The sequence below is a fragment of the Dipodomys merriami genome, unplaced genomic scaffold, assembly GCF_024711535.1.
Source record: "Dipodomys merriami isolate MVZ:Mamm:240054 unplaced genomic scaffold, mDipMer1.0.p SCAF_53, whole genome shotgun sequence".
Lineage (NCBI taxonomy): Eukaryota > Metazoa > Chordata > Mammalia > Rodentia > Heteromyidae > Dipodomys > Dipodomys merriami.
In genome coordinates, this window is record NW_027206102.1 from 4826748 (window position 1) to 4893691 (window position 66944).

The following is a 66944-nucleotide window of genomic DNA, read 5'->3' on the forward strand; positions in this document are numbered from 1 at the left end:
GGGTTAGGTTAAGGGTGAAGGTGAGTGTGAGGGTTAGGGACAGGGTTAGGCTTAGGTTTAGGGTTATGCTTAGGGTGACTGTGAGCGTGAGGGTTAGGGTTAGGTTGAAGGTTAGGGTTAGGGTGAGGGTAAGGATTGGGGTGAGTGTTAGGGTTAGGGTCAGTATAAGCGTTAGGGTTAGGGTGAAGGTTAGGGTTACGTTGGATGTTAGGTTTCGGGTGAGGGTTAGCGTTAGGATAGGGTTAGGTTGAGGGTGAGGGTGAGGGTTAGGATTAGGTTTAGGGTTAGCCTGATGGTGAGGGTGATGGTGAGGGTTGGGGTTAGGGTGAGGGTTAGGCTAAGTGTTAGGGTGAGGTTTAGGTTTAGGTGATGTTTAGGTTGATGGTGAGAGTTAGGGTGAGGGTGAGGGTGAGGGTTTGGTTGAGGGTTTGGGTTAGGGTTAGGGTGAGGGTGAGGGTGAGGTTGAGTGGGAGGCCTAGGTTTAGGGTTAGGATTAGGTTTAGGGTGTGGGTGAGTGTGAGGGCTAGGTTTAGGGTTATTGTTAGGCTTAGGTTTAAGCTGAGGTTGAGGGTGAGTGTGAGGGTTAGGGTTACAGTTAGGTTTTGTGTGAGCTTTAGGGTTAGGTTTAGAGTAAGGGTTAGGTTGAGCGTGAGGTTTAGGGTTAGAGTTTGGGTTAGGGTGAGGGTTAGGGTGAGGAATAGGGTTAGGGTTAGTGTTATTGTTCAGGTTAGGATGAGAATTAGGGGGAGGGTTAGGGTTAGGTTTAGGGTTAATGTTAGGGTTAGGATTAGGGTGAGAGTTAGGGTCAGGATTAGGGTTATTGTTAGGGTTATTGTTATGCTGAGGGTAAGGGTGAGGGTTAGGGTTAGTGTTAGTGTAAGGTTTAGTGTTAGGGTTAGGGTAAGAGGTAGGGTTAGGGTTAGGGTGAGGTTTTGGGGTCGAGTTAGGGTTAGGGTGAGGATTAGGGTGAGGGTTAGGGTTAAGGTGCGGGTTAGGGTGGGGTTGACTGTAAGGGTAACGGTGAGGGTGAGGCTGAGGGTGAGGGTTATGGTAAGGGTGAGAGTTAGGGTTAGATTGAGGGTTAGTGTTTGGGTTAGGGTGAGGGTGAAGTTTAGATTGAGGATTAATGTTAGGGTTAGTGTGAGGTTTATGTTGAGGATGAGGCTTAGGGTTAGGGTGAGGGCTAGGGTGAGGGTGAGAGTTTAGGTTCGTGTTAGGGTGAGGTTTAGGGTTAGGGTGATGGTTAGGGTTAGTGTGAGGTTTAGTGTTAGCATTAGGATTAGTTTTAGGGTGAGGTTAAGTGTTATTGTGAGGGTTAGGGTTAGGGTGAGTGTTTTGTTTGGGTTAGGTTTAGGGTTATCGTTAGCTTTGGGGTTAGGGTTTGAGTTAGGGTGAGGGTGAGGGTGAGATTTCGGGTTAGAGTTAGGGTTAGTGTTAGGGTTAGGGTTAGAGTGAGGTTTAGGGTTAATGTTAGGGTTAGGGTTAGGCTCAGGCTCAGGCTGAGTGTGAGGGAGGGTGTGAGGATTACAGTTATAGATAGGGTTAAGCTTAGGTTTAGGGTTATTGTTAGTGATATGGCTAGGGTTAAGATTGCGGTGAGGGTGAGCCTGAGGGTGAGGGTTATTTTTAGGGTTATGGTTATGGTTAGGGTTAGTATTACTGTTAAGGTTAGTGTTAGATTTACGGTGAGGTTGAGGGTGAGGGTGAAGTTTAGGGTTAGATTGAGGTTTCGGGTTAGGGTTAGGGTTAGGATGAGGGTGAGGTTTAGGCTTAGGGTTAATGTTAGGGGTATGGTGAGGGTAATGATTAGGTTGAGGTTTAGGGATAGGGTTAGGTTTAGGGTTAGGTTTAGGGTGAGGGTGAGTGTGAGGGTTAGGGTGAGGGTTAGGCTTAGGCTTAGTGGTAGGCTTAGGGTGAGGGTGGGTGTGAGGATTATGGTTAGTGTGATGGTTCAGGTTAGTGTTAATGTTATTGTTAGGGTTAGGGTTAGAGTTACGGTGAGGGGGAGGGTGCGGGTGAGGGTTAGGTTTAGGGTTAGGTTGGGGTTTAGTGTTAGGGTCAGGGTTAGGGTTAGGGTGAGGGTGAGGTTTAGGGTTAGATATAGGGTTAGGGGGAGGGTTAGGGGGAGGGTTCAGGTTAGGGTTAGTGTTAGGGTTAGGTTGAGGGTGAAGGTTAGGTTGAGTTTTAGGGTTAGGGTTAGGGTTAGTGTGAGGGTTACTGTTAGGGTTAGGGTTAGTGTTAGGGTGAGGGTAAGTGTTAGGGTGAGGGAATGGTTTAGGTTGAGGGTTATGGTTAGGGTTTGGGTTAGGATTAGGGTTAGGGTTATTGTTACGGTTAGGTTCAGGGTTAAGGTTACTGTGAGGGTGAGGGTGAGGGTTAGGGTTAGGGTTAGGTTGCGGTTTAAGGTTTGGGTTAGGGTTATTGTTAGGGTGAGGTTTAGAGTTAGACTTAGGGTTAGGGTGTGGGTTAGGTTGAGGGTTAGATTTAGGGTTAGTGTTAGGGTTAGGGTTAGGGTGAGAGTTAGGGGTAGGGTTAGGTTTAGGGTTAGGGTTAGGGATAGGATTAGTGTTTGGGTGAGGGTGAGTGTGTGTGTTAGGGTTAGGTTTAGGGTTAGGCTTAGGGTTAGGCTGAGGGTGAGGTTGAGGGTGAGGGTTAGGTTTAGGGGTAGGGTTAGGATGAGGCTTAGTTTTAGGATTAGGGTTAGGGTAAGGGCTAGGGTGAGGGTGAGGTTTAGGGTTAGGGTTAGGGTGAGGTTAAGGGTTAGGATTAGGGTGAGTGTGAGTGTGAGGGTGAGGTTTAGGGTTAGATTTAGGGTTAGAGTGAGGCTTAATTTGAGGTTTAGTGTTAGGGTTAGTGTTAGGTTTAGGATTAGTGTTAGGGTGAAGGTTACGGTGATTGTCAGTGTTAGGGTTAGTGTGAGGATTAGGATTAGGTTTAGGGTTAGGGTGAGTGTGTGGTTTAGGGTTAGGTTTAGGTTTAGGCTTAGGGTTAGGCTGAGGATGAGGGTGAGGGTGAGGGAGAGGTTACGGTTAGGATGAGGGTTAGGGTTATACGAAGAGTTAGGATGAGGTTTAGGGTTAGGATTAGGGTAAGGGTTAGGGTGAGTGTGAGGGTTAGGGTTAGGCCTAGGTTTAGGCTGAGGATGAGGTTTAGGGTTAGGGTGAGGGTAAGGGTTAGGGTTCGGGTGAGAGTTAGGGTTCGGTTAAGTTTAGGGTTATCATGAGAGTTAGGGTTAGGGTTACTGTGAACATGAGGGTTAGGGTTAGGTTGAGGGTTAGCATTAGGGTTAGGTTTAGGGTTAGGCTTAGGGTTAAGCTGAGAGTGAGGTTCAGGGTGAGGGTTAGGGTTAGGTTGAGGGTTAGGGTTAGGGTTAGGGTAAGAGTTAGGGTTCGGGTTAAGTGTAGGGTGAGGGTGAGGATTAGGGTTAGTGTTAGGGTGAGGGTTAGGATGAGGGTGAGGATTAGGGTTAGGGTGACGTCTAGGGTGAGTTTGAGGTTTAGGATTAGGGTTAGGGTGAGGTTTAGGGTTAGGGTTAGGGTGTGGGTGAGATTTAGGTTTAAAGTTACGGTAAGGGTGAGGCTGAGGTTGAGGGTTAGGGTTATGGTTAGTGTTAGAGTTAGGGTTAGGGTGAAGTTTAGGGTGAGGGTGAGGGTTAGGCTTAGGGTTAGGATTAATATTAGAATAAGAGTTAGGATGAGTTTGAGGGTTAAGTTTAGGGTTAGAGTTAGGCTTAGAGTTACTCTGAGGGTGAGGTTTAGGGTTAGGGTGAGGGTAAGTGTTAGGGTTAGGGTGAGAGTTAGGGTTCGGTTAACTTTAGGGTCAGGGTGAGAGTTAGGGTTAGGGTTATGATGAGCGTGAGTGTTAGGGTTAGGTTGAGGGTTAGCATTAGGGTTAGGGTGAGGTTTATGCTTAGGGTTAGGGTTAGGGTTAGGATGAGGATTAGGGTTACGATTAGGGTTAGGGTGAGGGCTAGGGTGAGGATTAAGTTTATTGTTAGGGTAAGGTTTAGAGTTAGGTTTAGGATTAGGGCGAGGGTTAGGATGAGGGTTAGGGTTATAGTGAGGGTGAGGGTTACATTAGGGTGAGGGTTAGTGTTAGGATTAGGGTTAGGGTGAGGGTGAGCGTTAGCATTAGGGTTAGGGTTAGGGTGAGGGTTAGGTTTAGGGTTAGGATTAGTGTTATTTTTAGGGTTAGCATTAGAGTTATGGTGAGGGTGACGGTGAGGGTGAGGGTTAGGTTTAGGGTTAGGTTTACGGTTAGGGTTAGGGTTAGGTTTAGGGTTAGGTTTCTGGTTAGGGTTAGGGTTAGTGTTAGGGTTAGGGTTACGGTGAGGGCTAGGTTGAGGGTTAGGGTTAGGCTTAGGGTTAGGCTGAGGGTGAGGGTGGGGGTTAGCATTTGGTTTAGGGTTAGTTTTAGGGTTATTGTTAGTGCTATGTTTAGGGTTAAGTTTGCCATGAGGGTGAGGTTGAGGGTGAGGGTTATGGTTATGGTTAGGGTTAGTATTATAGTTAGGGTTAGGTTTAGAGTTAATTTAGGTTGAGGGTGAGGGTGCGGATTAGAATTAGGGTGAGGTTTAGGGTTAGGTTTCGGGTTAGGGTTAGGGTCAGTTTGAGGGTGAGGTTGAGGGTTAGGCTTAAACGTAGGGTTAGCCTGATGGTAAGGTTTGGGGTGAGGATTGGGGTTAGGTTGATGGTTAGGGTTAGGGTTAGTGTTATTGTTAGGGTTTGGTTTAGTGTTACGGTGAGGGTGATGGTGCGGGTGAGGTTTAGGGTTAAGGTTAGGGTGGGGTTTAGGGTTAGGGTTAGGGTGAGGTTGAGGTTTAGGGTTAGATATAGGGTTAGGGTGAGGGTTAGGGTGAGGGTTAAGGTTAGGTTTATTGTTAAGCTTAGGTTTAAGCTGAGGGTGAGGGTCAGTGTGAGGGTTAGGGTTATGTTGAGTGTGAGCATTATGGTTAGGTTTAGGGTGAGGGTGTGGTTGAGGGTTAGGGTGAGGATTAGTGTTTGGGTTAGGGTGAGGGTTAGTTGAGGGTGAGGTTTAGGGTTAGGGTGAGGGTTAGGGTTAGGGTGAGGGTGAGGGTTAGCGTTAGGGTGAGGGTTAGGGTTATGGCGCGGATTAGGGTGAGGGTTAGTGTTACGGTAATGTTTATGGTGAGGGTTAGCATTGGTTTGAGGGTTTTCGTTAGGTTTAGGGTGAGGTTGAGGGTGAGGTTGAGGCTTAGGGTTAGGGTTAGTGTGAGGGTGACTCTGAGGGTTAGGGTTAGGTTTAGGCTTTAGGCTGAGGGTTAGGCTGAGGGTGAGGGTGAGGGTTAGGGTTAGGGTGAGGGTTAGGGTTAGGGTTAACGATAGGGTGATATTTAGCGTGAGGGTTAGTGTGAGAGTTAGTGTTAGGCTGAGGATTACTGTTAGAGTGAGTGTAAGGGGTAGGTTGAGGTTTAGGGTTAGGGATAGGTTGAGGGTTGGGATGAGGTTTAGGGTGAGGGTAAGGTTTAGGGTGAGGGTTATGGTGAGTGTGTGGGTTAGGCTTAAGTTTAGGGTTAGTATGAGGGTTATGGAGAGGGTTAGGATGAGGGTTAGGGTGAGGGTTCGGGTTAGCGTTAAGGTGAGGTTCGGTGTGAGGTTGAGAGTGAAGGTTAGGGTTAGAGTTAGGATGAGGGTGAGGATTAGGGTTAGGATAAGGTTTAGGCTGGGGATGAGGCTGAGGGTGTGGGTGAGAATTAGGGTTAGGTTGAGTGTGAGGATTAGGGTTAGGGTGAGGGTTTGGGTTAGGGTTAAGATTAGGATGAGAGTTAGTTTGAGGGGTACGGTTACGTTTAGGATGAACGTTAGGGTTAGTGTTAGGGTTAGGGATAGGTTTAGGGTTAGGGTGAGGTTTAGGATGAGGGTTAGGGTTAGTGGTAGGTTGAGGGTTAGGGTGAAGGTTATGGTTAGGTTGAGGGTTAGGGTGAGGGTTAGGGTCAGGGTGAGGTTTTGTGTTAGGGTTAGATTTACGGTGAGAGTAAGGGTTAGCGATAGGTTTAGGGTGAGTGTGAGGGTTAGAGTTAGCATTAGGGTTAGGGTGAGGTTTAGAGTGAGGGTTAGGGTTAGGCTTAGTGTAAGGGTGAGTGTTAGTGTGAGGGTGAGGGTTAGGGTTAGCGTTGAGGGTGAGGGTGATTGTGAGTTTTATGGCTAGGGTGAGGATGAGTGTGAGTGTTAGAGTGAGGGTTAGGGTTCGGGAGAGAATGAGGGTGAGGGTTTGGGTGAGGGTTAATGTTGGGTGAGTGTTAGGGTGATGGTGACGGTGAGGGTTAGTGTTGGGTTTAGGGTTAGAGTGAGAGTTAGGATGAGGGGTAGGGTTAGGGTGATGTTTAGGGTGAGGTTGAGGGTTAGGGTGAGGGTGTGAGTTCAGTTGAGGGTTTGGGTTAAGGATAGGGTGAGGTTGAGGGTGAGGGTGAGACTTAGGGTTAGGTTTACTGTGAGGGTGAGTGTGAGTGTTTGGGATAGGTTTCGGATTAGGTTTAGGGTTAGGCTGAGGTGACTGTGAGCGTGAGGCTTAGAGTGAGGGTGAGGGTTAGGTTTCGGGTGAAGGTAAGGGTTGGGGTGAGTGGTAGGGTTAGGGTGAGGGTTAGCGTTAGGGTTAGGGTGAGCATTAGGGTTAGGTTGGAGGTTAGGGTTAGGGTGAGGGTTAGCGTTAGGGTTAGGGTTAGGGTTAGGTTAGAGGTTAGGTTTAGGATGTGGGTTAGCGTTAGGGGTAGGGGTAGGTTGAGGGTGAGGGTGAGGGTTAGGGTTAGGATTAGGTTTAGGGTGAGGCTGAGGGTGAGGGTGAGCGTGAGGGTTAGTGTTAGGGTGAGGGTTAGACTAACTGATAAGGTGAGTGTTAGGTTAATGTGATGTTTAGGTGGAGGGTGAGAGTTAGGTTGAGGGTGAGGGTGAGGGTTCGGTTGAGGGTTTGGTTTAAGGTTAGGGTGAGGGTGAGGGTTAGTGAGAGTGTTAGGTTTATGGTTAGGATTAGGTTTAGGGTGAGGGTGAGGATGAAGGTTAGGGTTAGGGTTATTGTTAGGCTTAGGTTTAAACTGAGGGTTATGGTTATGTTGAGTGTGAGAATTAGGGTTAAGTTTACTGTGAGGGTGAGTTTGGGGGTTAGGGTGAGGGTTAGTGTTAGTGTTAGGGTTGGGGTTAGGAATAGGCTTAGTGTTAGGCAGAGGTTAAGGGTGAGGGAGAGGGTTAAGTTTAGGGTGAGGATGAGGTTTAGGGTTAGAGATAGCATTAGGGTGAGGCTTATTGTTAGGGTTAGGGTTAGTGTTACAGTTAGGGTTAGGATGAGGGTGAGTGTGAGGGTTAGGGTTAGGATTAGACTTAGGGTGAGGTTGAGGGGGGTTAGGGTGAGGGTTATGCTTAGGCTTAGGGTGAGAGTATGGGCTAGGGTGAGGGTGAGGGTTAGTGTTAGGGTTAGGGTGAGGGTTTGGGTGAGTGTGAAGCCTACGGTTAGTCTTAGGCTTAGGCTTAGGCTTCGGATGAGCATGAGTGTGAGGCAGAGGGTTATGTTTAGAATGAGGGTTAGGGTTTTAGGTCTAGGGTGAGGGTTAGAGTTAGGGTTAGGGTGAGGTTTAGGTTTAGGGTTAGGGTTAAAGTTAGGGTTAGGTTAAGGGTGATGTTTAGGGTTAGAATTAGGGTTATTGTTAGGGTTAGGGTTAGGGTGAGGGTTATGGTGACGGTTAGGTTTAGGGTTAGGCTTAAAGCTTGGGTTTAGGCTTAGGCTTAGCCCGACCATGAGGGTGAAGGTTAGGGTTAGGGTTAATGTGAGGGTTAGGGTTAGGGTTAGGGTGAGGGTCAGGATGAGGTTTAGGGTTAGGGTTAGGCGTATGTTTAGGGTTAGGTTTAGTTTTAGGGTTAGGGTTAGGGTTAGGTTTAGGATTAGGCTTAGGGTTATGGTGAGGGTTAGCTATAGGATTTGGGTTAGGGTGAGGGTGAGAATGAGAATTAGGGTTAGGGTTAGGGTTTGGGATAGGGTAAGGTTTAGGGTTAGGTTTAGGGTTAGGGTTAAGTTTAGGTTTCCAGTGAGGGTTAGGTTTAGTGTTTGGGTTATGGTTATTGTTAGTGTTATGTTTAGGGTTAAGTTTGCGGTGAGGTTGAGGCTGAGGGTGAGGTTTATTGTTAGGTTTAGGGTTAGGGTTAGTGTTAGGGTTAGGGTGAGGGTGAGGTTTAAGGTGAGATTAGGTTTAGGGTTAGGATTAGAGTTATGGTGAGGGTGAGGGTGAGGGGTAGGGTTATGGTGAGGGTTGGGGTTAGGGTTAGAGTGACAGTTAGGATTAGGCTTAGGGTTAGGGTATGGGCTAGAGTGAGGGTGAGGGTTAGGGTGAGGGTTAGGGTGAGGGATAGTTTTAGGGTTAGTGTTAGTGTTAGTGTTGGGGTTAGGGATAGGCTTAGTGTTAGGCGGAGGGTGAGGTTGAGGGTTAGGTTTAGGGTTCGGGTGAGGTTTAGGCTTAGTGTTAGCGTTGGGGTGAGGGTTAGTGTGAGGGTTAGGGTTAGGGTGAGTGTTACTGTTAGGGATAGGGTGAGGGTGAGTGTGAGGATAAGGGTTAGTCTTAGGCTTAGGCTTAGGTTTATGCCGAGCCTAAGGGTGAGGGTGAGGGTTAGGGTTAGGGTGAGTGTTAGGCTTAGGGTGAGGGTTATGGACAGGGTTACGGTTAGGCTTAGGGTTAGGGTTATTGTTAAGATTAGGGTTAGTTTTAAAGTTACTGTTAGGGTGACGGTTAGGGTTAGGTTTAGGGTGAGGTTTAGGTTTAGTGTTAGGGTTAGAGTTAGGGTTAGGGTAAGGGTGAGGTTTAGGGTTAGAGTTAGGGTTAGTGTTAGGGTTAGGGTTAGGGTGAGGATTAGGGTTAGGGTTAGGCTTAGGCTTAGGCCAAACATAAGGGTGACGGTTAGGGTTAGGGTTAGTTTTAGGGTTAGGGTTAGGGTTAGGGTGAGGTTTAGGATGAGGTTTAAGGTTAGGGTTAGTTTTAGGTTTATGGTTAGGGTTAGGGTTAGTTTTAGGGTTAGGGTTAGAGTTAGGGTGAGGGTGAGGGTTAGGGTTTGGCTTGGGGTGAGGCTGAGGGTGATGATTAGGTTTAGGTTTAGGGTTAGGGATAGGTTTAGGTTTTGGGTTAGGGTTATTGTTAGTGTTATGTTTATGGTTATGTTTGCGGTGAGGGTTAGACTGAGGGTGAGGTTTATGGTTAAGTTTAGTGTTAGGGTTAGTGTTAGGGTTAGGGTTAGTGTGATTTTTAGGGTGAGGGTTAGGGTTAGGGTAAGGATTAGAATCAGGGTTAACCTGAGGGTGAGTTTCAGGATTAGGGTTAGTGTTAATCTTAGGATTCGAGTTGGGTTGAGGGTGAGGGTGAGGGTTAGTGTTAGGGTGTGGTTTTGTGTTAGGGTTAGAGTGAGGGTTAGGCTTAGGCTTAGGGTTAGGGTATGGGCTAGGGTGAGGGTGAGGGTAGGGTTAGGGTTAGGGTGAGGCTTAGGGTGTTAGGACTAGGGTGAGGGTTAGGATGAGGTTTAGGTTTAGGATTAGGGTTAGGGTGAGGGCTAGAGAGAGGTTGAGTGTTAGGGTTAGCATTAGGGTGAGGATAGGATTAGGGTTAGGGTTACATTGAGGGTGAGGTTTAGGGTTAGGGTGAGGGTTAGAGTTAGGATTAGAGTGAGGGTTAGGATGAGGATTAGGGTTAGGGTTAGGGTTAGGGTGAGGGGGACAGTAAGGGTAAATCTGAGGGTTAGGCTGAGGGTGACTGTTATGGTGAAGGATAGGGGTAGGGTGAATGTTAGGGTGAGGGTTAGGGTTAGGGTTAGGGTTAGGGTGAGGGTTAGATTGAGGATTAGTGATAGGGTTAGTGTGAGGTTTAAGGTGAGGATGAGGATTAGGGTTAGGGTGAGGGCTAGGGTGAGGGTGAGGTTTAGGGTTAGGGTTAGGGTGAGGTTTAGGGTTAGTTTGTTGTGTAGGGTCAGTTTTAGGGTTAGTTTTAGGGTTAGGGTTAGTGTTAGGTTGAGGGTTAGTGGTAGGGTGAGGGTTATGGTTAGGGTGAGGGTTATGGTTAGGGTTAGGGTTACGGTTAGAGTTAGGGTTATTGTTAGGATTAGGGTTAGGGTTAAGTTTTCGGTGAGTGTGAGGGTGAGGGTTAGGGTTAGGGTTAGGGTGTGGTTGAGGTTTAGGGTTAGGGTTAGAGTTAGAGTTAGGGTGAGGGAGAACTTTAGGGTTAGAGTTAGGGTTAGTGTTAGGTTTATGGTTAGGGTGTGGGTTAGGGTTAGGGTTATGGTTAGGCTTAGGCTTAGCCTTAGGATGAGCATGAGGGTGAGGGTTAGGATTAGGGTTAGGGTGAGGGTTAGGGTTAGGGATAGGGTGAGGGGTAGGATGAGATTTACGGTTAGGGTTACGTTTAGGGTTAGGGTGAGGGTTAGGGTTAGGGTTTGGCTTAGGGTGAGGTTGAGAGTAAGGATTAGGGTTTGGGTTAGGGTTAGGTTTAGGGTTAGGTTTAGGTTTAAGTTTTGGGTTATGGTTAGGGTTAGTGTTAGGGTTAGGTTTGGGGTTATGGTGAGTGTTAGTGTTAGGGTTAGGGTTATTGATAATATTATCGTTAGGGTTAAGTTTGCGGTGAGGGTGAGGCTGAGGGTGAGGTTTATGGTTAGGGTTAGGGTTAGGGTTAGTGTTAGCATTAGGGTGAGGTTTAGTGTGAGGGTTAGATTTAGGGTTACGTTTACGGTTAGGGTTATGGTGAGTGTGAGGGTTAGGGTTAGTGTTAGGCTTATGCTTAGGCTTAGGCCCAGCTTGAGGGTGATGGTGAGGGTTAGTGTTAGGGTGAGGGTTAGGGTTAGGGTAATGGTTAGGGTTAGGGCGAGGTTGAGGGTTAGGATTAGGGTTAGGGTGAGTTTTAATTTAGGGTGATGTTTAGGGTTAGTGTGAAGGTTAGTGTTCTGGTTAAGGTTAGTTTTATGGTGAAGATAAATGTTAGGGTGAGGTTTAGGGTTAGAGTTAGGGTTAGGGTGAGGATTAGGGTTAGGGTTAGTGTTAGGATTAGTGTTAAGGTGAGGTTTAGGTTGTGGGTGAGTGTTAGGTTTAGGGTTATGATTAGCATTAGGTTTAAGGTGAGGGTGAGTTTGAGGGTTAGTGTTAGTGTTACGGTTAGGATTAGAGTTATGGTGAGGGTGAGGGTTAGGGTTAGGGTGAGGGTTGGGGTTATGGTTAGAGTGAGGGTTGGGGTGAGTGTTAGGATGAGGGTTAGCGTTAGGGCTAGGGTGAGGTTAAGGGTGAGGGTTAAGGTTAGGGTGATGTTAAGGGTGAGGGTTAGGGTTAGGGTGAGGGTTAGGGTTCAGCTGAGGGTTTGGGTTAGGGTTAGGATGAGGTTGAGGGTGAGGGTGAGACTTAGGGTTAGGTTTAGTGTGAGGGTGTGTGTGAGGGTTTGAGATAGGATTAGGCTTAGTTTTAGGGTTAGGCTGAGGGGGACTGTGAGCGAGAGGGTTAGGGTTATGGTGAGGTTTAGGGTTAGGGTGAAGGTAAGGGTTCGGGTGAGTGTTAGGGTTAGGGTAAGGGTTAGCGTTAGGGTGAGGGTGAGGGTTAGGGTTAGGTTGGAGGTTAGGGTTAGGGTGAGGTTTAGCGTTTGGTTTAGGGTTAAGGTTAGGTTGTAGGTTAGGGTTAGAATGTGGGTTAACGTTAGGGGTAGGGGTAGGTTGAGGGTGAGGGTGAAGGTTAGGGTTAGGATTAGGTTTAGGGTGAGGCTGAGGGTGAGGGTGAGGGTGAGGGTTAGTGTTAGGGTGAGGGTTTGGCTAACTGTTAGGGTGAGGGTTAGGTTTAAGGTGATGTTTAGGTGGAGGGTGAGAGTTAGGTGAGGGTGAGGGTTCGGTTGAGGGATTGAGTTAGGGTTGGGGTGAGGGTGAGGGTGAGTGAGAAGGTTAGGTTTATGTTTAGGATTAGGTTTAGGGTGAGGGTGAGGATGAGGGTTAAGGTTAGGGTTATTGTTAGGCTTAGGTTTAAGCTGAGGGTGAGGGTGAGTGTGAGGGTTATGGTTATTTTGAGTGTGAGAATTAGGGTAGGTTTAGGGTGAGGGTGAGGTTGAGGGTTATGGTGAGGGTTAGGGTTAGGGTTAGTGTGAGGGTTAGGTTTAGGGTTAGTCTTAGGGTTAGGGTTGGAGTTAGGGATAGGCTTAGTGTTAGGCAGAGGGTGAGGGTGAGTGTGAGCGTTAGGGTTAAGGTGAGGATGAGGTTTAGGATTAGAGTTAGCATTAGGGTGAGGGTTAGTTTTAGGGTTAGTGTTACATTTAGGGTTAGGGTGAGGGTGAGTGTGACAGTTAGGGTTAGGATTAGCGTTAGGGTGAGGGTGAGGGTGTGGGTTAGGGTGAGGGTTAGGCTTTGGCTTAGGGTTAGAGTATGGGCTAGGGTGAGGGTCATGGTTAGTGTTAGGTTTAGGGTGAGGGTTAGGGTGAGTGTGAGGGTTACTGTTAGTCTTAGGCTTAGGTTAGGCTTAGGCTGAGCATGAGTGTGAGGGAGAGGGTTAGTGTTAGAATGAGGGTTAGGGTGAAGGTTAGGTTGAGATTTAGCATTAGGATTAGGGTTAGGGTGAGGTCTAGAGTGAGGGTGAGGGTTAGGGTTAGCATTAGGGTGAGGTAGAGGGTTAGGGTTATGTTGAGGGTTAGGGTTAGTGTTAGGGTGAGGGTGAGGGTTAGAGTTAGGTTTAGGGTGATGGTGAGGGTTAGGATTAGGTTTAGGGTTAGGGTGAGGTTTAGAGTTAGGTTTAGGGTGATGGTGAGGTTTAGGATTAGGTTTAGGGTTAGGGTTAGGGTTAGGGTTAGGGTGAGGGTTTGGATTAGGGTTAGGGTCACGGTGAGGGTGATTGTTAGTGTTAGGGTTAGGCTGAGGTTTAGGGTTAGGGTTAATGTTAGGGTTAGGGTGAGGGTGAGGTTTAGGGTTAGAGTTAGGGTTAGAGGAAGGGTTAGGGTGAGGTTTAGGGTTAGGATTAGGGTTATGGTGAGGGTTAGTTTGAGTTTTAGGGTTAGGGTTAGGTTTAGGATTAGGGTTACAGTGCTGGTGAGTGTGTGGATTAGGGTTAGTGTTAGGTTTAGGCTTAGGTTTAGCCTGAGGGTGATAGTGGGAATGTTGATTAGCTTTTTAGTGATGGTTAGTGTTATGGTTAGGTTGAGGGTTAGGATGAGGGTTAGGGTTAGGATTAGGGTTAGGTCGAGGGCTAGGATGAGGGTGATGTTTAGGGTTAGGGTTAGGCTTAGGCTTAGGTTTAGGCTGAGGCTGAATGTGAGAGTGATCGTTAGTGTTAGGGTTAGTGTGATGATTAGGGTTATATTTAGGGTGAGGTTTTGTATCAGGATTAGGGTTAGGGTGAGGTTTAGGGTGAAGGGGACAGTAAGGGTAAAGGTGAGTTTTAGGCTGAGGGTGAGTTTTATGGTAATGGTGAAGGTTAGGGTTAGGTTGAGGGTTAGGCTTAGGCTTAGGGTTAGAGTATGGGCTAGCGTGAGGGTGAAAGTAAGTGTTAGGGTGAGGGTTCGGGTTCGGTTGAGGTTTTGGGTTAGGGTTAGTTTGAGGGTGAGGGTGAGTGAGAGGGTTAGGTTTAGGGTTAGGATTAGGTTTAGGGTGAGAGTGAGTGTGAGTGTTAGGGTTACGTTTATTGTTAGTCTTAGGTTTAAGCTGAGGGTGAGGGTGAGTGTGAGGGTTAGGTTTATGTTGAGTGTGAGCATTAAGGTTAGCTTTAGGGTGAGGGTGTGGTTGAGGTTTAGGGTGAGGTTTAGGGTTTGGGTTAGGATGAGGGTTAGATGAGGGTGAGGGTTAGGGTTAGTGTGAGTCTTATGGTTAGGCTGAGGTTGAGGGTTAGCTTTAGGGTGAGGGTTAGGGTTAGGGTGAGGGTGAGGGTTAGCGTTAGGGTGAGGGTTAGGGTTTTGGTGCGGATTAGGGTGAGGATAGGGATATGGTGATGTTTAGGGTTAGGGTGAGGGTTGGTTTGAGGGTTTACGTTAGGTTTAGGGTGATGTTGAGGGTGAGGGTGTGGCTTAGGTTTAGGTTTAGTGTGAGGGTGACAGTGAGGGTTAGGGTTAGGTTTAGGTTTTAGGCTGAGGGTTAGGCTGAGGGTGAGGGTGAGGGTGATGGTTAGGGTGAGGGTTAGGGTTATGGTTCGGGTGAGGGTTAGGGATAGAGTGAGGGTTACGGTTAGGGTGAGGTTTAGGGTTACTGTGAGGGTTCATGTTAGGTTTAGGCTTAGTGTTAGGGTGAGGGTAAGGGTTAGGTTGAGGGTTAGGTTTAGGGTTAGGTTTAGGGTTAGTATGAGGGTTAGGGCTCGGGTGAGGGTAAGGGTGAGGGTTATGGTTAGGGTGATGTTTAGGGTGAGGGTGAGGGTTAGGGTGAGGGTGAGGGTTCATTTGAGGGTTAGGGTGAGGTGTAGGGTGAGGGTGAAACTTAGGGTTAGGTTTAGGGTGAGGGTGAGTTTGAGGTTTAGTGATAGGGTTAGGCTTAGGTTTAGGGTTAGACTGAGGGTTACTGTGAGCTTGAGGGTTAGGGTTATGGTGAGCATTATGGTTAGGGTTAGAGTGAGGGTAAGGGTTGTGGTGAGTGTTAGGGTTTGGGTGAGCATTAGCGTTAGGTTTAGGGTTATGGTTAGGTTGTAGGTTAGGATTAGGGTGAGGGTTAGCGGTAGGGGTAGGGTTAGGTTGAGGGTGAGGGTGAGGGTTAGGGTTAGGATTAGGTTTAAGGTGAGCCTGAGGGTGAGTGTTAGTGTGAGGGTTAGGGTTAGGGTGAGGGTTAGGCTAAGGGTTAGGGTGAGGGTTAGGTTTAGGATGATGTTTAGGTTGAGTGTGAGGGTTATGGTTAGGGTGAGGGTGCGGGTTCTGTTGAGGGTTTGGGTTAGGGTTAGGTTGAGGGTGAGGGTGAGTGATAGGGTTAGGTTTAGGGTTAAGATTAGGTTTAGGGTGAGGGTGAGGGTGAGGGTTAGGGTTAGGTTTATTGTTAGGCTTAGGTTTAAGCTGAGGGTGAGGCTGAGTGTGAGGGTTAGGGTTATGTTGAGTGTGAGCATTAGGGTTAGGTTTAGAGTGAGGGTGTGGTTGAGGGTTAGGGTGAGGGTTAGGGTTTGGGTTACGGTGAGGGTTAGTTGAGGGTGAGGTTAGGGTTAGGATGAGGGTTAGGGTTATGGTGAGGGTGAGGTTTAGCGTTAGGGTGAGGGTTAGTGTTATGGTGCGGATTAGGGTGAGTGTTAGTTTTACGGTCATGTTTATGCTGAGGGTTGGTTTGAGGGTTTGCATTAGGTTTAGGGTGAGGTTGAGGGTGAGGGTGAGGCTTAGGGTTAGGGTTAGGGTAAGGGTGACTCTGAGGGTTAGGGTTAGAGTTAGGCTTTAGGCTGAGGGTTAGGCTGAGGGTGAGGGTGAGGGTTAAGGTTAGGGTGAGGATTTGGGTTAGGGTTAATGATAGGGTGATATTTAGGGTGAGGGTTAGTTTGAGAGTTAGGGTTAGGGTGAGGCTTAGTGTTAGAGTGAGTGCAAGGGTTAGGTTGAGGTTTAGGGTTAGGGATAGGTTGAGGGTTGGGATGAGAGTTAGGGTGAGGGTAAGTTTTAGGGTGAGTGTTATGGTGAGTATGAGGGTAAGGTTAGGCTTAGGGTTAGGGTTAGGGTTAGGATGAGGGTTAGGGAGAGGGTTAGGATGAGGGTTAGGTGAGGGCTGGAGTTAGGGTTAGGGTGAGGGTGGGGGTGAGGGTGAGAGTGAAGTTTAGGGTTAGAGTTAGGATGAGGGTGAGGATTAGGAGTAGGATTATGGTTAGGGTTAGCTTTAGGCTGAGGATGAGGCTGAGGGTGTGGGTGAGGATTAGAATAAAGTTGAGTGTTAGGTTTAGGGTTAGGGTTCAGTTTAGGATGAGAGTAAGTGTGAGGGGTACGGTTACGGTTAGGATGAGCGTTAGGGTTAGTGTTAGGGTTAGGGATAGGGTTAGGGTTAGGGTGAGGTTTAGGATGAGGGTTAGGGTTAGGTTTAGGGTGAGGGTTAGGGTGAAGGTAATGGTTATGCTTAGGGTTAGGGTTAGGGTGAGTGTTAGATTTACGGTGAGAGTAAGGGTTAGCGTGAGTTTTAGGTTAGGGTGAGAGATAGGTTTAGCGTGAGGGTTAGGGTGAGGGTGAGCGTGAGGGTGACAGTGAGGCTTAGGGTGTGGGTGAGGGTGAGTGTGAGGGTTAGGCTTAGGGTGTGGGTGAGGGTGAGGGTGAAGTTGAGGGTTAGTGTTAGGAGTAGCATTAGGTTTAATGTTAGGCTAAGGGTGAGCGTGAGGGTGAGGGTAACGGTTAGGGTTAGGGTTAGGGTGAGGGTTAGCGTTACTGTGAGGGTTAGGGCAAGGGTAAGGGTAAAGGTTAGGGAGAGGGTGAGGGTTTGTTTTAGGGTTAGGGTGGGGGTTAGGGTGAGGTTTAGGTTTAGGGTTATGCTTAGGGTTAAGGTGAGGGTGAGGGTTAGTGTGAGGGTGAGGGTTAGTGTGAGGGTTAGGGTTAGGGAGAGCCTTATTGTTAGGGTTAGGGTTACGGTTACGGTTAAGGTGAGGTTGTGGGTGAGGTGAGGTTTAGCGGTAGGGTTAGCTTTAGGATGAGAGTTAGGGTGAGGGTAAGTGTTGGGGTGAGTTTTAGGGTTAGGGTGAGATTTAGGGTGAGGTTGACGGTTAGTGTTAGCGTTAGGACTAGGGTGAGTTTAAGGGTTAGGTTGAGGGTTAGTGTGAGGGTGAGGTATAGGGTTAGCATTAGGGTTAGTGTGAGGGTTAGGGTAAGTGTTAGGGTTAGGTTAGGGTGAGGGTTAGGGTTAGGGTGAGGGTTAGGGTTAGGGTTAGGTTTGGGTTAGGGTGAGGGTTAGATGAGGGTGAGGGTTAGGGTTAGGTTGAGGTTTAGGTTTAGGGTGAGGGTTATGGTTAGTGTTAGGGTTAGGGTGAGAGCTAGGGTGAGGGTGAGGATTAGGGTTAGTTTTAGGGTGAGGGTTAGGGTTAGGGTAAGGGTTAGGCTTAGTGTGAGGGTTAGTGTGAGGGTAAGGTTAAAGGTTAGGTTGAGGTTAAGTGTTAGGGTTAGGGTTAGGGTGAGGTTAAGGATCAGGTTTATGGTTAGGGTTATGGTTAGGGTTAGGGTGAGGTTGAGCATGAGGGTGACAGTGAGGCTTAGGGTGAGGGTGAGGGTGAGGGTGAGGGTGAGTGTGAGAGTTAGGCTTAGGTTTAGGGTTAGGGTTAGGGTAAGTGTGAGGGTGAAGCTGAATGTTAGTGTTAGGAATAGGTTTAGGTTTACAGGTAGGCTGAGGGTGAGCGTGAGGGTGAGGGTGACGGTTAGCGTTAATTTTAGGTTGAGGTTTAGAGTTAGTGTAAGGGTTAGGGTAAGGGTAAGGTTAAAGCTTAGGGTGAGGGTGAGGGTTAGGCTTAGGGTTTGGGTGAGGGTTAGGGTGAGGTTTATGGTTAGGGTTATGGTTACGGTTAGGGTGAGGGTTAGGGTGAGGGTAAGGGTGAGTGTTAGGGTGAGGGTTAGGGTTAAGGTGAGTGTTAGGCTGAGGATGAGTGTGAGTGTTAGAGTGAGGTTTAGGGTTCGGGAGAGTATGAGGGTTAGGATTTGGGTGAGGGTTAGGGTTGCGTGAGTGTTAGGGTGACGGTAATGGTGAGGTTTAAGGTTGGGTTTAGGGTTAGAGTGAGGGTTAGGGTGAGGGGTAGGGTTAGGGTGATGTTTAGGGTGAGGGTCAGGGTTAGGGTCAGGGTGAGGGTTCAGTGGAGGGTTTGGGTTAGTTTTAGGGTGAGGTTGAGGGTGAGGGTGAGACTTACGATTATGTTTAGTGTGAGGTTGATTGCGAGGGTTTGGGATAAGTGCCACGCCGACCCCAGTAGAGTCTGCTTAGCATGGGAAACCATCTATCAGACCATGATAGGGGCCTCGAGACCTATCTCTGAGTTTTGGGACTTCACCGAAGTCTACCTCAGAGAATGGGGCTTTACAGAAACCTATCTCCAAGTTTTGGGACTTCACCGAAGTCTACCTCGGAGAATAGGGCTTCTAAGAGGCCTACTCCTGGGAAAAGGCTGGCAAAACTCCTGGAAAAGATGTGTTTCTGCCTATCTTTTCCTCATAAGAGTGCCTATTAATCTTTTACTGTTTCTACTGCTCATTGTACTTACTCATTGTCAACGTTCCCTTATTCAAAGCTCTTAAGAGTGTTTGACGACTCCAATATCTGATGAGTGTCTTAAAAATATGACTAACTCACCAGAGTTAAGTGCTACCCTGAAACCCCTCTTATGGAGGCTAGTAGACAAGTTATAAGTAAATATAAAAGTATTGGGTGTTTCACAAAGTCACTTCAGCAGAAGGAATTGTTTGTAAGAGATTTACAAAAAGTTGTAGGCGCGGCTAGAACAGAAAGAATGTATGGCAATTGCTGAGATAACTACTTAGGAGAAAGAACTTCCTCATTTACTAAGAGACTTGCTAAATCGAAGTCTCCTTGTTGCTTACTATTAAAGAAGGAACAGGAAAGATCTTAATGGGACAGTTAAGGCCTCTATAGAATAAAGTAGTGGTTAATTGGTGACAATCATCGAAACCAATTGTATTTCTTAAAAATAGAGGTAAAGCCGGAAACAAGTGCCTATCAGGCGACCAGCTGGTGACCGCCCAAGAATGAAGCCCTGCAGCAAGATTATGTAACCTTTTGCCCTTATGGAGACTTTGCTATAAAAGTTTGTTATCCTCTGCATTAAATCGCACTCAGCACTCAGCACTCAGCACTCAGCACTCAGCATCCACTCCTAATGTGTGTGAGTTGTCTGTTTGCCATCTCCCCGTCCTATTCCAGGTTCCTCCCCTAGGTATCCTCCGTCGTCCCGACAGAACCCGGTCCGCGGCAGGTGGCGCCCAACGTGGGACTCAGAGCGGGGCAAGAAGCAGTTTCTTCAGTCAAGGAACCTTGGGAGGTAAGCATCTCTCTCTCTCTCTCTCTCTCTTTTCTTTTCACCTGGAATAGTAGTCAGAAGCTCGTTGGGGTGCTGCAGGCCCCTCAGTTGTGACTGAGAAAGATAACGAGTAAGTAATGGGGAGTTCATCTTCTAAGAATAAGGATAGTTTGTCTCTATTTTAAAACATATACTCCACAGCAGCAGTGGGAGAACAAACTAATCCTTGGTTCCCGCAGGAAAAAGGAAACCATTGAAAAAGTGAATGTAACTCTAAGTTCCATAAAGACGGAACTCCTCCTTCGAGAGGAAACAAAAAAAAAATGGAAAAAGGAAACCACTGAAAAAGTGAATGTAAATCTAAGTTCCATAAAGATGGAACTCCTCCTTCGAGAGGAAACAAAAAAAAAATGGAAAAAGGAAACCACTGAAAAAGTGAATGTAAATCTAAGTTCCATAAAGAGGGAACTCCTCCTCTGAGAGGAAACAAAAAACGGACAGAGGGGCAACCGGCCCCTCCCCAAGAGAATAAGAAACAGTTAGATCATTTGATACAATTTTCATATTTCAGGAATGGTGAAAGCCTGCAGGTGTGGTCTTGGGGCTGGCGGAGAGTCTTGGCGGACGCGCTATAAGACTGCCAGTGGGGCTAGTGGGAGACGTCCCCTGGAACCCCTGGGTGGGGCTGTCCTCGAGATCAGGTAGAGGGGGTTCGAGTCCCCCTGATTGGCCTATTCTCTCTGGTTGGAAGCCCTTCTGGACAGACTGTCTGAACAGCAGTCTGACGCGCTTGCTGTCTGTCTTGAGTGTGCGTATATGTCTTCTGTTAACTCTAATTTGAATCTTAGGCACGCAGCCCGGGGGCTGGTGGATGAGGGGCTTACTGATCCCTTAGACCAGAGGAAGAGTGCTCATTTCCCACTTAATTGCCCCTTCCACCCTTTTAGAATTCCAGGAGTTCCCGGACCAGATCGCCCACTTCCCCAGAGAAAGCGTGACCAAGTGCACGTACATTACCAACCCCCGTATGCAGCAGTGTGTGTGTGTGTGTGTGTGTGTGTGTGTGTAATTTTAACTTCTTTTTCTTTCTTATCTCTGTTTTATTAATTTGGACACTCCTTGTCGCAGAGATGGGGCAAGGACAAAGCAAGTTTACTCCTCTCAACCTCCTGCTCAATCATTTCAAAGAGGTAACAGAGAGGGGGTAAAATTTGAGTATAATTGAAAATCTCAGAAGAATCTAAAAAGAAAAATTCTCTAGAATAAGTAGAGGGGGTTCTAGTCCCCTGGTAAGTGGTGAGATGTCACCCCATTCACTGAGACCTGATTTTCTCTTTGTGGCCACTTGTTTGTCTTGTTTAGTGTGTGTGTTCGTTTTATGTTTTCTGAGGTAGGGAAGATTTGGGTGAGTGTGACAGGCTCACTCAAAAGACTCTGGATTCAGTTTGCTGAATGAGAACAGCACAGAGATTCAAAAGACTAATTAGTGAATTGCCTTGCTAGATAAGCAAGCTCTGGGAAAATTAAGCCCAACAAAGGTACCTAGTTTAAAAGAAACACTGTCTTAAATTTTTGTTTAAAAAACTAAATAATGTACGTACAACTGATTTTCATTTTTGCGCTATTTAAGATCTGTGTGTTTTGTGTGTGTCTGTGAACATGTTCAAAGATAAAAAATTGTCAGCATGCTGTAACAATTGGGTGAGTTTAAATTTAAAAAATTCAAAAGGTTATGAGGTTTGGACATTACCAAAAAATTTTAAAAATCTTCACATTGTTTTAAATGGCTTTTTAAAAGGTTCTTTAACTTGCAAATTAGAAAATCTGGTATTTTAAAAACTAATATTTTAAAATGCATGACTGTTTATACTGTAATCAAGTTATCTGGCTTAACAAAAATGCATTGGCTGTTTGGTATCTAATTCTCTTGGCTAAAATTTGGGGATGAATATTAGAAATTTAAATGTAAAGGTTAGTTTAACACTGTCAAAGAAGTTACCTGTTCTGTCTATCTAAAACTGTATTTCATTTGAGAACCAAGAGAAGAGACAGGGGGAAAAACTTAGAAACCAACAGAAGACCTATCTTTAGGGGTGAAGGGTGAACAAGCAGAAGTGCAGTTCAGCTGGTCATGCAAGGTGGGACAGGCCCTGGGAGGAGTCCACGCATGGTGAGGCAAGCTGGCACAAACGCAGTTCATCTAACCCTAAAGAGTCAGATTGAGTGTGTGGACATTCCATAGGAGGGGCCAAGTGGCCCATCGTTGTTCTGTCTCTTTTCCCTGCAGATAGACACTGAAAACATGATGGTTAAAATGAATGATGTGATGATCTGATTAGTATTGCTAAAACTTTCCCTTGGATGTGTTAACATTAAAATTAGGAAGGCCTTAAAAAGAGGGTAAAAATTATTTGTATAATGTGGCTTACTTTCAATTATGTTCTACAATTAGGATGTTTTTAAAAGTTATAAAGATGTTAAATCTAGCTTTGTGGTATAGTAAAGGTGACTGTAATTCTTGCATTAAGGAAAATTGTCATTTGAGTTTAAAATTTTTAATGTGTGTCTGCTTTAAAACAAGCAGCCAAGAGACAATGAGTGACACTTGGCCTCAAGATTTCAAGGGATCTTTTCAAAATGCAAATGAAAACTAAAGTATAAAATATTAAAAATGATTAATAAGAGGCTTTAAAAATTAGGAATGGATTTTTGGATATAAAGTTTAAAGGTAAAGTTGTTCTTAACATTGGCCTCAATGTGCACAAAGGAAAAATTAGGATTACCAAAATAATTGCTATTCTAGTTTGTTCTTATAGGTTCTTTGAGTTTCCAGCAAAGCCCAAAGCAAAGCACAGAGGATTCTTACAGTTTGTCAGATGTAACTTTGACTCTTAATAAGTGTCAGGTAAGTGCATGCTTAAAAGCTACTTCTATGTTGACCACCTTGTTGCTTTTAATTGGAGTAAAGTGGCCTTTTGTAAGACTCAGTGATCTGCAAACTGGTTCAAAGCCAGCCCGGGCAGAAAAAGGTCCCTGTGAAACTGTCACCTCTACTCAGCCAGCAGAGTGCTGAAAGAGCAAGCAGAGATGCTTTGGGACTCACAGTGGCAGAGTACTAGCCCTGGACTGAAGAGTTAGGGGACAGCATTCAAGCCCTGAGTCTGGGACTCAAAGTGGCAGAGTGCTAGCCTTAAGCTGTAGAGCTGAGGGACAGTGCTCAGGCCCCGAGTTCAAGTCCAGCGACCAGCTAAAGGGAAATGCCAATGAGGCATGAGGCATTTATCCCAATGTAGAGAAGACACTCCTGGGACAAAAGCAATGGTGGAGCATCCAGAGGCAGTAAGCCACTGCTTGGATGGCAGAAATGTCAGATCCTAGAGTCATTTGTGCGTGGCCCTTCAAAACAGGTCAAAGCCGGGAGGTCATGGGAAGAGTTTATAAGCATGCCTAATGTTCATGACTACCTTGTAAGGGACAGGAACTTGCCAGTCCTCTGTGATAGTAAAAAGCTAATGTTATAAAATGTGGGAGATAGTTTAAATCTTAACCCCTGTATGTGCCAAAAGCTCTAATTGGCAGTAACTATTGAGCTGACACTAGTTACATGAAATTCATCTGCCCAGGAAAAAGTTTGTAAACCTGAGAGAGTGTTTCTATTGATATCTGTCTTAGGCATTATTTGGGATCATTAGAGATCACATTCCTAAGCCATCTAAAAAGATGCTTTTTGCAAACTAGAGTGCTATACAAGCTACACTGCTGTAGCCAGAGAAAAGGTCTGTGCAGTTGTCAAAAGTTAAATATTGTTAATGACATCTAACCCTGATAGCCTCTTTGTAAAATAAGCTAAGGTTATAGGCTCCTGGCTAGGTAAGATCAACGCCCCTAAAGTCAGCTTGAAGAAGTTACAGAAGATGGACCTTCGCCCTTCTACCCCCTTTTAAGATCAAGAGTCCAGAGTCAGTTTTGAAAAAATGAGGCAAAATAGATAAAATAATTTTTTTTAGAAAAAGGCATAAAGAATAGTGTTAACAGCTGTAGGTGTGCAAGTGTGGAGACTGCATTTGTCAGAGATGGTTACAAGACTAAGCCTTCTGTGTCTATTTATAAAAAAAAAAAATCTGGTTAGTAAAAAAGTTATTTTGGTAAATTGTCCTGGGCTATTGTCTAAATGTTTTTAGAAACCAACGGAGTCACGGCCTGCCAAGCCTATGTATTACTTGCATCCTTAACCAGTCTGTGTAGGAATTTGCAGCCCAGCACGAGAGACCCTGTTGCTGCTGCTGCTGCTGCTGTACACCTTAATGGGTAAAGTTCAACGACGGCCTGACAGCCACCTGGAGAAACTCCTGCTTTATTCCATCACCTGAATCTGCTTCCTGGTTGAAAGCTGCTAAATCTAAGATCTTGTGGGACATTCTTTTGGGTGATATCCAGAAACCCTCTCTTCCCACAGTGGATATTGGGGACAAGGATATCACTGGCTTGCTTGTCTTAGGCACTTCAGCGCATAGTGACTGAAAATCCACTCTAGGATCACAGCCTAGTTTGACTCTGATATGGTAATAACCTGAGTGTGTTATCAATAGAGGTAATACTCTTAGCCTTAAAATCTAGCAAGCTTCTGCATCACGGTGGTGCCTTAAGGCTGTCCTAAGATAAAGGTTCCGCAAGCCAAAGGAAAATTGGGCAGTTTTAAACTCCAGCCACAAAGATGCTCAAGGGATTGTAAAGAAAGAGGGTGGTAAAGAAAGCCTTGGAAAAAAAATTGTAAAGAAAGAAGGAAGTAAAGAAAGCCTTGGAAAGAGAATTGGGGAAATTTGAAAAGTAAGGATTGTCTTTAAGACAAACCTCAGAAAGTTTAAGTATGTCGCAAATGGTATGAGTATGTCTTAAAATTGGAGCTTACAAGTACAGCTGGTATAAAATTGATACACGGAGTCAGGACTGGTGAAAATTTAAAAAAAAAAAAAAAAAAGGGGGCAAATGCCACGCTGACCCCAGTAGAGTCTGCTTAGCATGGGAAACCATCTATCAGACCATGATAGGGGCCTCGAGACCTATCTCTGAGTTTTGGGACTTCACTGAAGTCTACCTCAGAGAATGGGGCTTTACAGAAACCTATCTCCAAGTTTTGGGACTTCACCGAAGTCTACCTCGGAGAATAGGGCTTCTAAGAGGCCTACTCCTGGGAAAAGGCTGGCAAAACTCCTGGAAAAGATGTGTTTCTGCCTATCTTTTCCTCATAAGAGTGCCTATTAATCTTTTACTGTTTCTACTGCTCATTGTACTTACTCATTGTCAACGTTCCCTTATTCAAAGCTCTTAAGAGTGTTTGACGACTCCAATATCTGATGAGTGTCTTAAAAATATGACTAACTCACCAGAGTTAAGTGCTACCCTGAAACCCCTCTTATGGAGGCTAGTAGACAAGTTATAAGTAAATATAAAAGTATTGGGTGTTTCACAAAGTCACTTCAGCAGAAGGAATTGTTTGTAAGAGATTTACAAAAAGTTGTAGGCGCGGCTAGAACAGAAAGAATGTATGGCAATTGCTGAGATAACTACTTAGGAGAAAGAACTTCCTCATTTACTAAGAGACTTGCTAAATCGAAGTCTCCTTGTTGCTTACTATTAAAGAAGGAACAGGAAAGATCTTAATGGGACAGTTAAGGCCTCTATAGAATAAAGTAGTGGTTAATTGGTGACAATCATCGAAACCAATTGTATTTCTTAAAAATAGAGGTAAAGCCGGAAACAAGTGCCTATCAGGCGACCAGCTGGTGACCGCCCAAGAATGAAGCCCTGCAGCAAGATTATGTAACCTTTTGCCCTTATGGAGACATTGCTATAAAAGTTTGTTATCCTCTGCATTAAATCGCACTCAGCACTCAGCACTCAGCACTCAGCACTCAGCACTCAGCACTCAGCATCCACTCCTAATGTGTGTGAGTTGTCTGTTTGCCATCTCCCCGTCCTATTCCAGGTTCCTCCCCTAGGTATCCTCCGTAGTCCCGACAGAAACCAGTCCGCGGCAGATAAGTTTAGGCTTAGGTTTAGGGTTAGGCTGAGGGTGACTGTGAGCGGGAGTGTTAGGGTGAGGGTGAGGGTTAGGGTTAGGGTGAGGGATAGGGTTAGGTTGGAGGTTAGGGTTAGGGTGAGGGTTAGCGTTAGGGTTAGGGTTAGGGTTAGGTTAGAGGTTAGGTTTAGGATGTGGGTTAGCGTTAGGGGTAGGGGTAGGTTGAGGGTGAGGGTGAGGGTTAGGGTTAGGATTAGGTTTAGGGTGAGGCTGAGGGTGAGGGTTAGTGTTAGGGTGAGGGTTAGGCTAACTGTTAGGGTGAGGGAGGTTTAGTGTGATGTTTAGGTGGAGGGTGAGAGTTAGGTTGAGGGTGAGGGTGAGGGTTCATTTGAGGGTTTGGTTTAGGGTTAGGGTGAGGGTGAGGGTGAGTGAGAGGGTTAGGTTTATGGTTAGGATTAGGTTTAGGGTGAGGGTGAGGGTGAGGATTATGGTTAGGGTTATTGTTAGGCTTAGCTTTATGCTGAGGATGAGGGTGAGTGTGAGGGTTATGGTTATGTTGAGTGTGAGAATTAGGGTTATGTTTAGGGTGAGGGTGAGGTTGAGGGTTAGGGTGAGTGTTAGTGTGAGGGTTAGGTTTAGGGTTAGTTTTAGGGTTAGGGTTGGGGTTAGGGTTAGGCCTAGTGTTATGCGGAGGGTGAGGGTGAAGGTGTGGTTTAGGGTTAGGGTGAGGATGAGGTTTATGGTTAGAGTTAGCATTAGGGTGAAGGTTAGTGTTAGTGTTACAGTTAGGGTTAGGTTGAGGGTGAGTGTGACGGTTAGGGTTGGGATTAGAGTTAGTGTGAGGGTGAGGGTGAGGTTTAGGGTGAGGGTTAGGCTTATGCTTAGGGTTAGAATATGGGCTAGGTTGAGGGTGAGGGTTAGTGTTAGGGTTAGGGTGAAGGTTAGGGTGAGTGTGAGGGTTACGGTTAGCCTTAGGCGTAGGCTTAGATTTAGGCCGAGCATGAGTGTGAGGGAGAGAGTTAGGGTTAGTATGAGGGTTAGGGTTTTAGGGTTAGGGTGAGGGTTAGGATGAGGTTTAGGGTTAGGATTAGGGTTAGGGTGAGGGCTAGAGTGAGGGTGAGGGTTAGGGTTAGCGTTAGGGTGAGGTTTAGGGTTAGGGTTACGTTGAGGGTGAGGGTTAGGGTTAGGGTGTGTGTTAGGGTTATGGTTAGGGTGAGGGTGAGGGTTAGGATTAGGCTTAGGGTTAGGGTTATTGTTAGTTTTATGGGTAGGGTTAAGTTTACAGTCAAGGGAGGCTGAGGGTGAGGGTTAGGTTTGGGGTTAGGATGAGGTTTAGGGTTAGGGTTAGGGTTAGGGTGAGGGTTTGGATTAGGGTTAGGGTCACTGTGAGGGTGAGGATTAGGGTTAGGTTGAGGCTGAGGTTTAGGGTTAGGGTTAGGTTTAGGGTGAGTGTGAGGTTTAGGGTTAGGGAAAGGGTTAGGGTGAGGTTTAGGGTTAGGGTTAGTGTTAGGGTTAGGGTTATGGTGAAGTTTAGGTTGAGGTTTAGGGTTAGGGTTAGGGTTAGGATTAGGGTTACAGTGAGGGTGAGTGTGTGGATTAGGGTTAGGGTTAGTCTTAGCCTTAGGATTAGGCTTAGGGAAATAGTGGGGATGAGGATTAGCTTTTGAGTGATGGTTAGGGTATGGTTAGGTTGAGAGTTATGATGAGGGTTAGGGTTAGGATTAGTGTTAAGGTGAGGGCAAGGATGAGGGTGATGTTTTGGGTTAGGGTAAGGGTTACTCTTAGGTTTAGGCTGATGCTGAAGGGGAGGTGAGTGTTAGGATTAGGGTGATGGTTAGGTTTACAGTTTGGGTGAGGGTTAGAATGAGGATTAGGGTTAGGGCGAGGGTTAGGGTGATGGGGACAGTAAGGGTAAAGGAGAGGGTTAGGCTGAAGGTGAGTGTTATGGTAATGGTGAAGGTTAGGGTTAGATTGAGGGTTAGGGTTATGGTTAGGGTGAGGGTGAGGGTTAGATTGAGGATTAGTGTTAGGGTTAGTGTGAGGTTTCGGGTGAGGATGAAGGTTAGGGTTAGGCTGAGGGCTAGGGTGAGGGTGAGGTTTAGGGTTAGGGTTAGGGTGAGGTTTATGTTTAGTTTGATGTTTAGGGTCAGTGTGAGGGTTAGTTTTAGGGTTAGGGTTAGTGTTAGGTTGAGGGTTAGTTGTAGGGTGAGGGTTAAGGTTAGGGTGAGGTTTATGGTTAGGGTGAGGGAGAGGGTAAGGTTTAGGGTTATTGTTAGGATAAGGGTTCGGGTTATGTTTTCGGTGACTGTGAGTGTGAGTGTTAGGGTTAGGGTTAGGGTGAGGTTTAGGTTTAAGGTTAGGTTAGGATTAGAGTTAGAGCTAGGGTGAGGCTAAGGTTTAGGGTTAGAATTAGGGTTATTGTTAGGTTTATGGTTAAGGTGAGGTTTAGGGTTAGGGTTATTTTTAGGCTTAGGCTTAGGCTTAGGCTGAGCATGAGGGTGAGGGTAGGGTTAGGGTGAGGGTTAGGGTTAGAGTAATCTTTAGAGTTAGGGCAAGGTTGATGGTTAGGGTTAGGGTTAAGGTGAGTTTTACTTTTAGGGTGATGGTTAGGGTTAGTGTGAGGATTAGTGTTAGGGTTAAGGTTAGTTTTAGGGTGAACGTGTTAGGGTGAGGTTTAGGTTTAGGTGAGGTTTAGGGTTAGAGTTAGGGTTACGGTGAGGGTGAGGGTTAGGGTTAGTATTTGGGTTAGGGTTAGGGTGAGGTTTAGGGTGGGAGTGAGTTTTAGGGTTAGGGTTAGGATTAGGATTAGGGTTAAGGTGAGGGTGAGTGTGAGGGTTAGGTTTAGAGTGAGGGTTAGGGTGAGGGTTATTTTTAGGGTTAGTGTTAGGGTTAGGGTTGGTGTTAGGGAGAGGCTTAGTGTTAGGCGGAAGGTGAGGGTGAGGGTGAGGTTTAGGGTTAGGTTGCGGGTGAGGTTTAGGTTTAGTGTTAGTGTTAGGGTGAGGATTAGTGTGAGGGTTAGGGTTAGGGTGAGTGTTACTTTTAGGGTTAGGGTGAGGGTGAGTGTGAGGGTAAGGGTTAGTCTTAGGCTTAGGCTTAGGCTTAGTCCAAGCATAAAAGTGAGGGTGAGGGTTAGGGTTAGGGTAAGGGTTATTGTTAGGATTAGGGTTAGGTTTAAAGTTACTGTGAGGGTGAGGGTGAGGGTTAGGGTTAGGGTGAGTTTTAGTGTTTGAGTTAGGGTTATTGTTAAGGTTAGGGTTAGGATGGGGGTTAGGGTGAGGGTTAGGGTTAGGCTTCGGCTTAGGCTTATGCTTAGGCTGACCATTAGGGTGAGGGTTAGGGTGAGGGTTAGTGTGAGGGTTAAGGTTATGGTTAGGGTGAGGGTTAGGATGAGGTTTAGGGTTAGGGTTAGGCGTAGGGTTAGGATTAGGTTTAGGGTTAGGGTTAGGGTTAGATTTAGGGTTAGGCTTAGTGTTATGGTGAGGGTTAGGGTTAGGGTTTGGGTTAGGGTGAGGGTGAGAGTGAGAATTAGTGTTAGTGTTAGGGTTAGGGTTAGGGTAAGGTTTGGGGTTATGGTTAGGGTTAGGCTTAATGTTAGGGTTCCAGTGAGGGTTAGGGTTAGGGTTAATGTTAGTGTTATTGTTAATGTTATGGTTAGTGTTAAGTTTGCATTGAGGGTCAGGCTGAGGGTGAGGTTCATGGTTAGGTTTAGGGTTAGGGTTAGGGTTAGGCGTAGGTTTAAGGTGAGGGTTTGGGTTAGGATTAGAGTTATGGTGATGGTGATGGTGAGGGTTAGGGTTAGGGTGAGGGTTGGGGTTAGGGTTAGAGTGAGTGTTAGGTTGAGGGTTAGGATTAGGCTTAGGGTTAGACTATGGGCTAGGGTGAGGGTGAGGGTTAGGGTGAGGGTTAGGGTGAGGGATAGATTTAGGGTTAGTGTAAGGGTGAGTGTTGGGGTTAGAGATAGTCTTAGTGTTAGGCGAAGGGTGAGGGTGAGGGTTAGGGTTAGGGTGCAGGTGATTTTTAGGCTCAGTGTTAGCATTAGGGTGTTCGTTAGTGTGAGGGTTAGGGATAGGGTGTGTGTTACTGTTAGGGTTAGGGTGAGGGTGAGTGTGAGGGTAAGGGTTAGTCTTAGGCTTAGGCTTAGGTTTAGGCCGAGCCTAAGGTGAGGGTGAGGGTTAGGGTTAGGGTGAGGGTTAGGCTTAGGGTGAGGGTTATGTACAGGGTGAGGGTTAGGGTTAAGGTTATTGTTAGGATTAGGGTTAGGTTTAAATTTACTGTGAGGGTGAGGGTTAGGGTTAGTTTTAGTGTGAGGTTTAAGTTTAGGGAAAGGGTTAGAATTAGGGTTAGGGTAAGGGTGAGGTTTAGGGTTAGTCTTAGTCTTAGGCTTAGGCGGAGCTTGAAGGTGAGGTTTAGGGTTAGGGTTAGTGTGAGGGTTAGGGTTAGGGTTAGGGTGACGGTTAAGATGAGGTTTAGGGTTAGGTTTAGGTTTAAGTTTAAGGTTATGATTAGGTTTAGGGTTAGGGTTAGGGTTAGGGTGAGGTTTAGGGTTAGTGTTAGGGTTAGGGTAAGGTTTAGAGTTAAAGGAAGGGTCAGGGTTACATTGAGTGTTAGAGTTAGGGTTAGGTTTAGGTTTAGGGTTAGGGTTATTGTTAGTGTTATGGTTAGGGTTACGTTTGCGGTGAGGGTAAGGCTGAGGGTGAGGTTCATGGTTAGGTTTAGGTTTAGGGTTAATATTAGGGTTAGGGTTAGGGTTAGAGTTAGAGTTAGGGTGAGGGTGAGGGTGAGGTTTAGGGTTAGAGTTAGGGTTAGTGTTAGGTTTATGGTTAGGGTGAAGGTTAGGGTTAGGGTTATGGTTAGGCTTAGGCTTAGGCTTAGGCGGAGGATGAGGGTGAGGGTTAAGGTTAGGGTTAGGGTGAGGGGTAGGATGAGATTTAGGGTTAAGGTTGAGGTTAGGGTTTGGTTTAGGGTTATGATTAGGGTTAGAGTTAGGTTTAGGGTTAAGGTTAGGGTTAGGGTGAGGGTTAGGATTAGGGATTGGGTTAGGGTGAGGGTGAGGGTAAGGATTAGGTTTAGGGTTACGGTTAGTTTTAGGATTAGAATTAGGGTTAAGGTGAGGTTGAGTTTGAGGATTAGGGTTAGGGTTAGGCTTAGGATTAGAGTTAGGGTGAGGGTGAGGGTTAGGGTTAGGGTGTAGGTTTGGGTTAGGTTTAGAGTGAGCGTTATTGTGAGGGTTAGACTTTGGCTTAAGGTTAGGTTATGGACGGGTGAGGGTGAGGGTTAGTGTGTTATGATTAGGGAGATGGTTAGGATGAGGTTTAGGTTCAGGATTAGGGTTAGGGTGAGGGCTAGAGTGAGGGTGAGTGTTAGGGTTAGCATTAGGGTGAGTTTAGGGTTAGGGTTAGGGTTACATTGAGGGTGAGGGTTAGGGTTAGGGTTAGGGTGAGGGTTAGGATGCGGATGAGGGTTAGGGTGAGGGTAAGGGTGAGGGGGACAGTAAGGGTAAAGGTGAGGGTTAGGCTGAGGGTGAGTTTTATGGTAATGGTGAAGGTTAGGGTTAGGGTGAGGGTTAGGGTGCGGGTTAGGTTTAGGGTTAGGGTGAGGGGGAGGGTTAGATTGAGGATTAGTGTTAGGTTTAGTGTGAGGTTTAGGGTGAGGATGAGGATTAGGGTTAGGGTGAGGGCTAGGGTGAGGGTGAGGTTTAGGGTTAGGTTTAGGGTGAGGTTTAGGGATAGTTTGATGTTTAGGGTCAGTGTGAGGATTAGTTTTAGGGTTAGGGTTATTGTTAGGTTGAGGGTTAGTGGTAGGGTGAGGGTTATGGATAGGGTGAGGGTTAGGTTAAGGGTTACGGTTATTGTTAGGATTAGAATTAGGGTTACATTTTCGATGACTGTGAGAGTGAGGGTTAGGGTTAGGGTGAGGTTTAGGTTTAGGTTTAGGCTTAGAGTTAGAGTTAGGGTGAGGGTGAGGTTTAGGGTTAGAGTTAGGGTTAGTGATAGGTTTATGGTTACGATGAAGGTTAGGATTAGGGTTATGGTTAGGCTTAGGCTTAGGCTTCGGCCGAGCATGAGGGTGAGGGTTAGGGTTAGGTTTAGTGTGAGGGTTAGGGTTATTGTTAGGCTGAGGGTTAGGATGAGATTTAGTGTTAAGGTTACGGTTAGGGTTAGGTTTAGGGTTAGGATTAGGGTTAGGGTTTGGTTTAGTGTTAAGGTTAGAGTTAGGGTGAGGGTTAGGGTTACGGTTGGGGTTAGGGATAGGCTTAGTATTAGGCGGAGGGTGAGGGTCAGGGTGAGGTTTAGGGTTAGGGTGACGATGAGGTTTAGGGTTAGAGTTATCATTAGGGTGAGGGTTAGTTTTAGGGTTAGGGTTAGTGTCACAGTTAGGGTTATGCTGAGGGTGAATGTGAGGGTTAGGGTTAGGATTAGACTTAGGGTGAGGGTGAGGGTTAGCATGAGTGTTAGACTTAGGCTTAGGCTTAGAATATGGGCTAGGGTGAGGATGAGGGTTAGTGTTAGGGTTAGGTTGAGGGTTAGGGTGAGTGTGAGGGTTATGTTTAGTCTTAGGTTTAGGCTTAGGGTTAGGCCGAGCATGAGTGTGAGGGAGAGGGTTAGGGTTAGGATGAGAGTTAGTGTTTTAGGGTTAGGGTGAGTTTTAGGATGAGGTTTAGGTTTAGGATTAGGGTTAGGGTGAGGGCTAGAGTGAGGGTGAGGGTTAGGGTTAATGTTAGGGTGAGGTTTAGGGTTAGGGTTAGGGTTACGTTGAGGTTGAGAGTTAGGGTTAGGGTGAGGGTTAGTGTTAGGGTTAGGGTGAGGGTTAGGATTAGGTTTAGGGTTCGGGTTATTGTTAGTTTTATGGTTAGTGTTAAGTTTACATTGAGGGTGATAATGAGTGTGAGGGTTAGGTTTAGGGTTAGGGTGAGGTTTAGTGTAGGGTTAGGGTTAGGGTTAGGGTGAAGGTTTGGTTTAGGGTTAGGGTCACGGGGAGGGTGAGGGTTAGCGTTAGGGTTAGGCTGAGGTTTAGAGCTAGGCTGAGGGATAGGGTGAGGGTTAGAATGAGGTTTAGGGTTACAGTGAGGTTGAGGGTTAGGGTTAGGGTGAGGGTTAGGGTTAGGATTAGTGTTAGGGTGAGCGTGATGGTTAGGTTTAGGTTTAGGGTTAGGGTTAGGGTTAGCGTTAGGATTAGGGTTAGGATGAGGGTGAGTGTGAGGGTTAGGTTTAGGCCTAGGTTTAGGCTTAGGGTTATGCTGAGATGATGGTGGGGGTGAGGATTAGCTTTAGCGTGATGGTTAGGGTTACGGTTAGGGTGAGGTTTAGGATGAGGTTTAGGGTTAGGGTGAGGTTGATGGTAATTTTAAAGGTGAGGTTTAGGCTGAGGGTAAGGGTTAAGATAAGGTTGAGGGTTAGGTTGACGTTTAGGGTTAGGGTTAGGGTTAGGGTGAGGGTTATTGTGAGGGTTAGGTTTAGGGGTTGGGTAGGAGTAAGGGTTAGGGTAAGGGGTAGAGTTAGGGTTAGGGTTAGGTTTAGGGTCGTGGTTAAAGTTAGGGATAGGGTTAGGGTTAGATTTATGGTTAGATTGAGGGTTAGTGTGAGGGTGAGGATTAGGTTTAGGTTTAGGTTTAGGGTGAGCTTAAGGGTTAGTGTGAGGTTGAGGGTTAGGGTTAGCGTTATGGTATGGATAGGGTAGGGTGAGGGTTATGGTGAGAGTTAGTGATAGCGTTAGGCTAGGGGTTAGGGTTCGGGTTAGGGCTAGGGTGAGGATTAGGGTGAGGTTTAGGATGAGAGTTAGGGTTAGGGTAATCGTGAGTGTTAGTGTGATTGTTAGAGTGAGGGTGAGTTTTAGGGTTAGGGTTAGGGTGAAGTTGAGGTTTAGGTTTTGGGTGAGGGTGAGGGTTAGTGTTTTGGTTAGGGTTCGTCTTAGGGTGAGGGTGAGGATTACAGTTGGGTTAGGGTTAGGTTTAGGTTTAGGGTTATGGTTATGGTTAGGGTGAGGGTGAGGGTGAGGGTGAGGGTGAGGGTGAGGGTGAGGGTTATGTTTAGGTTTAGGATGCGAGCTAGGTTGAGGGTTACATTTAGAATTAGAGTTAGGATGAGGGTGAGGTTTAGGGTTAGATTTAGGGTTAGTGTTAGGTTTATGGTTAGGGTGAGGGTTAGGATTAGGGTTATGGTGAGGCTTAGGCTTAGGCTGGATATGAGGGTGAGGGTTAGGGATAGGGTTATTGTGAGGGTTAGTTTTAGGGTTAGGGTGAGGGGTAGGATGAGATTTAGGGTTAGGGTTACGGTTAGGGTTAGGTTTATGGTTAGGATTAGGGTTAGGGTTAGGTTTAGGGTTATGGTTAGGTTTAGCGTGAAGGTTAGCCTTAGGGTTTGGGTTAGGGTGAGGTTGAGGGTAAGGATTAGGGTTAGGGTTAAGGTTAGGGTTAGGTTTAGGCTTAGGGTTATGGTTAGGGTTAGTATAAGGGTTAGGTTTATGGTTATGGTGAGGTTAGGGTTAGGGTTAGGGTTATTGTTAGTGCTATGTTTAGGGTTAAGTTTGCGGTGTGGGTGAGACTGAGGGTGTGGTTTATGGGTAGGGATAGGGTTAGGGTTAGGGTTAGCGTTAGGGTGAGGGTTAGTGTGAAGGTAAGGGTTAGGTTTTGGGTTACGTTTAGGGTTAGGGTTAGGGTGAGTGTGAGGTTTAGGGTTAGTCTTAGGCTTATGCTTAGGCTTAGGCCCAGCTTGAGGGTGAGGGTGAGGATTAGGGTTAGGGTGAGGTTTAGGGTTAGAGTTAAGGTTAGGGTGAGGGTTAGGTTTAGGGTTAGTGTTAGGGTTAGGGTTAAGGTGAAGTTTAGGGTGAGTGTGAGTTTTAGGGTTAGGGTTACTGTTACGCTTAGGTTTAGGCTGAGGGTGAGGATGAGGGTTAGGGTTAGGGTGAGGTTTGGGGTGAGGGTTAGGGTGAGCGTTAGGATTATTCTTAGTGTTAGGGTATGGGCTAGGGTGAGGGTGAGGGTTAGTGTCAGGGTTAGGGTGAGTGTTAGTATGAGGGTTAGGTTTAGGGTTAGTGTTAGTGTTAGGGTTTGGATTAGGGATAGGCTTAGTGTTAGGCAGAGGGTGAGGGTTAGGGTTAGTGTGAAGATGAGGTTTAGGGTTAGAGTTATCATTAGGGTGAGGTTTAGTCTTAGGGTTAGGGTTAGTGTTACAGTTAGGGTTAGTGTGAGGGTGAGTGTGAGGGTTAGGTTTAGAATTAGACTTAGGGTGAGGGTGAGGGTTAGTGTGAGGGTTAGGCTTAGTCTTAGGGTTAGAATATGGTCTATGTTGAGGATGAGGTTTAGTGTTAGGGATAGGGTGAGTGTTAGGGTGAGTGTGAGGGTGAGTGTGAGGGTTAAGGTTAGCCTTAGGTTTAGGCTTAGGCTTAGGCCGAGCATGTGTGTGAGGGATAGGGTTAGGGTTAGGATGTGGGTTAGGGTTTTAGGGTTAGGGTGAGTGTTAGGATGAGGTTTAGGGTTAGGATTAGGGTTAGGGTGAGGGATAGAGTGAGGATGAGGATTAGGGTTACCGTTAAGGGTGAGGTTTAGTGTTAGGTTTATGGTTACGTTGAGGGTGAGCTTTAGGGTTAGGGTGAGGGTTAGGGTTACGGTTAGGATGAAGGTGAGGGTTAGGATTAGTTTTAGGGTTAGGGTTATTTTTAGTTTTATGGTTAGTGTTAAGTTTACAGTGAGGGTGAGGCTGAGGGTGATGGTTAGGGTTAGGGTTAGGGTTAGGCTGAAGTTTAGGGTTTGGGTGAGGGATAGGGTGAGGGTTAGGATGAGGGTTAGGGTTATGGTGAGGGTGAGGGTTAGGGTTAGGGTGAGGGTTAGTGTTTGTTTTAGGTTTAGGGTGAGGTGAGGGTTAGGTTTAGGTTTAGTTTTACGGTTAGGGTTAGAGTTAGGATTAGGGTTAGGATGAGGGTGAGTGTGAGGGTTAGGGTTAGGCTTAGGCTTAGTCTTAGGTTTAGGCTTAGGGTGAGGGTGGGGGTGAGGATTAGGGTTAGGGTGATGGTTAGGGTTACGGTTAGGGTGAGGTGTTGGATGAGGTTTAGGGTTAGGGTGAGGATGATGGTAATTGTAAAGGTGAATTTTAGGCTGAGAGTGAGGGTTAAGATAAGGCTGATTGTTAGGGTTAGGTTTACGGTTAGGGTAAGGGTTAGGGTTTGGGTTTGGGTGAGGTAGAGGGTGAGCGTGAGGTTGACGTTTAGGGTTAGGGATAGGGTTATGGTGAGAGTTATTGTGAGGGTTAGGTTTAGGGGTTTGGTAGGCGGCGTAAGGGTTAGGGTGAGGGGTAGGGTTAAGTTTAGGGTTAGGGTTAGGGATAACGTTCAGGTGAGGGTTAATGTGAGGGTTAGGGTTAGGATTAGGGTTACATTTAGGGTTAGAGTGAGGGTGACTGTGAGGGTTAAGGTTAGTCTTAGGCTTATGCTTAGGCTTAGACCCTGCTTGAGCGTCAGTGTGAGGGTTAGTGTTAGGGTGAGGATTAGGTTTAGGGTAATGTTTAGGGTTAGGGCGATGTTGAGGGTTATGTTTAGGGTTAGGGCGAGTATTAAGTTTAGGGTGATGGTTTGGGTTAGTGTGTAGGTTAAGGTTAGTCTTGGTTAGGGTGAGGTTTAGGGAGAATGTGATGTTTAGGGTTAGGGTTACTGTTAGGCTTAGATTTAGGCTGAGGGTGAGGGTGAGGGTGAGGGTTAGGGTTAGGGTGAGGTTTGGGGTTAGGGTTAGATTGAGGGTATGGTGAGGATTAGGATTAGGCTTAGGGTTAGGTTATGGGCTAGGGTGAGGGTGAGGGTTAGGGTCAGGGTTAGGGTGAAGGTTAGTGTGAGGGTTATGTTTAGGGTTAATATCAGGGTTAGGGTTGGGGTTAGGGATAGGCTTAGTGTTAGGCGGAGGGTGAGGTTGAGGGTTAGGGTTAGGGTGAGGATTAGGTTTAGGTTTAGAGTTAGCATTAGGGTGAGGGTGAGTGTGAGGTTTAGGGTTAGGATTAGACTTAGGGTGAGGGTGAGGGTTAGGGTGAGGGTTAGGCTTAGTCTTAGGGTTAGAGTATGGGCTAGGGTGAGGTTGAGGGTTAGGGTTAGGGTTAGGGTGAGTGTTATGGTGAGTGTGAGGGTTACGGTTAGTCTTACGTTTAGGCTTAGGCTTAGGCCGAGCATGAGTGTGAGGGAGTGTGTTAGGGTTAGGATGAGGGTTAGGGTTTTAGGGATAGGGTGAGGGTTAGGATGAGGTTTAGGGTTAGGATTAGGGTTAGGGTGAGGGCTAGAGTGTGGGTGAGGGTTAGGGTTAGCATTAGGGTGAGCTTTAGGGTTAGGGTTAGGGTTACGTTAATGGTGAGGGTTAGGGTTAGGGTGAGGGTTAGGGTTGGGTTAGAGTGAGGGTGAGGGTTAGGATTAGGTTTAGGGTTAGGGTTATTGTTAGATTTATGGTTAGGGTTAAGTTTACAGTGAGGGTGAGGCTGTGGGTGAGGGTTAGGGTTAGTGTTAGGGTGAGGTTTAGGGTTAGTGTTAGGGTTAGGGTGAGGGTTTGGATTAGGTTTAGGTCACAGTGAGGGTGAGGGTTAGGGTTAGGTTTAGGCTGAGGTTTAGGGTTAGGGTGAGGGATAGGGTGAGGATTTGGATGAGGGTTAGGCTTATGGTGAGGGGGAGGGTTAGTGTTAGTTGAGGGTTAGGGTTAGGATTAGGGTTAGGGTGAGTGTGAGGTTCAGGTTTAGGTTTAGGTTTAGGGTTAGGGTTAGCGTTAGGATTAGGGTTAGGATGAGGGTGAGTGTGAGGTTTAGGGTTAGGGTTAGGCTTAGGCTTAGGGTTAGGCTGAGTGTGAGGGTGGGGATGAGGATTAGGTTTAGTGTGATGGTTAGGGTTACAGTTAGGGTGAGGTTTAGGATGAGGTTCAGGGTTAGGGTGAGGATGATGGTAATGTTAAAGGTGAGGTTTAGGCTGAGGGTGAGGGTTAAGATAAGGTTGAGTGTTAGGGTTAGGTTTAGGGTTAGGGTAAGGATTAGGGTTTGGGTTTGGGTGATGTTACGGGTGAGGCTGAGGTCGACGTTTAGGGTTAGGTTTAGGGTTAGGGTGAGGGTTATTGTAAGGGTTAGGTTTAGGGGAAGGGTAGCGGTATGGTTTAGGGTGAGGGGTAGGGTTAGGCTTAGGGTTAGCGTGGAGGTTAGAGTTAGGGATAGGGTTAGGGTTACAGTTACGGTTAGAGTGATTTTTAGTTTGAGGGTTAGGATTAGGGTTAGGTTTAGCGTAAAGTTGAGGTTTAGGGTTTGGGTGAGGGTGAGGGTTAGTGTTATGTTTAGGGTTAGCCTTAGATTGAGGGTGAGGTTTAGGATTAGGTTTAGGTTTAGGGTTAGGGTGAGTTTTATGTTTAGGGTGATGGTTTGGTTTAGTGTGAGGGTTAGTTTTCGCGATAAGGTTAGTTTTAGGGTAAATGTAAGTGTTAGGGTGAGGTTTAGGGTAAGGGTGAGGTTTAGGGTTAGAGTTAGGGTTAGGGTGAGGGTTAGGGTTAGGGTGTTAGGTTAGGGTTAGCGTGACGTTTAGGGTGGGGGTGAGTGTTAAGGTTAGGGTTAGGATTATGATTAGGTTTAATGTAAGTGTGAGTGTGAGGGTTAGGGTTAGGTTTAGGGTTTGGATTAGAGTTATGGTGAGGGTGAGGTTGAGGTTTAGGGTTAGGGTAAGGGTTGGGGTTAGGGTTAGAGTGAGGGTCAGGGTAAGTGTTAGGATTAGGCTTAGGGTTAGGGTATGGGCTAGGGTGAGGGTGAGGGTTAGGGTCAGGTTTAGAGTGAGGGTTACGATGAGGATTAGGTTTAGGGTTAGTGTTAGGGTTAGGGTTGGGGTTAGGTATAGGCTTAATGTTAGGCGGAGGGTGAGGGTGAGGGTGAGGGTTAGGGTTAGGGTTAGGGTGAGGTTTAGGTTTATTGTTAGTGTTAGAGTGAGGGCTAGTGTGAGCATTATATTTAGGTTGAGTGTTAGTTTTAGGGTTAGGGTGAGGGTGAGTGTGAGGGTAAGCGTTAGTCTTAGGCTTAGGCTTAGGCTTAGTCCAAGCCAAAGGGTGAGGGTGAGGGTTAGGGTTAGGGTGAGGGTTAGGGTTAGGGTGAGGGTTATGGACAGGGTGAGGGTTAGGGTTAGGGTTAGGGTTATTGTTAGGATTAGGGTTAGTTTTAAAGTTACTGTGAGGGTGAGGGTTAGGGTTAGGGTTAGGGTGAGGATTAGGGTTAGAGTTAGGTTTAGGGTGAGGGTTAGGGTTAGGGTTAGGGTTAGGGTTAGGCTTCGGCTTAGGTTTAGGGTGAGTGTGAGTTTTAGGGTTAGGGTTAATGTTAGGCTTAGGTTTGGGCTGAGGGTGAGGGTGAGGGTGAGGGTTAGCATTAGGGTGCGGGTTGGGTTTAGGGTTAGAGTGAGTGTTTGGGTGAGGTTTAGGATTAGGCTTAGGGTTAAGCTATGGGCTAGGGTTAGGGTGAGGGTTAGGGTCAGGGTTAGGGTGAAGGTTAGTGTGAGTGATAGATTTTGGGTTAGTGTTAGGGTTACGGTTGGGGTTAGGGATAGGGTTAGTGCTAGGCGGAGGGTGAGGTTCAGGGTGAGGTTTAGGGTTAGGGTGACGATGAGGTTTAGGGTTAGAGTTATCATTAGGGTGAGTTTTAGTGTTAGGGTTAGGGTTAGTGTTACAGTTAGGGTTAGGGTGAGGGTGAGTGTGAGGGTTAGGTTAGTCTTAGGCTTATGCTTAGGCTTCGGCCCAGCTTGAGGGTGAGGGTGAGGATTAGGGTTAGGATGAGTGTTAGGGTTAGGGTAATGGTTAGGGTTAGGGCTATGTTGAGAGTTAGGGTTAGGGTTAAAGTGAGTTTTAAGTTTAGGGTGATGGTTAGGGAGAGTGTGAGGGTTAGTGTTCGGGTTAAGGTTAGTTTTGGGGTGAAGGTAAGTGTTAGGGTGAGGTTTAGGGTTAGGGTGAAGTTTAGGGTTAGAGTTAGGGTTAGGGTGAGGGTTAGGGTTTGTGTTAGGGTTAGGTTTAGGGTGAGGTTTAGTGTGGGGGTGAGTGTTGGGGATAGGATTAGGATTAGGGTTAAGGTGAGGGTCAGTGTGAGGGTTAGGTTAGGGTTAGGGTTAGGATTAGATTTATGGTGAGGGTGAGGGTGTAGGTTAGGGTTAGGGTGAGGGTTGGGGTTAGAGTTAGAGTGAGGGTTAGGGTGAAGTTTAGGATTAGGTTTAGGGTTAGGGTATGGTCTAGGGTGAGGGTGAGGTTTAGGGTCAGGGTTCGAGTGAGGGTTAGGGTGAGGATTAGGATTGGGGTTAGTGTTAGGGTTAGGGTTGGGGTTAGGGATAGGCTTAGTGTTAGGCAGAGGGTGAGCGTGAGGCTTAGGCTTAGGGTTTGGGTGATGTTTAGGGTTAGTTTTAGTGTTAGGGTGAGGGTTAGTGTGAGGGTTAGGGTTAGGGTGAATGTTACTTTTAGGGTTAGGGTGAGGGTGAGTGTGAGGGTAAGGGTTAGATTTAGTCTTAGGCTTAGGCTTCTTCCGAGCCTAAGGGTGAGGGTGAGGGTTAGGGTTAGGGTGAAGGTTAGGGTAAAGGTGAGGGTTATGGACAGGGTGAGGGTTAGGGTTATTTTTAGGATTAGAGTTAGGGTGAAGGTTAGGGTGAGCCTTAGGGTTAGTGTTATGTTTAGGGTGAGGATGAGGCTGAGGGTGAGGGTTCAGGTTCTCGTGAGGGTTAGGTTTTGGATGAGGGTTAGGGTTAGGGTGAGGGTTATGGTGAGGTTGAAGGTTAGGTTGAGCATGAAGGTTAGGTGTAGGGTTAGGGTGAGGTTTAGTTTTACGGTTAGTGTTAGGTGGGGGATACAGGGAGGAATAGGGTTAGGGTTAGGGTGAGAGTTAAGATTACTGTGTGGATTAGGGTTATGTTTAGGGTGAGGGTACGGATGAGGTTTAGGTTTAGTGTGAGGGTGTTATAGGGTTAGGGTTAGGGTTATGGGGAGGGTTAGGGTGAGGGTTAGGGTTAGGTTTAGGGTGAAGTTTAGGGTGAGGGTTGCGGTGAGAGCTACGGTTAGGGCTAGGGTGAGGGTAAAGTTTAGAGTGAGGGTTAGAGTGAGGGTGAGGTTTAGAGTTAGGGTTAGGGTGAAGGGTAGGATGAGATTTAGGGTTAGGGTTACAGTTAGGGTTAGGTTTAGGTTTAGGGTTAGGGTTAGGGTTAGGTTTAGGGTTACTGTTAGGGTTAAGGTGAGGGTTAGGGTTACGGTTTGGTTTAGGGTGAGGGTGAGGGTAAGGATTAATGTTAGGGTTAGGGTTAGGGTTAGGGTTAGGTTTAGGGTTAGGGTTATGGTTAGGGTTAATGTTAGGTTTAGGTTTAGGGTTATGGTGAGGGTTAGGGTTAGGGTTAGGGTTATTCTTAGTGTTATGGTTAGGGTTAAGTTTGCGGTGAAGGCGAGGCTGAGGGTGAGGTTTATGGTTAGGTTTAGGATTCGTGTTAGGGTGAGGATTAGTGTGAGGGTTAGGGTTAGGGTTAGGGTTACGTTTAGGTTTAGAGTGAGGGTGAGTGTGAGGGTTAGGGTTAATCTTAGGATTATGCTTTTAGGCTTCTGCCCAGCTTGAGGATTAGTGTGAGGGTTAGGTTTAGGATGAATGTTAGGGTTAGGGTAATGGTTAGGGTTAGGGCTATGTTGAGGTTTAGGGTTAGGGTTAGGGTGAGTTTAAAGTTTAGGGTGATGGTTAGGGTTAGTGTGAGGGTTAAGGTTAGTTTAGGGTGAAGGTAAGTATTAGGGTGAGGTTTAGTGTTAGGGTGAGGTTTAGGGTTAGAGTTAAGCTTAGGGTGAGGGTTAGGGTTAGGGTTAGTGTTAGGGGTAGGTTTAGGGTGAGGTTTAGGGTGGGGGTGAGTGTTAGGGTTAGGATTAGGATTAGGGTTAAGGTGAGGGTGAGTGTGAGGTTTAGGGTTAAGGTTAGGTTTATGATTAGAGTTATGTTGAGGGTGAGGGTGAGGGTTAGGGTTAGCGTGAGGTTTGGGGTTAGGGTTAGAGTGAGGGTTAAGGTGAAGTTTAGGATTAGGTTTAGGGTTAATCTATGGGCTAGGTTGAGGGTGAGGTTTAGGGTCAGGGTTCCAGTGAGGGTTAGGGTGAGGGTTAGGATTGGGGTTAGTGTTACGGTTAGGGTTGGGTTTAGGGATAGGCTTAGTGTTAGGCGGAGGGTGAGGGTGAGGGTTAGGGTTAGGGTTTCGGTGAGGTTTAGGGTTAGTGTTAGTGTTACGGTGAGGGTTCGTGTGAGGGTAAGGGTTAGGGTGAATGTTACTTTCAGGGTTAGGATGAGGGTGAGTGTGCGGGTAAGGGTTAGTCTTAGTCTTAGGCTTAGGCTTAGTCTGAGCCTGAGGGTGAGGGTGAGGGTTAGGGTTAGGGTGAGGGTTAGGGTGAGGGTGAGGGTTATGGACAGGGTTAGGGTGAGGGTTATGGACAGGGTGAGGGGTAGGGTTATTTTTAGGGTTAGGGTTAGGGTGAGGTTTAGGGTGAGGGTTAGGGTTAGGCTTAGGCTTAGGCTTAGGCATATGCTTTGGCCGAGCATGAGGGTGAGGGTTAGGGTTAGGTTTAGTTTGAGGGTTTGGGTTAGGGTGAGGGTTCCGATGAGGTTTAGGGTTAGGGTTAGTTGTAGGGTTAGGGTAAGGTTTAGGTTTACGTTTAGGGTTAGGGTTAGGTTTAGGGTTTGAGTTAGGGTTATGGTGAGGGTTAGGGTTAGGGTTTGGTTTAGGGTGAGGTTGAGGGTGAGAATTAGGGTTAGGGTTAGGGTAAGGTTTAGAGTTACGGTTAAGATTAGGGTTAAGGGTAGGGTTACAGTGATGGTTAGGGTTATGATTAGGGTTAGTGTTAGGTTTATTGCTAGTGTTATGGTTAGGGTTAAGTTTGCAGTGAGGGTGAGGTTAGTTTGCTGAGAGTGAAGTTTATGGTTAGGTTTAGTGTTAGGGTTAGTGTTGGGGATAGGATTAGAGTTATGCTGAGGGTGAGGGTGAGGGTTATGGTTAGGGTGAGGGTTGGGATTAGGGTTAGAGTGAGGTTTAGGGTGAGGGTTAGGATTAGGCTTAGGGTTAGGGTATGGGCTAGGGTGAGGGTGAGGGTTAGGGTGAGGTTTAGTGTGAGGGTTAGGTTTCGGGTTAGTATTAGGGTTAAGGTTGGGGTTAGTGATAGTTTTAGTGTTAGGGGGAGGGTGAGGGTTAGGGTGAGGGTTAGGGTTAAGGTGAGTATTACTGTTAGCGTTATGGTGAGGTGAGTGGGAGGGTAAGGGTTAGTCTTAGGCTTATGCTTAAGTTTAGGCCGAGCCTAAGGGTGAGAGTGAGGGTTCGGGTTAGGGTGAGGCTTAGGGTTAGGGTGAGGATTATGGACAGGTTGAGTGTTAGGGTTAGGGTTAAGGTTATTGGTAAGATTAGGATTAGGTTTAAAGTTACTGTGAGGGTGAGAGTTAGGGTTAGGGTTAAGGTGAGGTTTAGGTTTAGGGATAGGGTTAGAGTTAGGGTTAGGGTAAGGGTGAGGTTGAGGGTTAGAATTAGGGTTATTGTTAGGTTTAGGGTTAGGGTGTGGGTTATGATGAGGGTTAGGGTTAGGGTTAGGGTTAGCCTTAGTCCGAGCATGAGGGTGAGGGTTAGGGTTAGGGTTAGTGTGAGGGTTAGGGTTAGGGGTAGAGTGAGGTTTAGGATGAGGTTTAGGGTTAGGGTTAGGTTTAGGTTTATGGTTAGGTTTAGGGTAGGTTTAGGGTTATGGTTAGGGTTAGGGTGAGGGTTAGGGTTAGGGTTTGTGTTAGGGTGAGGGTGAGGGCTATGATTAGGCTTAGGGTTAGTGTTAAGGTTAGGGTAAGGTTTAGGGTTATGGTTAGTGTTAGGGTTAGGTTTACAGTGAGGGTTAGGGTTAGGGTTAGGTTTAGGGTTATTGTTATTTTTATGGTTAGGGTTAAGTTTGTGTTGAGGGTGAGGCTGAGGGTGAGGTTTATGGTTAGGTTTATGGTTAGGGTTAGTGTTAGAGTTAGTGTTAGGGTGATGTTTACGGTGAGGGTTAGGGTTAGGGTTAGGATTAGGATTAGGATTAGGGTTAAAGTGAGGGTGAGTTTGAGGATTAGGGTTAGGGTTAGGCTTAGGATTAGAGTTAGGGTGAGGGTGAAGGTGAGGGTTAGGGTTAGGTTGTGGGTTTGGGTTAGGGTTAGAGTTAGGGTTAGGTTGAGTGTTAGTCTTAGGCTTGGTTTAGGGTATGGTCTAGGTTGAGGGTGAGGGTTAGGGTTAGCGTGAGGGTTAGGGTGAGAGTTAGGGTTAGGGTTAGTTTTAGGGTTCTGGTTGGGGTTAGGGTTAGGCGTAGTGTTAGGCGGAGGGTTAGGGTGAAGGTGAGGGTTAGGGTTAGGGTGATGTAGAAGTTACAGTTAGCGTTAGGATGAGGGTTAGTGTGAGGTTTAGGGTAAGGGTTAGTGTTATGGTTAGGGGTAGGGTGAAGGTGAATGTGAGGCTTAGGGTTAGTCTTAGGCTTAGGCTTAGGCTTAGGCCGAGCATAAGTGTGAGGGTGAGTATTAGGGTGTTAGGATTAGGGTGAGACTGAGGGTGAGGTTTACAGTTAAGATTAGGGTTAGGTTGAGGGCTGGAGTGAGGGTGAGAGTTAGTGTTAGCATTAGGATGAGGTTAGGGTTAGGGTTAGGTTTAGGATTAGGTTGAAGTATAGGATGAGGGTTAGGGTTAATATTACGATTACGGTTAGGTTAAGGGTTATTGTGAGTATTCGGGTTAGGTTGAGGGTTAGGGTGAGGGTGAGGGTTAGGGTTAGGGTTAGACTGAAGGTGAGGGTGAGGTTTAGGGTTAGTGTTTGGGTTAGAGTGAGAATGAGGGTTAGGGTGAGGAGTACGTTTAGGGCTAGAGTGAGGGTGAGGGTTAGGTTTAGCTTTAGGATTAGGGTTAGGGTTTGGCTGAGGATGAGGGTGAGGTTTAGGGTTAAGGTTAGGGTGAGGGTGAGGGTGAGGTTTACGGTTTGCATGTTTGTTAGGCTGAGGTTGAGGGTGAGAGTGAGTGGTAGCGTTGGGGTTAGGGTGAGGATTAGGGTTAGTGTGATTTTTAAGATGTGGTGACTGTAACGGTTAGGGTGATGATTAGGGTGAAGTTAGGGTTATGGTTAGTGTTAGGGTTAGGTTTAGGGTTAGGGTTAGGGTTAGGGATAGGTTTATGGTTAGGGTTAGTTTGTGGGTAAGTGTTAGAGTGAGGGTTAGGATCATGGTTAGGGTTAGTTTGAGGGTTAGAGTCAGGGTTATGGTTATGTTGAGGGTAAGGATTAGGGTGAGGTTTAGGGTGAGGGTGAGGGTTAGGGTTAGGATGAGGGTTAGGGGTAGTGTGAGGGTTAGAGTTAGGGTTAGGTTTAGGTTGAGGGTAAGGCTTAGGGTTATTTTTAGGGTTACGGTGAGGGTTAGTGTGAGGGTTATTGTTTGGTTTAGCGTAAGTTTTATGGTGAGGTCTAATGTGAGGTTGAGGGTTTTGTTGAGGGTGACGGTGAGGGTGAGCGTTTCGGTTAGGTAAGGGTTAAGATTAGGGTTAGGGTGAGGATTAGGGGGAGGGTCAGGGATAGGATGAAGTTTAGGGTTAGAGTGATGGTTAGGGTTAGTGTGAGGTTTAGGGTTAGGGTTAGGATTATGGTGAGGATTAGGGTTCGGGTTTGCATTAGGGTTACGGTGAGGGATAGGGTGTTTTTGACGGTTAGGTGTAGGTTTAGAGTTATTTTTAGGGTGAGGGTTAGGGTTAGGGTTAGGGTTAGGATGATGGTTAGGGTAAGGGGTAGGGTTAGTTTTAGGGTGAATGTTAGGATTAGGGTGACGGTTAGAGTAAGGGTAAGGGTTAGGGTTAGGGTGAGGTTAAGGATTAGGGTGAGGGTGAGTGTTAGTGTTAGGTTTAGGATGATGGTGAGGGTGAGAATTAGGGTTAGGGTAATGGTTAGCTTTAGGGTTAGTTTGAGGTTTAGGTTGAGGTTTTGGTTTAGGGTGACCGTTCGGTTTAGGCTGAGTGTTAGGTTTAGTGTTAGGGTGAGGGTTAGGGTTAGTGTGATGTTTAGGGTGAGGGTGAGGCTGAGGGTGAGGGTGAGGGTTTTCGTGAGGATTAGGGTTAGGGTGAGGGTGATGGTGAGGTTGAAGTTTAGGTTGAGCATGAGGGGTAGGGTTAGGGTTAGGGTGAGGTTTAGGTTTAGGGTTAGAGTTAGGTGAGTGTTACAGGGAGGGATAGGGTTAGGGTGAGAGTTAGGATTACTGTGTGGGTTAGGGTTATGGTTAGGGTGAGGGTAAGGATTAGGGTTAGAATTATTGTGAGGGTGAGGATTAGGGTTAGGGTTAGGGTTATGGTGAGGGTTAGGGTGAGGGTTAGGGTTAGGTTTAGGGTTAAGTTTAGGGTGAGTGTTTCGGTGAGGGTTAGGTTTAGGGCAAGGGTGAGGGGAAGGTTGAAAGTGAGGGTTAGAATGAGGGTGAGGGATAGGGTTAGGAATATTGTGAGGGATAGGGTGAGGGTTAGTGTTAGGGTGAAGGTGAGGGTTAGGATGAGGGTTTTGGTTAGTGTTAGGGTTAGTGTGAGGGTTAGGGTGAGGGTGATGGTTAGGGTTTTAAGGTTAGTAGTGAGGGTGAGGGTTAGGGTTAGGTTTAGGATTAGGGATAAGGAGAAGATTAGTGTTATGATTTGGGTGAGGGTTAGGCTGAGGGATAGGGTTAGGGTTAGATTTAGTGTGAGGATTCGGGTTAGGGTTAGGGTTAGGGTTAAGGTGAGGTTAAGGGTTAGGTTGAGGGTTAGGGTGAGGGTGAAATTTAGGGTGAGTATTAGTGATAGGGTGAGGGTTAGGGTGTGGGTAAGGGTTTGGGTAAGGGTTAGGGTGAGGGTGAGAGTGAGGTTTAGGGTTAGGGTTTTTGTTAGGCTGAGGTTGAGGGTGAGGGTGAGTGTTAGGTTTGGGGTGAGGGTGAGGGTTAGGGTTAGTGTGATTGTTAGGGTGAGGGTGACTGAAACGGTTAGGGTGATGATTAGGGTGAAGTGAGGGTTAGGGTTAGGGATAGGGTTAGGGTGAGGCTGAGGGTTAGGTTTCACGTGAGGGTTAGGGTTACGTTTAGGTTTAGGATGAGGGTTAGGGTTGGTGAGAAGGTTAGGGTGAGGGTGAGGGTTAAGATTAGCGTCAGGGTTAGAATGAGGTTTAGGGTTAGGCTTAGGTTAGGCTGAGGGTGAGTGTGAGGGGGAGGGTTAGGGTTGGTGTTAGTGTTAGGGTTAGGGTTAGGTTGAGGCTGAGGGTTAGGTTGTGGGTAAGTGTTAGAGTGAGGGTTAGAATGAGGGTGAGGTTAGGGTTAGGTTTAGGGTGAGGTTTAGGGTGAGGGTAAGTGTTCGGGTGAGGGTTAGGGTGAGGATGAGTGTTAGGGTTAGGTTTAGGATTAGGGGTAGGGTGAGGGTTAGAGTTAGGGTGAGGGTTACTGTGAGGGTTTTGGTTAGTGTTAGGGTTAGGTCTAGGGTGAGGTTTAGGGTGAGCGTGAGGGTTAGTATTAGGTTAAGTGTTACAGTTTGGGTGAGGGTTAGGGTGAGGGTTAAGGTTAGGGTTAGAGTAAATATTAGGGTGAGGGTTAGGATGAGAGATAGTGTGACGGTTAGGGTCAGGGTAAGAGTTCGGGTGAGGCTTAGGGTTAGGTTGAGGGTTAGTGTTAGGGTTAAGATGCGGTTTAGTGTGATGGTGAGGATTAGGGTTTGGGTTAGGGTTAGGATGAGGTTAGGGTGAGGGTTTTGGTTAGTGTTAGGGTTAGGGTTAGGGTGTGGGTTAGGTTGAGGGTGAGGGTTAGTGTTAGGGTAGAGGTTAGGGTAACGGTGAGGGTTATGGTTAGATGGAGGGTTAGAGTGAGGGCTAGGGTGAGGGTGAGGATGAGGGTTAGGGTTAGGGTGAGAATTGGGTTTAGGGATAGTGTTAGGGTTAGGGTAAAATTTACAGTGAGGGTTAGGGTGATGGTGAGGGTTAGGTTTAGTGTGATTGTTAGGGTGAGGGTGACTGTAACGGTTAGGGTGATGATTAGGGTGAAGTGAGGTTTAGGGTTAGGGATAGGGTTAGGGTGCGGGTTTGGGTTAGGCTGAGGGTTAGGTTTCACGTGAGGGTTAGTGTTAGGTTTAGGTTTAGGATGATGGTTAGGGTTGGTGAGAGGGTTAGGGTGAGGGTGAGGGTTAGGATTAGCGTTACAGTTAGGATGAGGGTGAGGGTTAGGGTTAGGTTAGGCTGAGGGTGAGGGTGAGGGTGAGGGTTAGAGTTGGTGTTAGTGTTAGTGTTAGTGTTAGTGTTAGGGTGAGGGTTACGCTGAGGGTTAGATTGTGGGTAAGTGTTAGAATGAGGGTTAGAATGAGGGTGAGGTTAGGGTTAGGGTGAGGGTAAGGCTTAGTGTGAGGGTTAGGGTGAGGGTGAGGGTTAGGGTGAGGCTGAGGGTGAGGTTGAGGATTAGGATTAGGGTTAGGGTGAGGGTGAGGGTGTGGGTGAGGGTTAGGGTTAGGCTGAGGGTGAGTTTGAAGGTGAAGATGAGGGTTAGGTTTAGGTTTAAGGTGAGGGTTAGTGTTAGTGTGAGGGTTAGGGTGAGCGGGAGGGTTAGAGTTATGGTTTGGGTGAGTGTTAGTGTGAGGGTTAGTGTTAGGGTTAGGGTTAGGGTTAGAGTTAGGTTTAGGGTTAGGTTTAGGGTTAGGGTTAGGGTTAGGGTTAGGTTGTGGGTAAGTGTTAGAGTGAGGGTTAGGATGAGGTTTAGGGTTAGTTTGAGGGTTAGATTTAGGGTTAGGGTTAGGGTGAGGGTAAGGTTTAGGGTGAGGTTTAGGGTGAGGGTGAGGGTTAGGGTTAGGATGAGGGTTAGCTTTAGTGTGAGGGTTAGAGTTAGGGTTAGGGTTAAGGTGAGGGTAAGGCTTAGCGTTAGGTTTAGGGTGACGGTGAGGGTTAGTGTGAGGGTTATTGTTAGGTTTAAGGTAAGGTTTATGGTGAGGTCTAATGTGAGGTTGAGAGTTAGGGTGAGGGTGAGGTTGAGGGTGTGGGTTTCGGTTAGGTAAGGGTTAAGATTAGGGTTAGGGTGAGAATTAGTGGGAGGGTCAGGTATAGGATGAAGTTTAGGGTTAGAGTGATGGTTAGGGTTAGTGTGAGGTTTAGGGTTAGGGTTAGGGTTAGGGTGAGGTTTAGGATTCGGGTTTGCATTAGGGTTAGGGTGAGGGTTAGGGAGCTTTTGAGGGTTAGGGGTAGGGTTAGGGTTAGTGTTAAGGTGAGGGTTAGGGTTATGGTTGGGTTAGGATGAGGGTTAGGGTAAGGGGTAGCATTAGGATTAGGGTGAATGTTAGGATTAGGGTGATGGTTAGAGTAAGGGTAAGGGTTAGGGTTAGGGTGAGGTTAAGGATTAGGGTTAGGGTGAGGATTAGTGTTAAGTTTAGGGTGATGGTGAGGGTGAGGTTTAGGGTTAGGGTCAGGGTGAGGCTGAGGGTGAGGGTTAGGGTTAGGGTAATGGTTAGCGCTAGGTTTAGTTTGAGGATTAGGGTGAGGTTTTGGGTTAGGGTCACTGTTCGTTTTAGGCTGAGTATTAGGTTTAGGGTTAGGGTGAGGGTTAGGGTTAGTGTGATGTTTAGGGTGAGGGTGAGGCTGAGGGTGATGGTTCGGGTATTCGTGAGAGTTAGGGTTTTGGTGAGGGTTAGGGTTAGGGTGAGGGTGATGGTGAGGTTGAAGTTTAGGGTGAGCATGAGGGGTAGGGTTTGGGTTAGGGTGAGGTTTAGGTTTAGGGTTAGTGTTAGGTGAGGGTTACAGGAAGGGATAGGGTTAGGGTTAAGGTGAGATTTAGGATTACTGTGTGGGTTAGGGTTATGTTTAGGGTTAGGGTAAGGATTAGGGTTAGGTTTAGTGTGAGGGTGAGTATTATGTTTAGTGTTAGGATTATGGGGAGGTTTAGGGTGAGGGTTAGGGTTAGGTTTAGGGTTAAGGTTAGGGTGAGGATTTCGGTGAGGGTTAGGATTAGGGCTAGGTTGAGGTTAAGGTTTAAAATAAGGGTTAGAGTGAGGGTGAGGTTTAGGGTTAGGGTTAGTGTGAGGGACAGGGTGAGGGTTAGGGTTAGGGTGAGGGTGAGGGTTAGGATGAGAGTTTTGGTTAGTGTTAGTGTTAGTGTGAGGGTTAGGGTGAGGGTGATGTTTAGGGTTAGGGTTAGTATTAGGGTGGGGTCTATGGTGAGGGTGAGGGTTAGGGTAAGGTTTAGGGTTAGGGATAAGGAGAGGATTAGTGTTATGATTTGGGTGAGGGTTAGGCTGAGAGTTAGGGTTAGGGTTACGTTTAGTGTGAGGATTCGTTTTAGGGTTAGGTTTAGGGTTAACATGAGGATAAGGGTTAGGGTGAGGTTTAGGTTTTGGGTTTGAATTAGGGTTAGGGTGAGGGTTAGGGTGTTTTTGAGGGTTAGGGGTAGAGTTAAGGTTCGTGTTAGGGTGAGGGTTCGGGTTCGGGTTAGGGTTAGGATGAGGGTTAGGGTAAGGGTTAGCGTTAGGATTAGGATGTATGTTAGGATTAGGGTGATGGTTAGAATAAGGGTAAGGGTTAGGGTTAGGGTGAGTTTAAGGATTAGGGTGAGGGTGAGGGTTAGTGTTAAGTTTAGGGTGATGGTGAGGGTGACGGTGAGGGTTAGGGTGAGGGTGAGGCTGAGGGTGAGGGTTAGGGTGAGGGTAATGGTTAGCGTTAGGGTTAGTTTGAGGATTAGGGTGAGGTTTTGGGTTAGGGTGACCGTTCGGTTTATGCTAGGTGTTAGGTTTAGGGTTAGGGTGAGGGTTAGGGTTAGTGTGATGTTTAGGGTGAGGGTGAGGCTGAGAGTGAGGGTTCGGGTTCTCGTGAGGGTTAGGGTTTGGGTGAGTGTTAGGGTTAGGGTGAGGGTGATTGTGAGGTTGAAGGTTAGGTTGAGCATGAGGGGTAGGGTTAGGGTTAGGGTGAGGTTTAGTTTTAGGGTTAGTGTTAGGTGAGGGTTACAGGGAGAGATAGGGTTAGGGTTAGGGTGAGAGTTAGGATAACTGTGTGGGTTAGGGTTATGGTTAGGGTGAGGGTAAGTGTTAGGGTTAGGTTTAGTGTGAAGGTGAGGATTAGGGTTTGGGTTAGGGTTATGGGGAGGGTTAGGGTGAGGGTTAGGGTTAGGTTTAGGGTTAAGTTTAGGGTGAGGGTTATGGTGAGGGTTACGTTTAGGGCTAGGGTTTAGCGTGAAGGTTAGAGTGAGGGTGAGGGTTAGGGTTAGGGTTAGGGTGAGGGATAGGGTGAGGGTTAGGGTTAGGTTTAGAGTCAGGGTTAGGGTGAGGGTAAGTTTTTGGGTGAGGTTTAGGGTGAGGATGGGTGTTAGGGTTAGGTTTAGGGTTAGGGGTAGGGTGAGGGTTGGACTTAGGGTGAGGGTTACTTTGAGTGTTTTGGTTAGTATTAGGGTTAGGTCTAGGGTGAGGCTTAGGGTGAGTGTGAGGGTTAGTGTTAGGGTAAGTGTTACAGTTTGGGTGAGGGTTAGTGTGAGGGTTAGGGTTAGAGTAAGTATTAGGGTGAGAGTTAGGATGAGAGATAGCATAAGTGTTAGGGTGAGGGTAAGAGTTCGGGTGAGGGTTAGGGTTAGGTTGAGGGATAGTGTTAGGGTTAAGATGAGGTTTAGTGTGAGGGTGAGGATTAGGGTTAGGGTTAGTGTTAGGGTGAGGTTAGGGTGAGTGTTTTGGTTAGTGTTAGGGTTAGGGTTAGGGTGTGGGTTAGGGTGAGGGTGAGGGTTAATGTTAGGGTAAGGTTTAGGGTTAAGTGAGGTTTGGGGTTAGATTGAGGGTTAGAGTGAGGGCTAGGTTGAGGGTGAGGGTGAGGTTAGGGTTAGGGTGAGAATTGGGGTTAGGGATAGGGTTAGGATTAGGATAAAATTTACAGTGAAGGTTAGGGTGAGGGTTAGGGTGAATGTTAGGGTTAGGGGTAAGGTGAGGGATAGGTTAAGTGTGATGTTTAGGGTTAGGTTTATTGTTAGGGATAACGTGAGGGTAAGGGTTAGTGTGAGGGTTAGGGTGAGGGTGAGGGTTAAGATAAGTGTGAGGTTTATGGTGAGGGTTAGTGTTAGGGGTAGGTTTAGAGTTAGGTTGAGGTTTAGTGTGAGGGTTAGGGTTAATGTTAGGGTTAGGGCTAGGTTGAGGGTTAGGGTTAGGATTAGGGTGAGGATTAGAGTGAGGGTGAGGGTTAGGATAAGGGTTAGGCTTAGGGTGAGTGTGACGGTTAGGGTTAGGCTTAGGGATATTGTGAGGTTTAGGGTTAGGTTTAGGTTTAGGTTTAGGGAAAAGTTTATGGTGAGGATTAGGGTTAGGTTTAGGGTTAGGGTTAGGGTGAATGTTAAGGTTAGGGGTAGGCTGAGGGATAGGTTTTTTGTGAGGTTTAGGGTCAGGATTAGAGTTAGGATTAAGGTCAGGGTAAGTGTTAGGATGAGGCCTAGGGTGAGGGTGAGGGTTAGGGTTAGCATTAGTGTTAGGGTGAGGGTTATGCTGAGGGTTAGGGTTAGGTTTAGGCTTAGGGGTTGGGATAGGTTGATGGTGAGGGTTAGAGTTAATTTTAGGGTTAGGTTGAGAGTTAGGGTGAAGTTTAGGGTTAATGTTAGGGATGGGGTTAGGGTGAGGGTTAGGGTGAGGGTTAGTGTGAGGGTTAGAGTTAGAGTTAGGGTTAGGTTTAGGGTGAGGGTAAGTGTTAAGGTGAGTGTTATTGTGAGGGTGATGAATAGGGTTAGCATAAGGTTTAGGGTGAGGATGAGGTTTAGGATTAGCATTAGGGTTAGGGGAAAGTTTAGGGTGAGTATTAGGGTTAGTGTTAAGGTGAGGGTGAGTGTGAGGGTTAGGGTGAGAGTGAGAGATAGCGTTAGGGTTAGGGATAGAGTGAGGGTTAGGGTGAGGGCTAGGGTGAGGGTGAGGGTTAGGGTGTGGGTGAGGTTGAGGGTGAGGTTTTCGCTTACGTAATTTTTAGGGTTAGGATTAGGGTTAGGGTTAGGTTTAGGGTTAGTGTGAGGGTCAATATTAGGGTTAGGGATAGGATGAGTATTAGCGTGAGGGTTTGGTTAGGGTTTGGGTGAGGGTTAGGATTAGTGTGTGGGTTAGGGTAAGGGTTAGACTTAGGGTTGGGGTGAGGGTAGGTGTTAGGGTGAGTTTTAGGGTGAGGGTGAGGATTAGGGTTAGTGTTAGGGTTAGGGTGTGAGTTAGGGTGAGGGTTGGGGTTAGGGATAGGGTGAATGTTAGGGTTAGGGTTAGGGTTAGGGTGTGGGTGAGTGTGAGTGTGAGGGTTAGGGTTAGGGTTAGAGTTAGAGTGAGGGTTAGGGTTAGGATTATGGTTAAGGTAGGGTTAGGTTGAGGATGAGGGTGAGGTTGAGAATGAGGATTTGGGTGAGGGTTAGGTTTAGAGTTAGGGATAGGATGAGGATTAGGGTAAGGGGTAGGGTTAGGTTTAGGGTGAGGGTTAGGGATAGTGTGAGGTTTAGGTTAAGGGTTAGGTTTAGAGTTAGGAGGAGGTTAAGGGTTAGGGTGAGAGTTAGGGTGAGGGTAAGGGTTACGTTTAGGGTTAGGGTTGGAGTGAGGGTTAGTGTGAGGGTTATAGGGTTAGGGTTAGGGTGACGGTTAGGGTGAGGTTAGGGTTAGGGATGGGGTGAGGGTTAGGGTGAGTGTAAGAGTTCAGGTGAGGGATAGGGTGAGGGTGAGGGTTAGGGTTAGGGTTAGGGTGAGGGGTAGAGTGAGGGGTAGGATTAGCGTTAGGGTTAGGGTGAGGTTTAGGCTGAGGGTTTTCTTTCGTGGTATGGTTAGGTTTAGGGTGAGGGTTAGGTTGAGGGTGTGGGTTTGGGTTAGGGTAAGTGTTAGGGTTAGGTTGAGGGTTGGGGTTAGGTTGAGGGTTATGGTGAGGGCTAGAGTGAGGGTGAGGGTTAGGTTTAGTGTTAGGGATAAGGTTTAGGGTTAGGGTAAGGGTTAAGCTGAGGGTTAGGGTGAGGGTTAGGGTTAGGGTAGGGAGAATGATAGGTTTAGTGTTAGAGTGAGATGTAGGTTTAGTGTGAGTGGTAGGGTCAGGTTTAGGGTTTGAGTTAAGGTGAGGGTAAATGTTAGGATGAGGGTTAGGGTGAGGGTGAGCATTAGGGTTAGGGTCAGAGTTAGGTTTAGCTTTAGGTTTTGGGTGAGTGTTAGGGTTAGTGTGAGAGTTAGAGTGAGGTTGAGGGTAAGGGTTAAGGTGAGGGTTAGGTTGAGGTTGAGAGATAGGGTATGGGTGAGCTTTAGGGTGAGGGTTATGGTTAGGGTTAGGGTTAGGATTAGGTTGAGGGATAGGGTGAGGGTTAGCGTTAATATTAGGGTTAAGGTCAGTGTTAGGGTGAGGGTTAGGGTTAGGGTTAGGGTTAGGATGAGGGTTAGGGTAAGGGGTGGGGTTAGGGTTAGGGTGAATGTTAGGATTAGGGTGACGGTTAGGGTAAGGGTAAGGGTTAGGGTTAGGGTGAGGATAAGGATTAGGGTGAGGGTGAGCATTAGTGTTAGGTTTAGGGTGATGGTGAGGGTGAGGGTTAATGTTAGGGTGAGAGTGAGGCTGATGTTGAGGGTTAGGGTTAGTGTAATGGTTAGCGTTAGGGTTAATTTGATGTTTAGGGTGAGTTTTTGGGTTAGGGTGACCTTTAGGTTTAGGCTGAGTGTTAGGTTTAGGGTTAGGGTGAGGGTTAGGGTTAGTGTGATGTTTAGGGTGAGGGTGAGGCTGAGGGTGAGGGTTTGCGTTCAGGTGAGGGTTGGGGTTAAGGTGAGGGTTAGGGTTAGGGTGAGGGTGATGGTGAGGTTGAAGGTTAGGTTGAGCATGAGGGTTAGGGTTAGGGTTAGGGTGAGGTTTAGTTTTAGGGTTAGTGTTAGGTGAGTGTTACAGCGAGGGATAGGGTTAGGGTTAGGGTGAGAGTTAGAATTACTGTGTGGGTTAGGGTTATGGTTAGGGTGAGGTTAAGGATTAAGGTTAGGTTTAGGTTGAGGGTGAGGATTAGGGTTAGGGTTAGGGTTATGGGGAGGGTTAGGGTGACGGTTAGGTTTAGGTTTAGGCTAAAGTTTAGGGTGAGGGTTATGGTGACGGTTAGGGTCATGGCTAGGGTGAGGGTAAGGTTTAGCGTGAGGGTTAGAGTGAGGGTGAGGGTTAGGGTTAGGGTTAGGATGAGGGATAGTGTAGGGTTAGGGTTAGGTTTAGGGTGAGGGTTAGGGTGAGGTTAAGTGTTCTGATGAGGGTTACGGTGAGAATGAGTGTTAGGGTTAGGTTTAGGGTTAGGGGTAGGGTGAGGGTTAGAGTTAGTGTGAGGGTTAATGTCAGGGTTTTGGTAAGTTTTAGGTTTAGGTCTAGGGTGAGGTTTAGGGTGAGGGTTAGGGTTAGTGTTAGGGTAAGTGTTACGGTTTGGGTGAGGGTTAGGGTGAGGGTTAGGGTTAGGGTGAGGTTTAGGATAAGGATTAGTGTGAGGGTTAGGAGGAGAGATAGGTTGAGGGTTAAGGTTAGTGTGAGGGTTAGGATTAGAGTTAGGGTGAGGGTAAAGTTTAGGGTGAGGTTTAGGGTGAGGGTGATTGTTACGGATAGCTTTAGGTTTAGGGTGAGGGTGAGGTTTCGGTTTTGCATTAGGTTTAGGTTGAGGGTTATGGTGAGGATTAGGTTCACGTTTAGGGTAAGGGTGAGTGTTAGGGTTAGCGTTATGATGAGTGTAAGTGTTAGGGTGAGGTTTAGGGTTAGGTTTAGCTTCAGGGTTAGGGTGAGGGTTAGGGTTATGCTTAAGGTTATCGTGAGGGTGAAGGTGAGGGTTTGGGTTAGGGTGAGGGTGAGGGTGAGGGTTAGGGTTAGCCTTAGGTTGAGGGTGAGGGTTGGAGTTAATGTGAAGTATAGGTGAGGGTGCGGGTAAGGGTTAATGTGAGGGTGAGTGTGAAGATTAGGTTTGGCGTTAGGGGTAGATGTAGGGTTAGTGTGAGGTTTAGGGTTAGTATTAGGGTTAGCGTTAGGATTAGGCTGAGGGTGAGGGTGAGGTTGAGGGTGAAGGTGAGTTTAGGGTTAGGGTTAGGGTTAGAGTTATGGTTAGGTTGAGCGCTGGGATAATGGTGAGGGTTAGGTTTAGCGTTACGTTTAGGGCGAGGGTTGAGTGTTAGGGTTAGGGTTAATGTGAGGGTGAGGGTTAAGGTTAGGTTGAGGGTTAGGTTTAGGGTGATGTTTAGGGTGAGGGTGAAGGTGAGTGTGAGGGTTCGGGTGAGGGTTAGGGTTAGGGTGAGGGTTATTGTTAGGTTTAGGGATAGGGTGAGTGTAAGGGTTACGAAGACAGTTACGGTGAGGGTGAGGGTTAGGGTTAGGGTTAGGGTTAGGGTTAGGGTTAGGGTAAGGGTTAGGGTTAGGTTAGGGTGAGTGTTAGGGTGAGGTTTAGGGTGAAGCTTAGGGTTAGTTTTAGGGTTTGGGTTAGGGTGAGGGTTAGGGTGAGGGGAAGGTGTAGGGTGTAGGTTAGAGAGAGGGTAAGGGATAGGGTTATGGTGAGGTTAAGGGTTAGGCTGAGGCTTAGGTTGAGAGTGAGCATTTGTGTTAGCAACAGGGTTGGGTTGATGGTGAGGGTTAGCGTTAGGCTGAGGGGTAGTTTTAGGGTTAGGGTGAGGGTTAGGGTTAGGGTTTGGGTGAGGGTGAGGTTAAGGGTCAGATTGAGGTTGAGGGACAGGGTTAGGGTTAGCCTTAGGGTGAGGGTGAGGGTTAGGCTTAGGGTTAAGGTGAGTGTGAGTCTGAGGGTTAGGTTTAGGATTAGGGTTTGGGTTAGGCTGAGGTTGAGGGTATTAGTTAGGGTGAGGGCTAGGGTTAGGGGTAGAGTTAGGGTTAGGGTTAGCTTTAGGGTTAGTATTAGGGTTAGGGTTAGGATTGGGCTGAGGGTTAGGGTGAGGGTGAGGGTGAAGTTGAGGTTTAGGGTTAGGGTTAGGGTTAGAGTTAGGACTAGTTTGAGTGCTAGGATGTGGGTAAAGATTAGGGTTAGCATTAGGGTTATGGTGAGGCTTAGGGTGAGGGTTGAGTGTTACATTTATGGTTTGGGTGAGGGTGAGGTGTAGGTTTACTGTAAGGGTGAGGGTTAGGGTTAGGATGGGGGTTAGAATTACAGTGAGGGTGAAGGTGAGGGTGAAGGTTAGGATTAAGGTTAGGGTTAGGGATAGGATGAGGGTGAGAGTGAGGGTTTGGGTGTTTTTGAGGGTTAGGGATATGGTTAGGGTGAGTGGTAGGGTGAGAGTTAGGGTTAGGGTTAGGGTTAGGATGAGGGTTAGGGTAAGGTGTAGGGTTAGGGTTAGGCTGAATGTTAGGATTAGGGTGAAGGTTATGGTAAGGGTAATGTTTAGGGTTAGGGTGAGGTTAAGGATTAGAGTGAGGGTTAGGGTTAGGGTTAGTGTTAGGATTAGGGTGAGGGTTAGCGTGGGGCTTAGAATTATGCGTAGGGTTAGGGTTAGTGTTAGGTTTAGGGTTAGTGAGAGGGTTAGGTTGAGGGTGAGGGTGAGGGTTCAGATGAGGTTTCGGGTGAGGGTGAGTGTTAGGGTGTGGGTTAGGGTTCGGTTTAGGGTGAGGGTTAGGGTGACTGTGAGTGTTAGGGTGAGGGTGAAGGTTAGGATAAGTTTTGGGGTGAGGATTAGGCTTAGGCTGAGGGTTAAGGTGAGGTTTAGGGTTAGAGTTAGGGTTAGTGTAAGGGATAGAGTTAGGGTGAAGGTTAGGGTTAGGGTTAGAATTAGGGTTAGGGTGAGGGATAGGGTGAGGGTTAGGGTGAGGGATAGCGTTAGGGTTAGGGTGAGGGTTAGGGTTAGGTTTAGGGTGAGGTTTAGGTTTAGGGTGAGGTCTGTGGTGATGGTTAGGGTTAGAATGAATGTGAGGGTGAGCTTGAGGGTTTCGGTTAGGTAAGGATTAGGGTTAGGCTTAGGGTGAGGATTAGGGTGAGGGTGAGGTTTAGGTTGAGGGTTAGGGTTAGGGTCAGGCTGAGGGTTAGGGTGAGGGTTAGTGTTCGGTTGAGCATGAGGTTTCAGGTGAGGTTGAAGGTTCGGGTGTGGGCTTGGGTTAAGTTTAGGGTGAGGGTTAGGGTGACGGTAAGTGTTAGGATTAGGTTTAGGGTGAGGATTAGATTTAGGGTGAGGATTAGGGTCAGGTGTAGGTTTAGGGTTAGGGAGAGGGTTAGGGTTAGGGTGAACGTTAGGGTTAGTTTGAGGGTTAGGGTGAAGGTGAGTTTGAGGTTGAGGGTTAGACTGAGGGTGATAGTGACGGTGAGGTTTAGGGTTAGGATTCGGGTTAGCGTTAGGGTGAGGGTTAGGGTTAGGGATAGGGTGAGGGCGAGGGTGAGGGTGAGGTTTAGGGTTAGGGTGAGGGTGAGGGTTAGGTTGAGGGGTAGGGTTAGGGATAGCATAAGGGTTAGGGTTAGGGTGAGGTTTAGGGTTAGTTTTAGGGTTAGGTTGAGGGTGATGGTGAGGGTTAGGGTTAGGGTTAGGGTGAGGGTTAGTGTGAGTGTTAGGTTTAGGGTTAGGGTAAGGTTTAGGTTTAGGTTGAGGGTTAGTTTTAGGTTTAGGGTTAGATTGAGGGTAATGCTGAGGGTTAAGGTTAGAGTTAGTGTGAGATTAAGTGTTAGGGTGAGGATTATGGTGAGGGTTAGTGTTAAACATAAGGTTTAGGGTGAGGGTTAGGTTTACGGTTAGGGTTAGGTTTAGCGTAAGGGTTAGGGTTAGGGTAAGGGTTAGGGTTAGGATTAGGGTTAGGGTTAGGTTTAGGTTGAGGTTTAGGCCTAGGGTTAGCGTTAGGTTAAGGGTTAGGGTTAAGTTTAAGGTTAGGTTAAGGTTAGGGTTAGCGTGAGGGTTAGGGTTAGGGTGATATTTAGGGTGATGGTGAGTGTTAGGGTGTCGGGGAGGTTGAGGGTGAGGGTTTGTGTGAGGTTGAGGGTGAGTGGGAGTGTGACGGTGAGGGTTAGGTTTATGGTTTGGTTTAGGGTGAGGATTAGGTGAGGGTGAGGGTTAGGTTTAGGTTGAGGGTTCGGGTTAAGGTTTGGGTTAGGGTTAGGGTGAAGGTAAGGGTGAGAGGTAGGGTTAGGGTTAGGATGAGGGTTAGGCTTACTGTGAGGGTTACGGTTAGTGTTTGGGTTAGTGTGAGGATAAGGATTAGGGTGAGGGTTAGGTTGAGACTGAGGTTTATGGTTAGCATTAGGGTTAGGGTCAAGGTTAGATTGGGGATTAGGGTGAGGGTTAGCATTAGGGTTAGGGTTAGGGTTAGGTTGAGTGTTAGGGTTAGGGTGCATGTTAGGGTTAGGGTTAGAGTGAGGTTGAGGGTCAGGGTTAAGGTTAGGATTAGGTTTAGTGTTAGGGTGAGGCTGAGGGTGAGGGTGAGGGTGAGGGTTAATGTTATGGTTAGGTTTAGGATGAGGGCTAGGGTGAGGGTGATGTTTTTGTTTGGGAAAGTTCTGGGTTAGGTTTAGGGTGAGGATTAGGGTGGGGGTGAGGTTTAAGGTGAGGGTTAGGGTTAGGGTGATGTTTAGTGTGAGGGTGAAGGTGAGAGTGAGGATTTGGGTGAGGGTTAGGGTTAGGGTGAGGATTAGGGTTAGGGTTACGGTTAGGGTTAGTGTGTGGGTAAGGGTTATGATGACAGTTAGGGTGAGGGTGAGTGTTAGGGTTAAGTTTAGGCTTAGGGTGAGGGTTAGGGTGAGGGTTAGGGTTAGGGTTAGGGTTAGGGTGAGGGTTAGCGTGAAGTTTAGGGTTTGGGTTAGGTTTTGGGTTAGGGTGAGGGTTAGGGTGAGGAGAAGGTGTAGGGTGAGTGTTAGGGAGAGGGTGAGGGATCGGGTTATGTTGAGGGTAAGGGTTAGGCTGAGGCTTAGGTTGAGAATGAGCATTTGTGTTAGCACAGGGTTGGGTTGAGGGTGAGGGTTAGGTTTAGGCTGAGGGGTAGTTTTAGGGTTAGGGTGAGGGTTAGGGTTAGGGTTAGGGTGAGGTTAAGGGTTAGGGTGTGGGTGAGGGTGAGGGTTATGTTTAGACAGGTTGAGGGTGAGTGTTTGGGTTAGGGTTAGTGTGAGTGTGAGTGTGAGGGTTAGGTTTAGGATTAGGGTTAGGGTTAGGATTAGCTGAGGTTGAGGGTATGAGTGAGGGTGATGGCTAGGGTTAGGGGTAGAGGTAGGGTTAATGTTAGGTTTAGGGTTAGTATTAGGTTTAGGGTTAGGATTAGACCGAGGATGTGGGTGAGGCTGAGGGTGAAGTTTAGGTTTAGGTTTAGGGTTAGGGTTAGAGTTAGGGTTAGGTTGAGCGCTAGGATGAGGGTGAGGGTTAGGATTAGCATTAGGGTTAGGTTGAGGCTTAGGGTGAGGGTTGAGTGTTAAGTTTACGGTTAGGGTGAAGGTGAGGGTTAGGTTTAGTGTGAGGGTGAGGGTCTGGGTTAGGATTAGGGTTAGGGTTAAATTTAGGGTGAGGGTGATGGTGAGGGTTAGAATTAGGATTAGGATTAGGGTTAGAGTTAGGTGAGAGTGAGGGTGAGGTTTAGGTTTTGGGTTAGAATTTGGGTGAGGATGAGGGTTAGGATTAGGATTAGGGTTAGGGATAGGGTGAGGGTGAGGGTCAGGCTTAGGGTTAGGATTAGTGTTAAGGTTAGTGTGAGGATCAGGGTTAGGATGAAGGTTAGGGTGAGGGTGAGAAGGAGGGTGAGGATTAGGGTTAGCTTTAGAGTTAGGGTTAGGGTGAGGGTTAGGGTGAGGTTTAGGGTTAGGGTGAGGGTTTGGGTTAGGGTTAGGTCTAGGCTGAGGGTTAGGTATAGGGTAAGGGTTAGGGTTACGTTGAGGGTTAGGGTTAGGGTTAGTGTTAGGGTGAGGGTGAGGGTGAGGGTTAGGTTTAGGATTCGATTTAGGGTTAGTGTAAGGTTTAGAGTTAGGGTGAAGGGTAGGGTTAGGGTTAGGATTAGGGTTAGGATAATGGTTAGGGTGAGGTTTAGGTTTAGGTTTAGGGTAAGTGTGAAGGTTAGGGTTAGGTTTATTTTGAGGTTCAGGTTTAGGGTGAGCGCTACGGTGAGGATGAGGGTTAGGGTGAGTATGAGGGTGAGGTTGAGGGTTTCGGTTAGGTAAGGGTTACGGTTAGGGTTAGGGTGAGGATTAGGGTGATGGTGAGGTTTAGGTTGAGGGTTAGGGTTAGGGTGATGGTTACGGTGAGGATAAGGGTTAAGGTGATTACTCGCGTTTGGGTTCGGGTGAGGGTACGGGTGAGGTTGAGGGTTCGTGTGTGGTTTAGGATTAGGTTTAGGGTGAGGGATAGGGTGACATTGAGGGTTAGGGACAGGGTTAGGGTTAGGATTAGCGTTAGGGTGAGGGTGAGGTTAAGGGTGAGGGGTAGGGTTAGGTTTAGGGAGAAGGTTAGGGTTAGGGTGAGGGTTTGGGTTAGTTTGAGGGTTAGGGTGACGGTGAGTTTGAGGTTGAGGGTTAGGGTGAGGGTGATGGTGACGGTGAGGGTTAGTGTTAGGGTTAGGATTCGGATTAGGGTTAGGCTGAGGTTTAGGGTTATGTTTAGGGTTAGGGTGAGGGTGAGGCTTAGTGTTAGGTTTCAGGTGAGGTTTAGGTTTAGGGTGAAGGCTACGGTGAGGGTTAGAGTGAGTTTGAGGCTGAGATGGAGAGTTAGGTTTAGGGTGAATATTAGGGTTAGGGTTAGGGTGAGGGTTAGGGTTAGGGTGATGTTTAGGGTGAGGGTGAGAGTTAGGGTGAGGGTGAAGGTGAGAGTGAGCGTTCGGGTGAGGGTTAGTGTTATGGTGAGGCTTAGGGTTAGGGTTAGGTTTAGGGTGAGAGTGAGGGTAAGGTTGAGGCTGACAGTTAGGGTGAGGGTGAGGTTTAGGTTAGGTTAAGGTTTAGGGTTATGGTGAGGTTTAGGGTTAGGGTTAGGGTGAGGTATAGGGTGTAGGTAGTTAGGGTTAGGCTTTGGGGTAGGGGGAGGTTAGGGTGAGGGGAAGGGGTAGGGTGAGCTTTAGGGAGAGGGTGAGGAACAGGATTATGCTGATGCTAAGGGTTAGGCTGAGACATAGGTCGAGAGTGAGCACTTGTGTTAACATCAGTGTTGTGTTGAGGGTGAGGGTTAGGGTTAGGCTTAGGGGTAGTTTTAGGCTTAGGGTTTGGGTTAAGGTGAGGTTAACGGTTAGGGTGAGGGTGAGGGTGAGGGTTATGGTTAGCCTTAGGGTAAGAGTGAAGGTTAAGTTTAGATTTAGGGTGAGTGTGAGCGTGAGGGTTACGTTTAGGATTAGGGTTAGGGTTAGGGTTAGTCTGAGGTTGAGGGTATGAGTGAGCATGAGGGCTAGGGTTAGGGGTAGAGGTAGGGTTAGTGGTAGGTTTAGGGTGAGTATTAGGGTTAGGGTTAGGATTAAGCTGAGGGTGAGGGTGAGGGTGAAGTTGTGGTTTAGGTTTAGGGTTAGGGTTAGAGTTAGGGTTAGGTTGAGTGCTAGGATGAGGGTGAGGGTTAGGGTTAGCGTTAGGGTTAGGGTGAGGCTTAGGGTGAGGGTTGAGTGTTAGGGACAGCGTTAGGGTGAGGGTGAGGGTTAGGGTTAGGGTGAGGGTGAAGGTTAGGGTTAGGTTGGGGGTTAGAGTTACAGTGAGGGTGAGGGTGAGAGTGAAGGGTAGCATTAGTGTTAGGGTTAGGGATAGGATCAGTGTGAGGGTGAGGGTGAGGGTGTTTTAGAGGGTTAGGGATAGGGTTAGGGTTAGTGTTAGTGTGAGGGTTAGGGTTATGGTTAGGATGAGGGTTAGGGTAAGGTGTAGGTTTAGGGTTAGGCTGTATGTTAGGATTAGGGTGAGGGTTATGGTAAGGGTAAGGGTTAGGTTTAGGGTGAGGTTAAGGATTAGGGTGAGGGTGAGGGTTAGGGTTAGTGTTAGGGTTAGGGTGGGGTTTAGAGTTATGGTTAGGTTTAGGGTGAGAATTAGGGTTAGGGTTAGTGTGAGGCTTAGGTTGAGGGTTCGGGTTAGGGTGTGGGTTCAGGTTAGGGTTCGGTTTAGGGTGAGGTTTAGGTTGACAGTGAGGTTTAGGGTGAGGGTGAGGGTTAGGATAAGGTTTTGGGTGAGTTTTAGGGTTATGGTGAAGATTAGCGTGAGGGGTAGGCTTCAGGTTAGGGAGAGGGTTAGGGTTTGTTTGAGGGTTAGGATTAGGGTTAGAGTTAGGTTTAGTATGAGGATAAAGGTTAGGGTGAGGGTAAGGTGAGGGTTAGGGTTAGGGTTAGGGTTAAGGTTAGGGTTAGAGTTAGGTTTAGGGTAAGTGTTAGGGTTAGGGTGAGGGTTAGGTTTAAGGTTAGCGTTAGGGTTAGGGTTAGGGTTAGGGTTAGGTTTAGGGTGAGGGTCAGGGTTAGGGTTTGGGTGAGGGTGAGGTTTAGTGTGAGGGTTAGGTTTAGGGTTCGGTTAGGCTGAGGGTGAGGGTTAGGGTTAGGTTTAGGTTTAGGGTAAGGGTTAGGGTTAGGGTGAGGGTTATGTTTAGGGTTAGGGTTAGGTTGAGGCTGAGGCTGAGGGTTAGGGTTAGTGTGAGGATAAGGTTTAGGCTGAGGATTAAGTTGAGGTTGAGGTTTAGGGTTAGCATTATTGTTAGGGTGAGGATTAGGGTTAGGGTTAGGGTAAGGGTTAGGGTTAGGTTTTGGGTAAGGGTTAGGTTTAGGCTTAGGGTTTGGTTTAGGGTTAGGATGAGTGTTAGGCTTAGGTATAGGGTTAGGGTGACGGTTAGGCTTAGGGTTAGGTTTAGGGTTAGGGTGAGTGTGAGGCTTAGGGATAGGGTTAGGGTGAGGGTTAGGTTTAGGGTTAGGGTTAGGGTTAGGTTGATTTTTGTGGTGTCAGTGAGGGTTAGGATGAGGGTGAGGATGAGCATGAGGTTTAGGGTAAGGCTGAGGGTTAGTGTGAGGGTGACGGTTAGGGTTAGGTTCAGGGTGAGGTTAAGGGTTAGGGTTAGGATTAGGGTTAGTGTAAGCGTTAGGCTGAGGGTGAGGGTGAGGTTGAGTGTGAGTGTGAGGGTTAGTATGAGGGTTAGGGTTCGACTGAGAGTTAGGGTGAGGGTGAGGGTGAGTTTGAGGGTTAGGGTTAGGGTGAGGTTTAGGGTGAGTTTTAGGGTTAATGTTAGGGTTAGAGTTAGGGTGAAGTTAAGGGTTATAGTGAGAGTTATTGTGAGGGTGAGGGTTAGGGTTAGGGTGAGGGTAAGGGTTAAGGTGAAGGTTAGGGTGAGTTTTTGGGTTCAGGTTAGCTTTATGGATAGGTTGATGGTGAGGGTTAGGGTCATGGTTAGGTTTAGGGTGAGGGATAGGGTTAGTGTATGGGTTAGGGTGTTTGGGTGAGGGTTAGGTTTAGGTTTAGGGTTAGGCTGAGAGTTAGGATGAGGGCAAGTTTTAGGGTGATATTTAGGGTGAGGTTGAGTCTTAGGGTTAGCATTAGTCTTAGTGTGATGGTTAGGGTTAGGTATAGCATTAGGGTTAGTGTTAGGATTAGGGTGAGGTTTAGGATTAGGGTTAAGGTGAGGGTGAGGTTTAGGGTTAGTATTAGGTTTGCGGTTAGGATTAGAGTGAGGGTGAGGGTGATGGTTAGGTTTAGGATTAGGTTTAGGGTTAGGGTGAGGCTGAGGTTGAGGATGAGGTTGATGGTGAGGGTTAGGATTAGGGTTAGACAGGGTGAGTGCTAGGGTGAGGGCGAGGGTTAGGGTGAGGGTAAGGGTGAGGTTGGGGTTTTAGGTTAGGAAAGGGTTAGGGTTAGGTTTAGGGTGAGGATTAGGCTGAGGGTGAGGTTGAATTTGAGGGTTAGGTTAAGGTGAGGGTTAGGGTTATGCTGAGGGTTAGAGTTAGGATTAGGGTTAGGGTTAGACTGAGGGTGAGAGTGAGAGTGAGGGTGAGGGTTAGGGTGTAGGTGAGGATAGGGTTATGGTGAGGGTTAGGTTTACTGTGAGGGTTAGGTTTAGGGTTAGGGTGACGGTAAGGGTTAGGGTGAGGGTTAGGGTGACGGTGAAGTTTAGGGTTAGCATTAGGTTTAGCCTTAGTGTTAGGATGAGTGTTAGGGTTAGGGTTAGGGTTAGGGTGAAGGTGAGGGTGAAGGTTAGTGTTAGGGTGAGGTTTAGGGTTAGGGTTAGGGTGAGGGTGAGGGTTAGGGTGAGGGTAAGTGTGAGGGTGAGGGTTAGGGTTAGGCTGAGGGTTAGGGTTAGCATTAGGGTGAGGGTGAGGGTGAGTTACGGTGAAGTTTTGGATTAAGGTTAAGGATATGGTGAGGATTAGGGTTAGGGTTAGGTTGAGGGTGAGGGTTAGTGTGAGGCGTAACATTAGAATTTGGGTGAGGGTTAGGTTTAGTGTGAGGGTTATCGTTAGGTTTAGGGTGACGGTAATGGTTAGGGTCACGGTTAAGATAGTGTGAGGTAAGGTGAGGGTTAGAGTTAGGGTGATGGTTAGAGATAGGTTTAGGGTTAGGGTGAGGGTTAGGGTTAGGGTTAGGATTAGAGTTAGGGTGAGGGTAAGGCTTAGGGTGAGGGTTAGGGTGAGGGTTCGGATGAGGTTTAGCGTTAGGGTGAGGGTTAGGATTAGGGTTAGTGTGAGCGTTAGGGTTAGGGTGATGTTTTGGGTGAGGTTGAGGATTAATGTGAGGGTGAGCTTGAGGGTGAGGGTTAGGGTGCGGGTGGGGGTGAGGGTGAGTGTGAGGGCTAGGGTTAGGTTTGGGTGATGGTGAGGGTTAGGGTTAGGATTAGGGTTAGTGTTAGGGTAAGGCTGAGGGGGAAGGGGCGGTTGAGTGTGAGGTTTAGGCATAGGGTTAGGGTTAGGGTGAGGGTTACTGTTAGGTTTAGGGTTAGTATAAGTGTTAGGCTGAGGGTAAGGGTTACGGTTAGTGTGAATGTTAGGTTTAGTGTTAGGGTTTGGGTTAGGTTGAGGGTAAAGGTTAGGGTGAAGGTTAGGGAGAGTGTGAAGGTTAGTGTTATGGTGAGGGTTCGGGTGAGGGTTAGGGTTAGGGTTATGGTTAGGGTTAGCGTGAGGGTTAGAGTGAAGGTTAGGTTTAGGTTTAGGGTGAAGGTGAGGGTTAGGGTGAGGGTGAGGCTTAGGTTTAGAATGAGGGTTAGGGTTAGGGTTCAGGTTCGGGTTAGGTTTAGGGTGAGGGTTAGAGTTATGGTTAGGTTTAGTGTGAGGATCAGGGTGAGGGTTAAGGGGAGGGTTAGGGTTAAGGTTAGGGATAGGGTGAGGATTATGGTTAGGTATACAGTGAGGGTTAGGCTGAGGAGTAGGGTTAGGTTTAGGGTGAGGGTTAGTTTTAGTGTGAGGATGAGGGGTAGGGTTAGGGTGAGGGTAAGTGTTTGGTTGAGGGTTAGGGAGAGGTTTAGGGTGAGTTTTAGGGTTAGGGTTTGGGTTAGGTTTAGGGTTAGGGTAATTGTTAGAGTTAGATTTAGCGTTAGGGTGAGGGTGATGGTTAGGGTTAGCGTGAGGGTTACTGTTAGGGTGAGGGTGGGATTGAAGGTTAGGTTTAGGATTAGAGTTAGGGTTAGCATAATGTTTAGGGGGATGGGGAGCTTGAAGTTGAGGGTTAGGGTTAGGTTTAGGGTTAGGGTGAGGGCTAGGTTGAGGGTGAGTTTTAGGGTGAAGGTGAGGGTGAAGGTTTCGTTTAGGTAAGTTTTAGGGTTAGGGTGAGGATTAGGGTGAGGGTGAGGGTCAAGCTGAAGTTAGGTTTAGGGTGAGGGTTTGGGTTAGGGTTAGGGTGAGGGTTAGGGTTAGGGTGATGGTTTGGGTCAGGGTGAGGGTTAGAGTAACGGTGAGGGCTAGGGTGAGGGTGAGGGTGAGGTTGACGTTTAGTGTTAGGGTTAGGTTTAGGGTGAGTGTGAGTGTGAGAGTTAGGATTAGGAATAGGGTTAGGGTTAGGGTTAGGCTGAGGGTGAGGGTCAGGGTGAGGGTGAAGTTTAATTTTAGTGTTAGGATTAGGGTTAGGGTGAGGGTCAGTTTTAGTGTGAGTGTAAGGGTGAAAGTTAGGGTTAGTGTCAGGGTTAGGGGGACGGTTAGGGTTTGGGTGATGTTTAGGGTGAGGGTGAGGTTTAGGGTGAAGATGAGGGTTCGGTTGAGGGTGATGTTAGGGTGAGGGGTCGGGTTAGGGTGTGGGTGAGGATTAGGTTTAATGTGAAGATTAGCATTAGGTTTAGGGTTAGTGTGACGGTGAGGGTGAGGGTAGGGTAAGGGTTAGGTTGAGGGTTAGGTTTAGGGTTAGGGTTAGGGTGATGGTTAGGGTTAGGGGTAATGTTAGGGTTAGGGTGAAGTGTAGGTTGATTGTGAGGGTTAGGGTTAGGGGTAGGGTCAGGTTGAGGGTTAGGTTTAGGGTTAGCGTTAGGGTGAAGTTGAGGGTTAGGGTAAGAGTTTGGTTAGGGTGAGTTTGAGGGTGAAGTTTAGGTTTAGGATTAGGATTAGGGTTAGGGTTAGGGTGAGTGTTAGGGTGAGGGTGATGGTGAGGGTGAGGGTTAGTGAGGGTGAGGGTTAAAGTTAGGGTGAGGATTAATTTTAGGCTTAGTGTTAATGTTATGGAGAGGGTAAGGGTTAAGGTGAAGTTTAGTGTGAGGATGAGGGTTAGGGTTAGTGTTAGGGTTACTGTGAGGGTTAGGGTGAGGTTTAGGGTTATTGTTAGTGTTAGGGTGAGGATGAGGTATAGGATGAGTTTTAGGGTTAGGGTGAGGGTTAGGGATAGTGTTAGGTTAGGGTGAGGGTGAAGGTGAGTGTTAGGTATAGGTGTAGGTTTACAGTTTGGGTGAGTGTGAGGGTTAGGATTAGGGATAGGGTTGTGGTTAGGATGAGGGTTAGGCTGAGGGTTAGAGTTAGGGTGAAGGTTAGGTTTAGGGTTAGGGTTAGGGTGAGGTATAGGGTGTGGGAAAGGGTTAGAGTGAGGGTTAGGGTGAGGGTGAGGGCTAGGGAGAGGGGGAGGGTTAGTGTTAGCATTAGGGTTAGGGTGAGCGTGTGGTTTAGGTTGAGGGTTAGGGTTAAGGTTAGGGATAGGGTGGGGATTAAGGTTAGGGTTAGGCATAGGGTGAGAGTTAGGCTGAGGAGCAGGCTTAGGTTTAGGATGAGGGTTAGGTTTCTTGTGAGGATTAGGGTTAGGGTTAGGGTGAGTTTTAGTTTTAATGTGAGGGTTAGGGTTACGGTTAGTGTGATGGTAAGGGT